The sequence below is a fragment of the Nothobranchius furzeri genome, chromosome 6 (assembly GCF_043380555.1).
Source record: "Nothobranchius furzeri strain GRZ-AD chromosome 6, NfurGRZ-RIMD1, whole genome shotgun sequence".
In the NCBI taxonomy this organism is placed as follows: Eukaryota; Metazoa; Chordata; class Actinopteri; order Cyprinodontiformes; family Nothobranchiidae; genus Nothobranchius; species Nothobranchius furzeri.
The window spans coordinates 32,927,432-32,999,520 of NC_091746.1; positions in this window are offsets into that span (position 1 = coordinate 32,927,432).

Here is a 72,089-nt window from a genome sequence, read left to right on the forward strand (position 1 = left end):
TTACAAACCATAAGTGCTAATGACTCCATTCCTTTTTGTGGTTGTAGGGGCTGTTGATTGGAGTATACTAAAACAAACCTGATCTCTCTAGGACATTCAGAAGCCAAGTTATAAGCCCACAAATGTGTAACTGGACTACTTCTTTAAAGTGACACCAGATCCGGTGACCTTTGGGACATGGTTTGACCCCCTTAGGAAAGTGCTATCATCATGAAACGTTCAGATCACTTACAACTCAATAGATTCTACCTTCCTGTAACGTTTCAGCCTGATTGGACCTTGTTTTCACACAAATGAACCCAGAATGATGTGAAATTGTGCTTCGTGCAACATAATTCTGGGTGCCATTTAAAAACCATAAGTGCTAATGACTCCATTCCTTTTTGGGGTAATGGGGGCTGTTAATTGGAGTACTCTAAAACAAACCTGACCTCTCTAGGATATTCAGAAGCCAAGTTATAAGCCCACAAATGTGTAACTGGACTACTTCTTTAAAGTGACACCAGATCCAGTGACCTTTGGGACATGGTTTAACCCCCTTAGGAAAGTGCTATCATCATGAAACGTTCAGATCACTTACAACTCAATAGATTCTACCTTCCTGTAACGTTTCAGCCTGATTGGACCTTGTTCTCACACAAATGAACCCAGAATGATGTGAAATTGTGCTTCGTGCAACATAATTCTGGGTGCCATTTACAAACCATAAGTGCTAATGACTCCATTCCTTTTTGTGGTTGTAGGGGCTGTTGATTGGAGTACACTAAATCAAACCTAACATCTCTAGGACATTCAGAAGTCAAGTTATAAGCCCACAAAGGTGTAACTGGACTACTTCTTTAAAGTGACACCAGGCCCGGTGACCTTTTGAACATGGTTTTACCCCCTATAGGAATGTGCGATCATCTTGAAACGTTCAGATCACTTACAACTCAATAGATTCTACCTTCTTGTAGCGTTTCAGCCTGATTGGACCTTGTTTTCACACAAATGAACCCAGAATGATGTGAAATTGTGCTTCGTGCAACATAATTCTGGGTGCCATTTACAAACCATAAGTGCTAATGACTCCTTTCCTTTTTGTCGTTGTAGGGGCTGTTGATTGGAGTACACTAAAACAAACCTGATCTCTCTAGGACATTCAGAAGCCAAGTTATAAGCCCGCAAATGTGTAACTGGACTACTACTTTAAATTGACACCAGATCCGGTGCCCTTTGGGACATGGTTTGACCCCCTTAGGAAAGTGCTATCATCATGAAACGTTCAGATCACTTAAAACTCAATAGATTCTACCTTCCTGTAACGTTTCAGCCTGATTGGACCTTGTTTTCACACAAATGAACCCAGAATGATGTGAAATTGTGCTTCGTGCAACATAATTCTGGGTGCCATTTAAAAACCATAAGTGCTAATGACTCCATTCCTTTTTGGGGTAATGGGGGCTGTTAATTGGAGTACTCTAAAACAAACCTGACCTCTCTAGGATATTCAGAAGCCAAGTTATAAGCCCACAAATGTGTAACTGGACTACTTCTTTAAAGTGACACCAGATCCAGTGACCTTTGGGACATGGTTTGACCCCCTTAGGAAAGTGCTATCATCATGAAACGTTCAGATCACTTACAACTCAATAGATTCTACCTTCCTGTAACGTTTCAGCCTGATTGGACCTTGTTTTCACACAAATGAACCCAGAATGATGTGAAATTGTGCTTCGTGCAACATAATTCTGGGTGCCATTTACAAACCATAAGTGCTAATGACTCCATTCCTTTTTGTGGTTGTAGGGGCTGTTGATTGGAGTACACTAAATCAAACCTAACATCTCTAGGACATTCAGAAGTCAAGTTATAAGCCCACAAAGGTGTAACTGGACTACTTCTTTAAAGTGACACCAGGCCCGGTGACCTTTTGAACATGGTTTTACCCCCTATAGGAATGTGCGATCATCTTGAAACGTTCAGATCACTTACAACTCAATAGATTCTACCTTCTTGTAGCGTTTCAGCCTGATTGGACCTTGTTTTCACACAAATGGACCCAGAATGATGTGAAATTGTGCTTCGTGCAACATAATTCTGGGTGCCATTTACAAACCATAAGTGCTAATGACTCCTTTCCTTTTTGTGGTTGTAGGGGCTGTTGATTGGAGTACACTAAAACAAACCTGATCTCTCTAGGACATTCAGAAGCCAAGTTATAAGCCCGCAAATGTGTAACTGGACTACTACTTTAAATTGACACCAGATCCGGTGCCCTTTGGGACATGGTTTGACCCCCTTAGGAAAGTGCTATCATCATGAAACGTTCAGATCACTTACAACTCAATAGATTCTACCTTCCTGTAACGTTTCAGCCTGATTGGACCTTGTTTTCACACAAATGAACCCAGAATGATGTGAAATTGTGCTTCGTGCAACATAATTCTGGGTGCCATTTAAAAACCATAAGTGCTAATGTCTCCATTCCTTTTTGTGGTTGTAGGGGCTGTTTATTGGAGTACACTAAAACAAACCTGATCTCTCTAGGACATTCAGAAGCCAAGTTATAAATCAAATCAAATCAAATCAACTTTATTTATAGAGCGCTTTCACATGGCCAGAATGGACAAACAAAGCGCTGTACATCAATAAAATGCCACACAATAGGACAGAGATATGACCATTAAAATACATTAAAAAATCCATTAAAATACACTAAAAAATCCCTGTAAAATACCGTAATAAATCCTATAAAATACAATAAGAAATCCATTTTAAAATACAGTACAAAAACCTGAGTGCCAGTTCACATTCCATATCCGGCCTACTTCCCGCAACTTCAACGTCCAAAAGCCAGCGAGAACAGATGTGTTTTCAGTCTTCCTTTAAAGGTTTCTAATGACTTGGCCTGTTTTACATCGGCTTGCAGCTCATTCCAGAGACTTGGTCCAAGTACTGAAAAAGCTCGACTACCACGAGACTTCAGGCTGTACCCAGGCACAGTTAGTAATCTCTGGTCAGCTGACCTAAGGGAACGCACCGGGACATGCTGGTGGATGACATCGGAAAGATATTTAGGAGCCCCTGTGTTTAACGCCTTGAACACAAACAGGAGGACCTTAAACCTGATGCGATAAAAAACAGGGAGCCAATGCAAGGCACGTAGGACTGGTGTTATATGTTCAGACCTCCTGGTAGATGTTAACAACCGGATTGCAGAGTTCTGAACCGCCTGGAGGCGTGCTACTGGAGCTTGTCTAAGCCCCGCATATAGCGAATTACAGTAATCCAGCCTGCAGGTAATAAAGGCATGGATTACAGTTTCCAAATGATTATGGGACAGAAATGGCTTAATTTTCGCAATGCGGCGTAGATGAAAAAAGCAAGATCTCACAACACTGTTCACCTGAGCATCAAATCTGAGATCTGCATCCAGTTTTACCCCTAAATTAGAGACCACCGCCTTCTGATGCGGTGCCAGAGTGGCAAAATCAAGCCCTTGGGCACCTCCTGGGGTCTTTGGTGGCGTGAACAGAATAACTTCAGTCTTGTGTTCGTTGAAACACAAGAAGTTCTGAGCCAGCCATTGCTTGATGTCCTCAAGGCAGTCCAACAGAGGTTGAATGATGCATCAACCACCACGCTTAATTGGAAAAATGACCTGGCAATCATCAACATAGAGATAGAATGACACATTGTGTTTACGAAATAGTTCACCCAGGGGTATGAGATATAAGGAGAAAAATAGTGGGGCCAAAATCGATCCCTGGGGAACTCCCCATGGCAGCTCAGCCAGATCGGAGGAACAGTCCCCCAACCTCACACATAAACTCCTCCCAGTCAGGTACGATCGTATCCACTGAAGTGCCTGGCCCGTAATGCCAACAGACCGCTCCAGCCGTTTTACCAGGATGTTATGATCAACGGTATCAAAGGCTGATGACAGGTCCAAGAGCACCAGAACCACAGCATCACCAGAATCATTTGCCAATAAAATGTCATCAAGGACCTTAAGCAGCGCCGATTCAGTGCTATGAAAGGGTTTAAACCCAGATTGAAATACTTCTCCAATTTCCCGTTCCTGAAGAAAAGATGTCAGTTGGTTAAACACAGCCCTCTCTATGATCTTTGAGATGAAAGGGAGTGTAGATACAGGTCTGTAATTGGACAAGATTGTGGGGTCCAATCCTGATTTCTTAAGCAGAGGTCGTACCACCGCCTGTTTTAGGGGACAAGGGACTTCCCCAGAAATCAAGCTGGTATTTACAATTTGCAGTACATGGTTACCCACTACAGAAAAAACTTCTGTCAGTAGCCTTGCCGGGAGAACATCAGTTACCGCCCCTGTCGGCTTAAGTCTCACGACCAGATCCTCAAGTTCTGCAAGAGTTAATGGTTGAAAACCCTCCAGTGCCTTAGGAACACATAGATCTGCATAGGGGGCGTGCTTAAGTGGTGGAATAGAGGCCCTTGTCACCCTTACCTTGTCTACAAAGAAGTCTAAAAAGTTGTTACATGACTCAGTGGAGTACTCAATCACAAGGGGCTCATTGACATTTAAAATAGAGTCCACTGTCTTAAAAAGTATCCTAGCACTCTGCGAATTTAAGGAGATTATGTTTGCAAAGTACTTTCTCCTTGCATCCTTCACAGCCTTCTGATAGCCAATCCAAAGACTTCTCACTTGGTCAAGCGAGCTCTGGAGCCCATCCTTTTTCCACCTCCGCTCAGCCTTCCTGCACATCCTTTTTAGTGCTCGAGTACTCTCGGTTAACCATGGCTCCTTTGTAGCTTTAGGCTTCTTTACCCGTACTGGGGCAACCACATCAAGCGCCAAGGTGCATGCTGAGTCAAAATGTATAACAAGCTCATCTGTGGTCCAAGCTCCGTAGTCTTGCTCTGCACACCCCATAGAAAACACTGCGGCAAACTCAGCAGCTGTAGAGTCTTTTAACATCCGACAACGCTTCATTGGAGCATATTGTTGCACCCGTTTGTGAGTCCAGGCCACATCAAACAATACTGGCCTGTGATCTGAAAAATAGGCCTCTTGGACCTGCAGGTTGGAGACTCCTACACCCAGTGACAGCACCAAGTCTAAAATATGGCCACTAACGTGTGTGGGTTGATCCACTAACTGAACCAAATTAAAAGAGTCCGCGAGATTTAAGAAATCTTTCACCAAAGGTTTATCCTGACAGCACACATGTATGTTAAAGTCCCCAAGAAGTAACACTTGATCATACTTAGGAATCAGCTCGCCAAGCAGTTCAGTAAAGTCATCCATAAAATCAAAGTTTTGTCTCGGTGGGCGATATAGGAGAGCAACCAGTAGCTTCTGAGAGCATCCAAGCTCACAGAGGCAGAGTTCAAAGCTGGTAGGCACAGAGGATGGATATACCTGCCTACACATAATTGATGATTTAAATATCACTGCCAATCCTCCACCACGCCCCGAGGGTCTCGGAACACTAAAATATGTAAAATCATCCGGGAGAAGCTCCACAAAAGCAGCAGTTTCATCTTTAGGGACCCAGGATTCAGTAACACACAGGAACTCCAGACCATTTGTTTCAATAAAATCCTTCAGAATAAAAGTCTTATTCATAATAGATCTGGCGTTAGACAGAGCAAACCTGATGACGGAAGAAGATGCTGTTACAGTCAATTCTTCTGGATTCACTGGCGAGGGCTCTGCTGATTCACATATCACCTCAAGTAGATTTTGTCGGTGAACTCCTCTCCCGCACGCTCGCCGCTGTGGTGCAGGGCGCCGCGACTGTATCATCCCGCCGCCGCACACCACCGACACCAATCCGGAAGCCGCCAGATTCGACGGCACCGGATCCAACTGGTGCTCCGGCGACCCACCGTCCCCCTCTGAGCCCACAACTCCACACACAGCATCCAACGTTCCACGTCGAGCCGATCTCAGCTTCATCCGGCATCCAGCACGCTTCCCCTGTCTCCGGCGCCTCCTCCATCTAGGTAAGGTTGCCACGTAGCACACGCAGCCCAAAGAACCATCCAGTAGTGGCGATCCATTCTGACCAAAACCTCCAGAGAACGATAAGCCCTCAGCTGCTTGGCGAATCCCGAGCAAGGTTTTACGATCATACACCCGGATAGAACTGCTAAATTTCAAGGAAAGAAAAACTAACATGAAGCAGAAAAAAAGCTTCAGGAGCAATAGACGAGCTGCCACACACACCGGCGCCATCTTCAACTGGACTACTTCTTTAAAGTGACACCAGATCCGGTGACCTTTGGGACATGGTTTGACCCCCTATAGGAATGTGCGATCATCTTGAAACGTTCAGATCACTTACAACTCAATAGATTCTACCTTCCTGTAGCGTTTCAGCCTGATTGGACCTTGTTTTCACACAAATGGACCCAGAATGATGTGAAATTGTGCTTCGTGCAACATAATTCTGGGTGCCATTTACAAACCATAAGTGCTAATGACTCCATTCCTTTTTGTGGTTGTAGGGGCTGTTGATTGGAGTACACTAAAACAAACCTGATCTCTCTAGGACATTCAGAAGCCAAGTTATAAGCCCACAAATGTGTAACTGGACTACTACTTTAAATTGACACCAGATCCGGTGCCCTTTGGGACATGGTTTGACCCCCTTAGTAAAGTGCTATCATCATGGAACGTTCAGATCACTTACAACTCAATAGATTCTACCTTCCTGTAACGTTTCAGCTTGATTGGACCTTGTTTTCACACAAATGGACCAAGAATGATGTGAAATAGTGCTTCGTGCAACATAATTCTGGGTGCCATTTACAAACCATAAGTGCTAATGACTCCATTCCTTTTTGTGGTTGTAGGGGCTGTTGATTGGAGTACACTAAAACAAACCTGATCTCTCTAGGACATTCAGAAGCCAAGTTATAAGCCCACAAATGTGTAACTGGACTACTTCTTTAAAGTGACACCAGATCCGGTGACCTTTGGGACATGGTTTGACCCCCTATAGGAATGTGCGATCATCATGAAACGTTCAGATCACTTACAACTCAATAGATTCTACCTTCTTGTAACGTTTCAGCCTGATTGGACCTTGTTTTCACACAAATGGACCCAGAATGATGTGAAATTGTGCTTCGTGCAACATAATTCTGGGTGCCATTTAAAAACCATAAGTGCTAATGACTCCATTCCCTTTTGTGGTTGTAGGGGCCATTGATTGGAGTACACTAAAACAAACCTGATCGCTCTAGGACATTCAGAAGCCAAGTTATAAGCCCACAAATGTGTAACTGGACAACTTCTTTAAATTGACACCAGATCCGGTGACCTTTGGGGCATGGTTTGACCCCCTTAGGAAAGTGCTATCATCATGAAACGTTCACATCACTTACAACTCACTAGATTCTACCTTCCTGTAACGTTTCAGCCTGATTGGACCTTGTTTTCACACAAATGGACCCAGAATGATGTGAAATAGTGCTTCGTGCAACATAATTCTGGGTGCCATTTACAAACCATAAGTGCTAATGACTGCATTCCTTTTTGTGGTTGTAGGGGCTGTTGATTGGAGTACACTAAAACAAACCTGATCTCTCTAGGACATTCAGAAGCCAAGTTATAAGCCCACAAATGTGTAACTGGACTACTTCTTTAAAGTGACACCAGATCCGGTGACCTTTGGGACATGGTTTGACCCCCTATAGGAATGTGCGATCATCATGAAACGTTCAGATCACTTACAACTCAATAGATTCTACCTTATTGTAGCGTTTCAGCCTGATTGGACCTTGTTTTCACACAAATGGACCCAGAATGATGTGAAATTGTGCTTCGTGCAACATAATTCTGGGTGCCATTTACAAACCATAAGTGATAATGACTCCATTCCTTTTTGTGGTTGTAGGGGCTTTTGATTGGAGTACACTAAAACAAACCTAACCTCTCTTGGACATTCAGAAGCCAAGTTATAAGCCCACAAAGGTGTAACTGGACTACTTCTTTAAAGTGACACCAGGCCCGGTGACCTTTGGGACATGGTTTTACCCCCTATAGGAATGTGTGATCATCTTGAAACGTTCAGATCACTTACAACTCAATAGATTCTACCTTCCTGTAACGTTTCAGCCTGATTGGACCTTGTTTTCACACAAATGAACCCAGAATGATGTGAAATTGTGCTTCGTGCAACATAATTCTGGGTGCTTTTTACAAACCATAAGTGCTAATGACTCCATTCCTTTTTGTGGTTGTAGGGGCTGTTGATTGGAGTATACTAAAACAAACCTGATCTCTCTAGGACATTCAGAATCCAAGTTATAAGCCCACAAATGTGTAACTGGACTACTTCTTTAAAGTGACACCAGATCCGGTGACCTTTGGGACATGGTTTGACCCCCTTAGGAAAGTGCTATCATCATGAAACGTTCAGATCACTTACAACTCAATAGATTCTACCTTCCTGTAACGTTTCAGCCTGATTGGACCTTGTTTTCACACAAATGAACCCAGAATGATGTGAAATTGTGCTTCGTGCAACATAATTCTGGGTGCCATTTAAAAACCATAAGTGCTAATGACTCCATTCCTTTTGGGGGTAATGGGGGCTGTTAATTGGAGTACTCTAAAACAAACCTGACCTCTCTAGGATATTCAGAAGCCAAGTTATAAGCCCACAAATGTGTAACTGGACTACTTCTTTAAAGTGACAGCAGATCCAGTGACCTTTGGGACATGGTTTGACCCCCTTAGGAAAGTGCTATCATCTTGAAACGTTCAGATCACTTACAACTCAATAGATTCTACCTTCTTGTAGCGTTTCAGCCTGATTGGACCTTGTTTTCACACAAATGGACCCAGAATGATGTGAAATTGTGCTTCGTGCAACATAATTCTGGGTGCCATTTACAAACCATAAGTGCTAATGACTCCTTTCCTTTTTGTGGTTGTAGGGGCTGTTGATTGGAGTACACTAAAACAAACCTGATCTCTCTAGGACATTCAGAAGCCAAGTTATAAGCCCGCAAATGTGTAACTGGACTACTACTTTAAATTGACACCAGATCCGGTGCCCTTTGGGACATGGTTTGACCCCCTTAGGAAAGTGCTATCATCATGAAACGTTCAGATCACTTACAACTCAATAGATTCTACCTTCCTGTAACGTTTCAGCCTGATTGGACCTTGTTTTCACACAAATGAACCCAGAATGATGTGAAATTGTGCTTCGTGCAACATAATTCTGGGTGCCATTTAAAAACCATAAGTGCTAATGTCTCCATTCCTTTTTGTGGTTGTAGGGGCTGTTTATTGGAGTACACTAAAACAAACCTGATCTCTCTAGGACATTCAGAAGCCAAGTTATAAATCAAATCAAATCAACTTTATTTATAGAGCGCTTTCACATGGCCAGAATGGACAAACAAAGCGCTGTACATCAATAAAATGCCACACAATAGGACAGAGATATGACCATTAAAATCCATTAAAAAATCCATTAAAATACACTAAAAAATCCCTGTAGAATACCGTAATAAATCCTATAAAAATACAATAAGAATTCCATTTTAAAATACAGTACAAAAACCTGAGTGCCAGTTCACATTCCATATCCGGCCTACTTCCCCCAACTTCAACGTCCAAAAGCCAGCGAGAACAGATGTGTTTTCAGTCTTCCTTTAAAGGTTTCTAATGACTTGGCCTGTTTTACATCGGCTTGCAGCTCATTCCAGAGACTTGGTCCAAGTACTGAAAAAGCTCGACTACCACGAGACTTCAGGCTGTACCCAGGCACAGTTAGTAATCTCTGGTCAGCTGACCTAAGGGAACGCACCGGGACATGCTGGTGGATGACATCGGAAAGATATTTAGGAGCCCCTGTGTTTAACGCCTTGAACACAAACAGGAGGACCTTAAACCTGATGCGATAAAAAACAGGGAGCCAATGCAAGGCACGTAGGACTGGTGTTATATGTTCAGACCTCCTGGAAGATGTTAACAACCGGGCTGCAGAGTTCTGAACCGCCTGGAGGCGTGCTACTGGAGCTTGTCTAAGCCCCGCATATAGCGAATTACAGTAATCCAGCCTGCAGGTAATAAAGGCATGGATTACAGTTTCCAAATGATTATGGGACAGAAATGGCTTAATTTTCGCAATGCGGCGTAGATGAAAAAAGCAAGATCTCACAACACTGTTCACCTGAGCATCAAATCTGAGATCTGCGTCCAGTTTTACCCCTAAATTAGAGACCACCGCCTTCTGATGCGGTGCCAGAGTGGCAAAATCAAGCCCTTGGGCACCTCCTGGGGTCTTTGGTGGCGTGAACAGAATAACTTCAGTCTTGTGTTCGTTGAAACACAAGAAGTTCTGAGCCAGCCATTGCTTGATGTCCTCAAGGCAGTCCAACAGAGGTTGAATGATGCATCAACCACCACGCTTAATTGGAAAAATGACCTGGCAATCATCAACATAGAGATAGAATGACACATTGTGTTTACGAAATAGTTCACCCAGGGGTATGAGATATAAGGAGAAAAATAGTGGGGCCAAAATCGATCCCTGGGGAACTCCCCATGGCAGCTCAGCCAGATCGGAGGAACAGTCCCCCAACCTCACACAAAAACTCCTCCCAGTCAGGTACGATCGTATCCACTGAAGTGCCTGGCCCGTAATGCCAACAGACCGCTCCAGCCGTTTTACCAGGATGTTATGATCAACGGTATCAAAGGCTGATGACAGGTCCAAGAGCACCAGAACCACAGCATCACCAGAATCATTTGCCAATAAAATGTCATCAAGGACCTTAAGCAGCGCCGATTCAGTGCTATGAAAGGGTTTAAACCCAGATTGAAATACTTCTCCAATTTCCCGTTCCTGAAGAAAAGATGTCAGTTGGTTAAACACAGCCCTCTCTATGATCTTTGAGATGAAAGGGAGTGTAGATACAGGTCTGTAATTGGACAAGATTGTGGGGTCCAATCCTGATTTCTTAAGCAGAGGTCGTACCACCGCCTGTTTTAGGGGACAAGGGACTTCCCCAGAAATCAAGCTGGTATTTACAATTTGCAGTACATGGTTACCCACTACAGAAAAAACTTCTGTCAGTAGCCTTGCCGGGAGAACATCAGTTACCGCCCCTGTCGGCTTAAGTCTCACGACCAGATCCTCAAGTTCTGCAAGAGTTAATGGTTGAAAACCCTCCAGTGCCTTAGGAACACATAGATCTGCATAGGGGGCGTGCTTAAGTGGTGGAATAGAGGCCCTTGTCACCCTTACCTTGTCTACAAAGAAGTCTAAAAATTTGTTACATGACTCAGTGGAGTACTCAATCGCAAGGGGCTCATTGACATTTAAAATAGAGTCCACTGTCTTAAAAAGTATCCTAGCACTCTGAGAATTTAAGGAGATTATGTTTGCAAAGTACTTTCTCCTTGCATCCTTCACAGCCTTCTGATAGCCAATCCAAAGACTTCTCACTTGGTCAAGCGAGCTCTGGAGCCCATCCTTTTTACACCTCCGCTCAGCCTTCCTGCACATCCTTTTTAGTGCTCGAGTACTCTCGGTTAACCATGGCTCCTTTGTAGCTTTAGGCTTCTTTACCCGTACTGGGGCAACCACATCAAGCGCCAAGGTGCATGCTGAGTCAAAATGTATAACAAGCTCATCTGTGGTCCAAGCTCCGTAGTCTTGCTCTGCACACCCCATAGAAAACACTGCGGCAAACTCAGCAGCTGTAGAGTCTTTTAACATCCGACAACGCTTCATTGGAGCATATTGTTGCACCCGTTTGTGAGTCCAGGCCACATCAAACAATACTGGCCTGTGATCTGAAAAATAGGCCTCTTGGACCTGCAGGTTGGAGACTCCTACACCCAGTGACAGCACCAAGTCTAAAATATGGCCACTAACGTGTGTGGGTTGATCCACTAACTGAACCAAATTAAAAGAGTCCGCGAGATTTAAGAAATCTTTCACCAAAGGTTTATCCTGACAGCACACATGTATGTTAAAGTCCCCAAGAAGTAACACTTGATCATACTTAGGAATCAGCTCGCCAAGCAGTTCAGTAAAGTCATCCATAAAATCAAAGTTTTGTCTCGGTGGGCGATATAGGAGAGCAACCAGTAGCTTCTGAGAGCATCCAAGCTCACAGAGGCAGAGTTCAAAGCTGGTAGGCACAGAGGATGGATATACCTGCCTACACATAATTGATGATTTAAATATCACTGCCAATCCTCCACCACGCCCCGAGGGTCTCGGAACACTAAAATATGTAAAATCATCCGGGAGAAGCTCCACAAAAGCAGCAGTTTCATCTTTAGGGACCCAGGATTCAGTAACACACAGGAACTCCAGACCATTTGTTTCAATAAAATCCTTCAGAATAAAAGTCTTATTCATAATAGATCTGGCGTTAGACAGAGCAAACCTGATGACGGAAGAAGATGCTGTTACAGTCAATTCTTCTGGATTCACTGGCGAGGGCTCTGCTGATTCACATATCACCTCAAGTAGATTTTGTCGGTGAACTCCTCTCCCGCACGCTCGCCGCTGTGGTGCAGGGCGCCGCCACTGTATCATCCCGCCGCCGCACACCACCGACACCAATCCGGAAGCCGCCAGATTCGACGGCACCGGATCCAACTGGTGCTCCGGCGACCCACCGTCCCCCTCTGAGCCCACAACTCCACACACAGCATCCAACGTTCCACGTCGAGCCGATCTCAGCTTCATCCGGCATCCAGCACGCTTCCCCCGTCTCCGGCGCCTCCTCCATCTAGGTAAGGTTGCCACGTAGCACACGCAGCCCAAAGAACCATCCAGTAGTGGCGATACATTCTGACCAAAACCTCCAGAGAACGATAAGCCCTCAGCTGCTTGGCGAATCCCGAGCAAGGTTTTACGATCATACACCCGGATAGAACTGCTAAATTTCAAGGAAAGAAAAACTAACATGAAGCAGAAAAAAAGCTTCAGGAGCAATAGACGAGCTGCCACACACACCGGCGCCATCTTCAACTGGACTACTTCTTTAAAGTGACACCAGATCCGGTGACCTTTGGGACATGGTTTGACCCCCTTAGGAAAGTGCTATCATCATGAAACGTTCAGATCACTTACAACTCAATAGATTCTACCTTCCTGTAACGTTTCAGCCTGATTGGACCTTGTTTTCACACAAATGAACCCAGAATGATGTGAAATTGTGCTTCGTGCAACATAATTCTGGGTGCCATTTAAAAACCATAAGTGCTAATGTCTCCATTCCTTTTTGTGGTTGTAGGGGCTGTTGATTGGAGTATACTAAAACAAACCTGATCTCTCTAGGACATTCAGAAGCCAAGTTATAAGCCCACAAATGTGTAACTGGACTACTTCTTTAAAGTGACACCAGATCCGGTGACCTTTGGGACATGGTTTGACCCCCTTAGGAAAGTGCTATCATCATGAAACGTTCAGATCACTTACAAATCAATAGATTCTACCTTCCTGTAACGTTTCAGCCTGATTGGACCTTGTTTTTACACAAATGAACCCAGAATTATGTGAAATTGTGCTTCGTGCAACATAATTCTGGGTGCCATTTAAAAACCATAAGTGCTAATGACTCCATTCCCTTTTGTGGTTGTAGGGGCTGTTGATTGGAGTACACTAAAACAAACCTGATCGCTCTAGGACATTCAGAAGCCAAGTTATAAGCCCACAAATGTGTAACTGGACAACTTCTTTAAAGTGACACCAGATCCGGTGACCTTTGGGACATGGTTTGACTCCCTTAGGAAAATGCTATCATCATGAAACGTTCAGATCACTTACAACTCAATAGATTCTACCTTCCTGTAACGTTTCAGCCTGATTGGACCTTGTTTTCACACAAATGGACCCAGAATGATGTGAAATAGTGCTTCGTGCAACATAATTCTGGGTGCCATTTACAAACCATAAGTGCTAATGACTCCATTACTTTTTGTGGTTGTAGGGGCTGTTGATTGGAGTACACTAAAACAAACCTGATCTCTCTAGGACATTCAGAAGCCAAGTTATAAGCCCACAAATGTGTAACTGGACTACTTCTTTAAATTGACAACAGATCCGGTGACCTTTGGGACATGGTTTGACCCCCTTAGGAAAGTGCTATCATCATGAAACGTTCAGATCACTTACAACTCAATAGATTCTACCTTCCTGTAACGTTTCAGCCTGATTGGACCTTGTTTTCACACAAATGAACCCAGAATGATGTGAAATTGTGCTTCGTGCAACATAATTCTGGGTGCCATTTACAAACCATAAGTGCTAATGACTCCATTCCGTTTTGTGGTTGTAGGGGCTTTTGATTGGAGTACACTAAAACAAACCTAACCTCTCTAGGACATTCAGAAGCCAAGTTATAAGCCCACAAATGTGTAACTGGACTACTTCTTTAAAGTGACACCAGGCCCGGTGACCTTCGGGACATGGTTTGACCCCTATAGAAATGTGCGATCATCATGAAACGTTCAGATCACTTACAACTCAATAGATTCTACCTTCTTGTAACGTTTCAGCCTGATTGGACCTTGTTTTCACACAAATGGACCCAGAATGATGTGAAATTGTGCTTCGTGCAACATAATTCTGGGTGCCATTTACAAACCATAAGTGCTAATGACTCCATTCCTTTTTGTGATTGTAGGGGCTGTTGATTGGAGTACACTAAAACAAGCCTGACCTCTCTAGGACATTCAGAAGCCAAGTTATAAGCCCACAAATGTTGGTACTGGACTACTTCTTTAAAGTGACACCAGATCCGGTGACCTTTGGGACATGGTTTGACCCCCTACAGGAATGTGCGATCATCATGAAACGTTCAGATCACTTACAACTCAATAGATTCTACCTTCTTGTAACGTTTCAATCTGATTGGACCTTGTTTTCACACAAATGGACCCAGAATGATGTGAAATTGTGCTTCGTGCAACATAATTCTGGGTGCCATTTAAAAACCATACGTGCTAATGACTCCCTTCCTTTTCGTGGTTGTAGGGGCTAACCTGATCTCTCTAGGACATTCAGAAGCCAAGTTATAAGCCCACAAATGTGTAACTGGACTACCTCTTTAAATTGACACCAGATCCAGTGACCTTTGGGACATGGTTTGACCCCCTTAGGAAAGTGCTATCATCATGAAACGTTCATATCACTTACAACTCAGTAGATTCTACCTTCCTGTAACGTTTCAGCCTGACTGGACCTTGTTTTCACACAAATGAACCCAGAATGATGTGAAATTGTGCTTCGTGCAACATAATTCTGGGTGCCATTTAAAAACCATAAGTGCTAATGACTCCATTCCTTTTTGGGGTAATGGGGGCTGTTAATTGGAGTACTCTAAAAGTTATAAGCCCACAAAGGTGTAACTGGACTACTTCTTTAAAATGACATCAGATCCAGTGACCTTTGGGACATGATTTGACCCCCTTAGGAAAGTGCCATCATCATGAAACGTTCAGATCACTTACAACTCAATAGATTCTACCTTCCTGTAATGTTTCAGCCTGATTGGACCTTGTTTTCACACAAATGAACCCAGAATGATGTGAAATTGTGCTTCGTGCAACATAATTCAGGGTGCCATTTACAAACCATAAGTGCTAATGACTCCATTCCTTTTTGTGGTTGTAGGGGCTTTTGATTGGAGTACACTAAAACAAACCTTACCTCTCTAGGACATTCAGAAGCCAAGTTATAAGCCCACAAAGCTGTAACTGGACTACTTCTTTAAAGTGACACCAGGCCCGGTGACCTTTGGGACATGGTTTTACCCCCTATTGGAATGTGCGATCATCTTGAAACGTTCAGATCACTTACAACTCAATAGATTCTACCTTCCTGTAACTTTTCAGCCTGATTGGACCTTGTTTTCACACAAATGAACCCAGAATGATGTGAAATTGTGCTTCGTGCAACATAATTCTGGGTGCCATTTAAAAACCATAAGTGCTAATGACTCCATTCCTTTTTGTGGTTGTAGGGGCTGTTGATTGGAGTATATTAAAACAAACCTGATCTCTCTAGGACATTCAGAAGCCACGTTATAAGCCCACAAATGTGTAACTGGACTACTTCTTTAAATTGACACCAGATCCGTGACCTTTGGGACATGGTTTGACCCCCTTAGTAAAGTGCTATCACAATGAAACGTTCAGATCACTTACAACTCAACAGATTCTACCTTCCTGTAACGTTTCAGCCTGATTGGACCTTGTTTTCACACAAATGGACCCAGAATGATGTGAAATTGTGCTTCGTGCAACATAATCCTGGGTGCCATTTACAAACTATAAGTGCTAATGACTCCATTCCTTTTTGTGGTTGTAGGGGCTGTTGATTGGAGTACACTAAAACAAACCTGACCTCTCCTCGATATTCAGAAGCCAAGTAATGAGCCCACAAATGTGTAACTGGACTACTTCTTTAAAGTGACACCAGATCCGGTGACCTTTGGGACATGGTTTGACCCCCTGTAGGAATGTGCGATCATCATGAAACGTTCAGATCACTTACAACTCAATAGATTCTACCTTCTTGTACCGTTTCAGCCTGATTGGACCTTGTTTTCACACAAATGGACCCAGAATGATGTGAAATTGTGCTTCGTGCAACATTATTCTGGGTGCCATTTAAAAACCATAAGTGCTAATGACTCCATTCCTTTTTGGGGTAATGGGGGCTGTTAATTGGAGTACTCTAAAAGTTACAAGCCCACAAATGTGTAACTGGACTACTTCTTTAAAGTGACACCAGGCCCGGTGACCTTTGGGACATGGTTTGACCCCCTATAGGAATGTGCGATCATCATGAAACGTTCAGATCACTTACAACTCAATAGATTCTACCTTCCTGTAACGTTTCAGCCTGATTGGACCTTGTTTTCACACAAATGAACCCAGAATGATGTGAAATTGTGCTTCGTGCAACATAATTCTGGGTGCCATTTAAAAACCATAAGTGCTAATAACTCCTTTCCTTTTTGGGCTAATGGGGGCTGTTAATTGGAGTACTCTAAAACAAACCTGACCTCTCTAGGATATTCAGAAGCCAAGTTATAAGCCCACAAATGTGTAACTGGACTACTTCTTTAAATTGACACCAGATCCGGTGACCTTTGCGACATGGGTTGACCCTCTTAGGAAAGGGCTATCATCATGAAACGTTCAGATCACTTACAACTCAATAGATTCTACCTTCCTGTAACGTTTCAGCCTGATTGGACCTTGTTTTCACACAAATGGACCCAGAATGATGTGAAATTGTGCTTCGTGCAACATAATTCTGGGTGCCATTCACAACCTATAAGTGCTAATGACTCCATTCCTTTTTGTGGTTGTAGGGGCTGTTGATTGGAGTACACTAAAACAAACCTGACCTCTCTACGATATTCAGAAGCCAAGTAATGAGCCCACAAATGTGTAACTGGACTACTTCTTAAAAGTGACACCAGATCCGGTGACCTTTGGGACATGGTTTGACCCCCTGTAGGAATGTGCGATCATCATGAAACGTTCAGATCACTTACAACTCAATAGATTCTACCTTCTTGTAACGTTTCAGCCTGATTGGACCTTGTTTTCACACAAATGGACCCAGAATGATGTGAAATTGTGCTTCGTGCAACATTATTCTGGGTGCCATTTAAAAACCATAAGTGCTAATGACTCCATTCCTTTTTGGGATAATGGGGGCTGTTAATTGGAGTACTCTAAAACAAACCTGACCTCTCTAGGATATTCAGAAGCCAAGTTATAAGCCCACAAATGTGTAACTGGACTACTTCTTTAAAGTGACACCAGATCCGATGACAATTTGGGACATGGTTTGACCCCCTATAGGAATGTGCGATCATCATGAAACGTTCAGATCACTTACAACTCAACAGATTCTACCTTCTTGTAACGTTTCAGCCTGATTGGACCTTGTTTTCACACAAATGGACCCAGAATGATGTGAAATTGTGCTTCGTGCAACATAATTCTGGGTGCCATTTAAAAACCATAAGTGCTAATGACTCCATTCCTTTTTGTGGTTGTAGGGGCTGTTGGTTGGAGTACACTAAAACAAACCTGATCTCTCTAGGACATTCAGAAGCCAAGTTATAAGCCCACAAATGTGTAACTGGATTACTTCTTTAAATTGACACCAGGTCCGGTGACCTTTGGGACATGGTTTGACCCCCTTAGGAAAGTGCTATCATCATGAAACGTTCAGATCACTTACAACTCAATAGTTCTACCTTCCTGTAACGTTTCAGCCTGAATTGACCTTGTTTTCACACAAATGGACCCAGAATGATGTGAAATAGTGCTTCCTGCAACATAATTCTGGGTGCCATTTACAAACCATAAGTGCTAATGACTCCATTCCTTTTTGTGGTTGGAGGGGCTGTTGATTGGAGTACACTAAAACAAACCTGATCTCTCTAGGACATTCAGAAGCCAAGTTATAAGCCCACAAATGTGTAACTGGACTACTTCTTTAAATTGACACCAGATCCGGTGACCTTTGGGACATGGTTTGACACCCTTAGGAAAGTGCCATCATCATGAAACGTTCAGATCACTTACAACTCAATAGATTCTACCTTCCTGTAACGTTTCAGCCTGATTGGACCTTGTTTTCACACAAATGAACCCAGAATGATGTGAAATTGTGCTTCGTGCAACATAATTCAGGGTGCCATTTACAAACCATAAGTGCTAATGACTCCATTCCTTTTTGTGGTTGTAGGGGCTTTTGATTGGAGTACACTAAAACAAACCTTACCTCTCTAGGACATTCAGAAGCCAAGTTATAAGCCCACAAAGCTGTAACTGGACTACTTCTTTAAAGTGACACCAGGCCCGGTGACCTTTGGGACATGGTTTTACCCCCTATAGGAATGTGCGATCATCTTGAAACGTTCAGATCACTTACAACTCAATAGATTCTACCTTCCTGTAACTTTTCAGCCTGATTGGACCTTGTTTTCACACAAATGAACCCAGAATGATGTGAAATTGTGCTTCGTGCAACATAATTCTGGGTGCCATTTAAAAACCATAAGTGCTAATGACTCCATTCCTTTTTGTGGTTGTAGGGGCTGTTGATTGGAGTATACTAAAACAAACCTGATCTCTCTAGGACATTCAGAAGCCACGTTATAAGCCCACAAATGTGTAACTGTACTACTTCTTTAAATTGACACCAGATCCGGTGACCTTTGGGACATGGTTTGACCCCCTTAGTAAAGTGCTATCACAATGAAACGTTCAGATCACTTACAACTCAACAGATTCTACCTTCCTGTAACGTTTCAGCCTGATTGGACCTTGTTTTCACACAAATGGACCCAGAATGATGTGAAATTGTGCTTCGTGCAACATAATTCTGGGTGCCATTTACAAACTATAAGTGCTAATGACTCCATTCCTTTTTGTGGTTGTAGGGGCTGTTGATTGGAGTACACTAAAACAAACCTGACCTCTCCTCGATATTCAGAAGCCAAGTAATGAGCCCACAAATGTGTAACTGGACTACTTCTTTAAACTGACACCAGATCCGGTGACCTTTGGGACATGGTTTGACCCCCTGTAGGAATGTGCGATCATCATGAAACGTTCAGATCACTTACAACTCAATAGATTCTACCTTCTTGTACCGTTTCAGCCTGATTGGACCTTGTTTTCACACAAATGGACCCAGAATGATGTGAAATTGTGCTTCGTGCAACATTATTCTGGGTGCCATTTACAAACCATAAGTGCTAATGACTCCATTCATTTTTGTGGTTGTAGGGGCTGTTGATTGGAGTACACTAAAACAAGCCTGACCTCTCTAGGACATTCAGAAGCCAAGTTATAAGCCCACAAATGTTGGTACTGGACTACTTCTTTAAAGTGACACCAGATCCGGTGACCTTTGGGACATGGTTTGACCCCCTACATGAATGTGCGATCATCATGAAACGTTCAGATCACTTACAACTCAATAGATTCTACCTTCTTGTAACGTTTCAATCTGATTGGACCTTGTTTTCACACAAATGGACCCAGAATGATGTGAAATTGTGCTTCGTGCAACATAATTCTGGGTGCCATTTAAAAACCATAAGTGCTAATGACTCCCTTCCTTTTCGTGGTTGTAGGGGCTAACCTGATCTCTCTAGGACATTCAGAAGCCAAGTTATAAGCCCACAAATGTGTAACTGGACTACCTCTTTAAATTGACACCAGATCCGGTGACCTTTGGGACATGGTTTGACCCCCTTAGGAAAGTGCTATCATCATGAAACGTTCATAGCACTTACAACTCAGTAGATTCTACCTTCCTGTAACGTTTCAGCCTGATTGGACCTTGTTTTCACACAAATGAACCCAGAATGATGTGAAATTGTGCTTTGTGCAACATAATTCTGGGTGCCATTTAAAAACCATAAGTGCTAATAACTCCATTCCTTTTTGGGGTAATGGGGGCTGTTAATTGGAGTACTCTAAAACAAACCTGACCTCTTTAGGATATTCAGAAGCCAAGTTACAAGCCCACAAATGTGTAACTGGACTACTTCTTTAAAGTGACACCAGGCCCGGGGACCTTTGGGACATGGTTTGACCCCCTATAGGAATGTGCGATCATCATGAAACGTTCAGATCACTTACAACTCAATAGATTATACCTTCCTGTAACGTTTCAGCCTGATTGGACCTTGTTTTCACACAAATGAACCCAGAATGATGTGAAATTGTGCTTCGTGCAACATAATTCTGGGTGCCATTTAAAAACCATAAGTGCTAATGACTCCTTTCCTTTTTGGGGTAATGGGGGCTGTTAATTGGAGTACTCTAAAACAAACCTGACCTCTCTAGGATATTCAGAAGCCAAGTTATAAGCCCAAAAATGTGTAACTGGACTACTTCTTTAAAGTGACACCAGATCCGATGACAATTTGGGACATGGTTTGACCCCCTATAGGAATGTGCGATCATCATGAAACGTTCAGATCACTTACAACTCAATAGATTCTACCTTCTTGTAACGTTTCAGCCTGATTGGACCTTGTTTTCACACAAATGGACCCAGAATGATGTGAAATTGTGCTTCGTGCAACATAATTCTGGGTGCCATTTAAAAACCATAAGTGCTAATGACTCCATTCTTTTTTGTGGTTGTAGGGGCTGTTGGTTGGAGTACACTAAAACAAACCTGATCTCTCTAGGACATTCAGAAGCCAAGTTATAAGCCCACAAATGTGTAACTGGACTACTTCTTTAAATTGACACCAGGTCCGGTGACCTTTGGGACATGGTTTGACCCCCTTAGGAAAGTGCTATCATCATGAAACGTTCAGATCACTTACAACTCATTAGATTCTACCTTCCTGTAACGTTTCAGCCTGATTGGACCTTGTTTTCACACAAATGGACCCAGAATGATGTGAAATAGTGCTTCCTGCAACATAATTCTGGGTGCCATTTACAAACCATAAGTGCTAATGACTCCATTCCTTTTTGTGGTTGTAGGGGCTGTTGATTGGAGTACACTAAAACAAACCTGATCTCTCTAGGACATTCAGAAGCCAAGTTATAAGCCCACAAATGTGTAACTGGACTACTTCTTTAAATTGACACCAGATCCGGTGACCTTTGGGACATGGTTTGACACCCTTAGGAAAGTGCCATCATCATGAAACGTTCAGATCACTTACAACTCAATAGATTCTACCTTCCTGTAACGTTTCAGCCTGATTGGACCTTGTTTTCACACAAATGAACCCAGAATGATGTGAAATTGTGCTTCGTGCAACATAATTCAGGGTGCCATTTACAAACCATAAGTGCTAATGACTCCATTCCTTTTTGTGGTTGTAGGGGCTTTTGATTGGAGTACACTAAAACAAACCTTACCTCTCTAGGACATTCAGAAGCCAAGTTATAAGCCCACAAAGCTGTAACTGGACTACTTCTTTAAAGTGACACCAGGCCCGGTGACCTTTGGGACATGGTTTTACCCCCTATAGGAATGTGCGATCATCTTGAAACGTTCAGATCACTTACAACTCAATAGATTCTACCTTCCTGTAACTTTTCAGCCTGATTGGACCTTGTTTTCACACAAATGAACCCAGAATGATGTGAAATTGTGCTTCGTGCAACATAATTCTGGGTGCCATTTAAAAACCATAAGTGCTAATGACTCCATTCCTTTTTGTGGTTGTAGGGGCTGTTGATTGGAGTATACTAAAACAAACCTGATCTCTCTAGGACATTCAGAAGCCACGTTATAAGCCCACAAATGTGTAACTGGACTACTTCTTTAAATTGACACCAGATCCGGTGACCTTTGGGACATGGTTTGACCCCCTGTAGGAATGTGCGATCATCATGAAACGTTCAGATCACTTACAACTCAATAGATTCTAACTTCTTGTACCGTTTCAGCCTGATTGGACCTTGTTTTCACACAAATGGACCCAGAATGATGTGAAATTGTGCTTCGTGCAACATTATTCTGGGTGCCATTTAAAAACCATAAGTGCTAATGACTCCATTCCTTTTTGGGGTAATGGGGGCTGTTAATTGGAGTACTCTAAAAGTTACAAGCCCACAAATGTGTAACTGGACTACTTCTTTAAAGTGACACCAGGCCCGGTGACCTTTGGGACATGGTTTGACCCCCTATAGGAATGTGCGATCATCATGAAACGTTCAGATCACTTACAACTCAATAGATTCTACCTTCCTGTAACGTTTCAGCCTGATTGGACCTTGTTTTCACACAAATGAACCCAGAAAGATGTGAAATTGTGCTTTGTGCAACATAATTCTGGGCCATTTAAAAACCATAAGTGCTAATGACTCCTTTCCTTTTTGGGCTAATGGGGGCTGTTAATTGGAGTACTCTAAAACAAACCTGACCTCTCTAGGATATTCAGAAGCCAAGTTATAAGCCCACAAATGTGTAACTGGACTACTTCTTTAAATTGACACCAGATCCGGTGACCTTTGCGACATGGTTTGACCCTCTTAGGAAAGGGCTATCATCATGAAACTTTCAGATCACTTACAACTCAATAGATTCTACCTTCCTGTAACGTTTCAGCCTGATTGGACCTTGTTTTCACACAAATGAACCCAGAATGATGTGAAATTGTGCTTCGTGCAACATAATTCTGGGTGCCATTTAAAAACCATAAGTGCTAATGACTCCATTCCTTTTTGTGGTTGTAGGGGCTGTTGATTGGAGTATACTAAAACAAACCTGATCTCTCTAGGACATTCAGAAGCCACGTTATAAGCCCACAAATGTGTAACTGGACTACTTCTTTAAATTGACACCAGATCCGGTGACCTTTGGGACATGGTTTGACCCCCTTAGTAAAGTGCTATCACAATGAAACGTTCAGATCACATACAACTCAACAGATTCTACCTTCCTGTAACGTTTCAGCCTGATTGGACCTTGTTTTCACACAAATGGACCCAGAATGATGTGAAATTGTGCTTCGTGCAACATAATTCTGGGTGCCATTTACAAACTATAAATGCTAATGACTCCATTCCTTTTTGTGGTTGTAGGGGCTGTTGATTGGAGTACACTAAAACAAACCTGACCTCTCTACGATATTCAGAAGCCAAGTAATGAGCCCACAAATGTGTAACTGGACTACTTCTTTAAAGTGACACCAGATCCGGTGACCTTTGGGACATGGTTTGACCCCCTGTAGGAATGTGCGATCATCATAAAACATTCAGATCACTTACAACTCAATAGATTCTACCTTCTTGTAACGTTTCAGCCTGATTGGACCTTGTTTTCACACAAATGGACCCAGAATGATGTGAAATTGTGCTTCGTGCAACATTATTCTGGGTGCCATTTAAAAACCATAAGTGCTAATGACTCCATTCCTTTTTGGGGTAATGGGGGCTGTTAATTGGAGTACTCTAAAAGTTACAAGCCCACAAATGTGTAACTGGACTACTTCTTTAAAGTGACACCAGGCCCGGTGACCTTTGGGACATGGTTTGACCCCCTATAGGAATGTGCGATCATCATGAAACGTTCAGATCACTTACAACTCAATAGATTCTACCTTCCTGTAACGTTTCAGCCTGATTGGACCTTGTTTTCACACAAATGAACCCAGAATGATGTGAAATTGTGCTTCGTGCAACATAATTCTGGGCCATTTAAAAACCATAAGTGCTAATGACTCCTTTCCTTTTTGGGCTAATGGGGGCTGTTAATTGGAGTACACTAAAACAAACCTAACCTCTCTAGGACATTCAGAAGCCAAGTTATAAGCCCACAAAGGTGTAACTGGACTACTTCTTTAACGTGACACCAGACCCTGTGACCTTTGGGACATGGTTTTACCCCCTATAGGAATGTGCGATCATCTTGAAACGTTCAGATCACTTACAACTCAACAGATACTACCTTCCTGTAACGTTTCAGCCTGATTGGACCTTGTTTTCACACAAATGGACCCAGAATGATGTGAAATTGTGCTTCGTGCAACATAATTCTGGGTGCCATTTACAAACCATAAGTTCTTATGACTTCATTCCTTTTTGTTGTTGTAGGGGCTGTTGATTGGAGTACATTAAAACAAACCTGATCTCTCTAGGAAATTCAGAAGCCAAGTTATAAGCCCACAAATGTGTAACTGGACTACTTCTTTAAATTGACACCAGATCCGGTGACCTTTGCGACATGGTTTGACCCCCTTAGGAAAGTGCTATCATCATGAAACGTTCAGATCACTTAAGACTCAATAGATTCTACCTTCCTGTAACGTTTCAGCCTGATTGGACCTTGTTTTCACACAAATGAACCCAGAATGATGTGAAATTGTGCTTCGTGCAACATAATTCTGGGTGCCATTTAAAAACCATAAGTGCTAATGACTCCATTCCTTTTTGTGGTTGTAGGGGCTGTTGATTGGAGTAAACTAAAACAAACCTGATCTCTCTAGGACATTCAGAAGCCACGTTATAAGCCCACAAATGTGTAACTGGACTACTTCTTTAAATTGACACCAGATCCGGTGACCTTTGGGACATGGTTTGACCCCCTATAGGAATGTGCGATCATCATGAAACGTTCAGATCACTTACAACTCAATAGATTCTACCTTCTTGTAACGTTTCAGCCTGATTGGACCTTGTTTTCACACAAATGGACCCAGAATGATGTGAAATTGTGCTTCGTGCAACATAATTCTGGGTGCCATTTACAAACCATAAGTGCTAATGACTCCATTCCTTTTTGTGGTTGTAGGGGCTGTTGATTGGAGTACACTAAAACAAGCCTGACCTCTCTAGGACATTCAGAAGCCAAGTTATAAGCCCACAAATGTTGGTACTGGACTACTTCTTTAAAGTGACACCAGATCCGGTGACCTTTGGGACATGGTTTGACCCCCTACAGGAATGTGCGATCATCATGAAACGTTCAGATCACTTACAACTCAATAGATTCTACCTTCTTGTAACGTTTCAGCCTGATTGGACCTTGTTTTCACACCAATGGACCCAGAATGATGTGAAATAGTGCTTCGTGCAACATAATTCTGGGTGCCATTTAAAAACCATAAGTGCTAATGACTCCATTCCTTTTTGTGGTTGTAGGGGCTCTTGATTGGAGTACACTAAAACAAACCTGATCGCTCTAGGACATTCAGAAGCCAAGTTATAAGCCCACAAATGTGCAACTGGACAACTTCTTTAAATTGACACCAGATCCGGTGACCTTTGGGACATGGTTTGACCCCCTTAGGAAAGTGCTATCATCATGAAACGTTCAGATCACTTACAACTCAATAAATTCTACCTTCCTGTAATGTTTCAGCCTGACTGGACCTTGTTTTCACACAAATGAACCCAGAATGATGTGAAATTGTGCTTTGTACAACATAATTCCTGGTGCCATTTAAAAACCATAAGTGCTAATGACTCCATTCCTTTTTGGGGTAATGGGGGCTGTTAATTGGAGTACTCTAAAACAAACCTGACCTCTCTAGGATATTCAGAAGCCAAGTTATAAGCCCAGAAATGTGTAACTGGACTACTTCTTTAAAGTGACACCAGATCCGGTGACATTTGGGACATGGTTTGACCCCCTATAGGAATGTGCGATCATCATGAAACGCTCAGATCACTTACAACTCAATAGATTCTACCTTCTTGTAACGTTTCAGCCTGATTGGACCTTGTTTTCACACAAATGGACCCAGAATGATGTGAAATTGTGCTTTGTGCGACATAATTCTGGGTGCCATTTACAAACCATAAGTGCTAATGACTCCCTTCCTTTTTGTGGTTTAGGGGCTAACCTGATCTCTCTAGGACATTCAGAAGCCAAGTTATAAGCCCACAAATGTGTAACTGGACTACTTCTTTAAATTGACACCAGATCCGGTGACCTTTGGGACATGGTTTGACCCCCTTAGGAAAGTGCTATCATCATGAAATGTTCATATCACTTACAACTCAATAGATTCTACCTTCCTGTAACGTTTCAGCCTGATTGGACCTTGTTTTCACACAAATGAACCCAGAATGTTTTGAAATTGTGCTTCGTGCAACATAATTCTGGGTGCCATTTAAAAACCATAAGTGCTAATGACTCCATTCCTTTTAGGGGTAATGGGGGCTGTTAATTGGAGTACTCTAAAAGTTATAAGCCCACAAAGGTGTAACTGGACTACTTTTTTAAAGTGACACCAGGCCCGGTGAACTTTGGGACATGGTTTGACCCCCTATAGGAATATGCGATCATCATGAAACGTTCAGATCACTTACAACTCAATAGATTCTACCTTCTTGCAACGTTTCAGCCTGAATGGACCTTGTTTTCACACAAATGGACCCAGAATGATGTGAAATTGTGCTTCGTGCAACATAATTCTGGTTGCCATTTACAAATCATAAGTGCTAATGACTCCATTCCTTTTTGGGATAATGGGGGCTGTTAATTGGAGTACTCTAAAACAAACGTGACCTCTCTAGGATATTCAGAAGCCAAGTTATAAGCCCACAAATGTGTAACTGGACTACTTCTTTAAAGTGACACCAGATCCGGTGACCTTTGGGACATGGTTTGACCCCCTATAAGAATGTGCGATCATCATGAAACGTTCAGATCACTTACAACTCAATAGATTCTACCTTCTTGTAACGTTTCAGCCTGATTGGACCTTGTTTTCACACAAATGGACCCAGAATGATGTGAAATTGTGCTTCGTGCAACATAATTCTGGGTGCCATTTAAAAACCATAAGTGCTAATGACTCCATTCCTTTTTGTGGTTGTAGGGGCTGTTGGTTGGAGTACACTAAAACAAACCTGATCTCTCTAGGACATTCAGAAGCCAAGTTATAAGCCCACAAATGTGTAGCTGGACTACTTCTTTAAATTGACACCAGGTCAGGTGACCTTTGGGACATGGTTTGACCCCCTTAGGAAAGTGCCATCATCATGAAACGTTCAGATCACTTACAACTCAATATATTCTACCTTCCTGTAACGTTTCAGCCTGATTGGACCTTGTTTTCACACAAATGAACCCAGATTGATGTGAAATTGTGCTTCGTGCAACATAATTCTGGGTGCCATTTACAAACCATAAGTGCTAATGACTCCATTCCTTTTTGTGGTTGTAGGGGCTTTTGATTGGAGTACACTAAAACAAACCTAACCTCTCTAGGACATTCAGAAGCCAAGTTATAAGCCCACAAAGGTGTAACTGGACTACTTCTTTAAAGTGACACCAGGCCCTGTGACCTTTGGGACATGGTTTTACCCCCTATAGGAATGTGCGATCATCTTGAAACGTTCAGATCAATTACAACTCAACAGATTCTAACTTCCTGTAACGTTTCAGCCTGATTGGACCTTGTTTTCACACAAATGGACCCAGAATGATGTGAAATTGTGCTTCGTGCAACATAATTCTGGGTGCCATTTACAAACCATAAGTTCTAATGACTCCATTCCTTTTTGTTGTTGTAGGGGCTGTTGATTGGAGTACATTAAAACAAACCTGATCTCTCTAGGACATTCAGAAGCCAAGTTATAAGCCCACAAATGTGTAACTGGACTACTTCTTTAAATTGACACCAGATCCGGTGACCTTTGCGACATGGTTTGACCCTCTTAGGAAAGTGCTATCATCATGAAACGTTCAGATGACTTAAGACTCAATAGATTCTACCTTCCTGTAACGTTTCAGCCTGATTGGACCTTGTTTTCACACAAATGAACCCAGAATGATGTGAAATTGTGCTTTGTGCAACATAATTCTGGGTGCCATTTAAAAATCATAAGTGCTAATGACTCCATTCCTTTTTGTGGTTGTAGGGGCTGTTGATTGGAGTAAACTAAAACAAACCTGATCTCTCTAGGACATTCAGAAGCCACGTTATAAGCCCACAAATGTGTAACTGGACTACTTCTTTAAATTGACACCAGATCCGGTGACCTTTGGGACATGGTTTGACCCCCTATAGGAATGTGCGATCATCATGAAACGCTCAGATCACTTACAACTCAATAGATTCTACCTTCTTGTAACGTTTCAGCCTGATTGGACCTTGTTTTCACACAAATGGACCCAGAATGATGTGAAATTGTGCTTTGTGCGACATAATTCTGGGTGCCATTTACAAACCATAAGTGCTAATGACTCCCTTCCTTTTTGTGGTTTAGGGGCTAACCTTATCTCTCTAGGACATTCAGAAGCCAAGTTATAAGCCCACAAATGTGTAACTGGACTACTTCTTTAAATTGACACCAGATCCGGTGACCTTTGGGACATGGTTTGACCCCCTATAGGAATATGCGATCATCATGAAACGTTCAGATCACTTACAACTCAATAGATTCTACCTTCTTGCAACGTTTCAGCCTGATTGGACCTTGTTTTCACACAAATGGACCCTGAATGATGTGAAATTGTGCTTCGTGCAACATAATTCTGGTTGCCATTTACAAATCATAAGTGCTAATGACTCCATTCCTTTTTGGGATAATGGGGGCTGTTAATTGGAGTACTCTAAAACAAACGTGACCTCTCTAGGATATTCAGAAGCCAAGTTATAAGCCCACAAATGTGTAACTGGACTACTTCTTTAAAGTGACACCAGATCCGGTGACCTTTGGGACATGGTTTGACCCCCTATAAGAATGTGCGATCATCATGAAACGTTCAGATCACTTACAACTCAATAGATTCTACCTTCTTGTAACGTTTCAGCCTGATTGGACCTTGTTTTCACACAAATGGACCCAGAATGATGTGAAATTGTGCTTCGTGCAACATAATTCTGGGTGCCATTTAAAAACCATAAGTGCTAATGACTCCATTCCTTTTTGTGGTTGTAGGGGCTGTTGGTTTGAGTACACTAAAACAAACCTGATCTCTCTAGGACATTCAGAAGCCAAGTTATAAGCCCACAAATGAGTAGCTGGACTACTTCTTTAAATTGACACCAGGTCAGGTGACCTTTGGGACATGGTTTGACCCCCTTAGGAAAGTGCTATCATCATGAAACGTTCAGGTCACTTACAACTCAATAGATTCTACCTTCCTGTAACGTTTCAGCCTGATTGGACCTTGTTTTCACACAAATGGACCCAGAATGATGTGAAATAGTGCTTCCTGCAACATAATTCTGGGTGCCATTTACAAACCATAAGTGCTAATGACTCCATTCCTTTTTGTGGTTGTAGGGGCTGTTGATTGGAGTACACTAAAACAAACCTGATCTCTCTAGGACATTCAGAAGCCAAGTTATAAGCCCACAAATGTGTAACTGGACTACTTCTTTAAATTGACACCAGATCCGGTGACCTTTGGGACATGGTTTGACACCCTTAGGAAAGTGCCATCATCATGAAACGTTCAGATCACTTACAACTCAACAGATTCTACCTTCCTGTAACGTTTCAGCCTGATTGGACCTTGTTTTCACACAAATGAACCCAGAATGATGTGAAATTGTGCTTCGTGCAACATAATTCTGGGTGCCATTTACAAACCATAAGTGCTAATGACTCCATTCCTTTTTGTGGTTGTAGGGGCTTTTGATTGGAGTACACTAAAACAAACCTAACCTCTCTAGGACATTCAGAAGCCAAGTTATAAGCCCACAAAGGTGTAACTGGACTACTTCTTTAAAGTGACACCAGGCCCTGTGACCTTTGGGACATGGTTTTACCCCCTATAGAAATGTGCGATCATCTTGAAACGTTCAGATCACTTACAACTCAACAGATTCTACCTTCCTGTAACGTTTCAGCCTGATTGGACCTTGTTTTCACACAAATGGACCCAGAATGATGTGAAATTGTGCTTCGTGCAACATAATTCTGGGTGCCATTTACAAACCATAAGTTCTAATGACTCCATTCCTTTTTGTTGTTGTAGGGGCTGTTGATTGGAGTACATTAAAACAAACCTGATCTCTCTAGGACATTCAGAAGCCAAGTTATAAGCCCACAAATGTGTAACTGGACTACTTCTTTAAATTGACACCAGATCCGGTGACCTTTGCGACATGGTTTGACCCCCTTAGGAAAGTGCTATCATCATGAAACGTTCAGATCACTTAAGACTCAATAGATTCTACCTTCCTGTAACGTTTCAGCCTGATTGGACCTTGTTTTCACACAAATGAACCCAGAATGATGTGAAATTGTGCTTCGTGCAACATAATTCTGGGTGCCATTTAAAAACCATAAGTGCTAATGACTCCATTCCTTTTTGTGGTTGTAGGGGCTGTTGATTGGAGTAAACTAAAACAAACCTGATCTCTCTAGGACATTCAGAAGCCACGTTATAAGCCCACAAATGTGTAACTGGACTACTTCTTTAAATTGACACCAGATCCGGTGACCTTTGGGACATGGTTTGACCCCCTTAGTAAAGTGCTATCACCATGAAACGTTCAGATCACTTACAACTCAACAGATTCTACCTTCCTGTAACGTTTCAGCCTGATTGGACCTTGTTTTCACACAAATGGACCCAGAATGATGTGAAATTGTGCTTCGTGCAACATAATTCTGGGTGCCATTTACAAACTATAAGTGCTAATGACTCCATTCCTTTTTGTGGTTGTAGGGGCTGTTGATTGGAGTACACTAAAACAAACCTGACCTCTCTAGGATATTCAGAAGCCAAGTAATGAGCCCACAAATGTGTAACTGGACTACTTCTTTAAAGTGACACCAGATCCGGTGACCTTTGGGACCTGGTTTGACCCCCTGTAGGAATGTGCGATCATCATGAAACGTTCAGATCACTTACAACTCAATAGCTTCTACCTTCTTGTAACGTTTCAGCCTGATTGGACCTTGTTTTCACACAAATGGACCCAGAATGATGTGAAATTGTGCTTCGTGCAACATAATTCTGGGTGCCATTTAAAAACCATAAGTGCTAATGACTCCATTCCTTTTTGGGGTAATGGGGGCTGTTAATTGGAGTACTCTAAAAGTTACAAGCCCACAAATGTGTAACTGGACTACTTCTTTAAAGTGACACCAGGCCCGGTGACCTTTGGGACATGGTTTGACCCCCTATAGGAATGTGCGATCATCATGAAACGTTCAGATCACTTACAACTCAATAGATTCTACCTTCTTGTAACGTTTCAGCCTGATTGGACCTTGTTTTCACACAAATGGACCCAGAATGATGTGAAATTGTGCTTCGTGCAACATAATTCTGGGTGCCATTTACAAACCATAAGTGCTAATGACTCCATTCCTTTTTGTGGTTGTAGGGGCTGTTGATTGGAGTACACTAAAACAACCCTGACCTCTCTAGGACATTCAGAAGCCAAGTTATAAGCCCACAAATGTTGGTACTGGACTACTTCTTTAAAGTGACACCAGATCCGGTGACCTTTGGGACATGGTTTGACCCCCTACAGGAATGTGCGATCATCATGAAACGTTCAGATCACTTACAACTCAATAGATTCTACCTTCTTGTAACGTTTCAGCCTGATTGGACCTTGTTTTCACACCAATGGACCCAGAATGATGTGAAATTGTGCTTCGTGCAACATAATTCTGGGTGCCATTTAAAAACCATAAGTGCTAATGACTCCATTCCTTTTTGTGGTTGTAGGGGCTCTTGATTGGAGTACACTAAAACATACCTGATCGCTCTAGGACATTCAGAAGCCAAGTTATAAGCCCACAAATGTGCAACTGGACAACTTCTTTAAATTGACACCAGATCCGGTGACCTTTGGGACATGGTTTGACCCCCTTAGGAAAGTGCTATCATCATGAAACGTTCAGATCACTTACAACTCAATAAATTCTACCTTCCTGTAATGTTTCAGCCTGACTGGACCTTGTTTTCACACAAATGAACCCAGAATGATGTGAAAATGTGCTTTGTACAACATAATTCCTGGTGCCATTTAAAAACCATAAGTGCTAATGACTCCATTCCTTTTTGGGGTAATGGGGGCTGTTAATTGGAGTACTCTAAAACAAACCTGACCTCTCTAGGATATTCAGAAGCCAAGTTATAAGCCCAGAAATGTGTAACTGGACTACTTCTTTAAAGTGACACCAGATCCGGTGACCTTTGGGACATGGTTTGACCCCCTATAGGAATGTGCGATCATCATGAAACGCTCAGATCACTTACAACTCAATAGATTCTACCTTCTTGTAACGTTTCAGCCTGATTGGACCTTGTTTTCACACAAATGGACCCAGAATGATGTGAAATTGTGCTTTGTGCGACATAATTCTGGGTGCCATTTACAAACCATAAGTGCTAATGACTCCCTTCCTTTTTGTGGTTTAGGGGCTAACCTGATCTCTCTAGGACATTCAGAAGCCAAGTTATAAGCCCACAAATGTGTAACTGGACTACTTCTTTAAATTGACACCAGATCCGGTGACCTTTGGGACATGGTTTGACCCCCTTAGGAAAGTGCTATCATCATGAAATGTTCTTATCACTTACAACTCAATAGATTCTACCTTCCTGTAACGTTTCAGCCTGATTGGACCTTGTTTTCACACAAATGAACCCAGAATGTTTTGAAATTGTGCTTCGTGCAACATAATTCTGGGTGCCATTTAAAAACCATAAGTGCTAATGACTCCATTCCTTTTAGGGGTAATGGGGGCTGTTAATTGGAGTACTCTAAAAGTTATAAGCCCACAAAGGTGTAACTGGACTACTTTTTTAAAGTGACACCAGGCCCGGTGAACTTTGGGACATGGTTTGACCCCCTATAGGAATATGCGATCATCATGAAACGTTCAGATCACTTACAACTCAATAGATTCTACCTTCTTGCAACGTTTCAGCCTGATTGGACCTTGTTTTCACACAAATGGACCCAGAATGATGTGAAATTGTGCTTCGTGCAACATAATTCTGGTTGCCATTTACAAATCATAAGTGCTAATGACTCCATTCCTTTTTGTGGTGGCAGGGGCTGTTGATTGGAGTACACTAAAACAAACCTGATCTCTCTAGGACATTCAGAAGCCAAGTTACAAACCCACAAATGTGTAACTGGACTACTTCTTTAAATTGACACCAGATCCGGTGACCTTTGTGACATGGTTTGACCCCCTTAGGAAAGTGCTATCATCATGAAACGTTCAGATCACTTACAACTCAATAGATTCTACCTTCCTGTAACGGTTCAGCCTGATTGGACCTTGTTTTCACACAAATGAACCCAGAATGATGTGAAATTGTGCTTTGTGCAACATAATTCTGGGTGCCATATAAAAACCATAAGTGCTAATGACTCCATTCCTTTTTGGGGTAATGGGGGCTGTTAATTGGAGTACTCTAAAACAAACCAGACCTCTTTAGGATATTCAGAAGCCAAGTTATAAGCCCACAAATGTGTAACTGGACTACTTCTTTAAAGTGACACCAGGCCCGGTGACCTTTGGGACATGGTTTGACCCCCTATTAGAATGTGCGATCATCATGAAACGTTCAGATCACTTACAACTCAATAGATTCTACCTTCTTGCAACGTTTCAGCCTGATTGGACCTTGTTTTCACACAAATGGACCCAGAATGATGTGAAATTGTGCTTCGTGCAACATAATTCTGGTTGCCATTTACAAATCATAAGTGCTAATGACTCCATTCCTTTTTGTGGTTGTAGGGGCTGTTGATTGGAGTACACTAAAACAAACCTGATCTCTCTAGGACATTCAGAAGCCAAGTTACAAACCCACAAATGTGTAACTGGACTACTTCTTTAAATTGACACCAGATCCGGTGACCTTTGTGACATGGTTTGACACCCTTAGGAAAGTGCTATCATCATGAAACGTTCAGATCACTTACAACTCAATAGATTCTACCTTCCTGTAACGTTTCAGCCTGATTGGACCTTGTTTTCACACAAATGAACCCAGAATGATGTGAAATTGTGCTTTGTGCAACATAATTCTGGGTGCCATATAAAAACCATAAGTGCTAATGACTCCATTCCTTTTTCGGGTAATGGGGGCTGTTAATTGGAGTACTCTAAAACAAACCGGACCTCTTTAGGATATTCAGAAGCCAAGTTATAAGCCCACAAATGTGTAACTGGACTACTTCTTTAAAGTGACACCAGGCCCGGTGACCTTTGGGACATGGTTTGACCCCCTATGGGAATGTACGATCATCATGAAACGTTCAGATCAATTACAACTCAATAGATTCTACCTTCTTGTAACGTTTCAGCCTGATTGGACCTTGTTTTCACACAAATGGACCTAGAATGATGTGAAATTGTGCTTCGTGCAACATAATTCTGGTTGCCATTTACAAACCATAAGTGCTAATGACGCCATTCCTTTTTGTGGTTGTAGGGGCTGTTGATTGGAGTACACTAAAACAAACCTGATCTCTCTAGGACATTCAGAAGCCAAGTTACAAGCCCACAAATGTGTAACTGGACTACTTCTTTAAAGTGACACCAGGCCCGGTGACCTTTGGGACATGGTTTGACCCCCTATAGGAAAGTGCGATCATCATGAAACGTTCAGATCACTTACAACTCAATAGATTCTACCTTCCTGTAACGTTTCAGCCTGATTGGACCTTGTTTTCACACAAATGAACCCAGAATGATGTGAAATTGTGCTTCGTGCAACATAATTCTGGGTGCCATTTAAAAACCATAAGTGCTAATGACTCCATTCCTTTTTGGGGTAATGGGGGCTGTTAACTGGAGTACTCTAAAACAAACCTGACCTCTCTAGGATATTCAGAAGCCAAGTTATAAGCCCACAAATGTGTAACTGGACTACTTCTTTAAATTGACACCAGATCCGGTGACCTTTGGGACATGGTTTGACCCCCTTAGGAATGTGCTATCATCATGAAACGTTCAGATCACCTACAACTCAATAGATTCTACCTTCCTGTAACGTTTCAGCCCTATTGGACCTTGTTTTCACACAAATGGACCCAGAATGATGTGAAATTGTGCTTCGTGCAACATAATTCTGGGTGCCATTTAAAAACCATAAGTGCTAATGACTCCCTTCCTTTTTGTGGTTGTAGGGGCTAACCTGATCTCTCTAGGATATTCAGAAGCCAAGTTATAAGCCCACAAATGTGTAACTGGACTACTTTTAATTGACACCAGATCCGGTGACCTTTGGGACATGGTTTGACCCCCTTAGGAAAGTGCTATCATCATGAAACGTTCATATCACATACAACTCAATAGATTCTACCTTCCTGTAACGTTTCAGCCTGATTGGACCTTGTTTTCACACAAATGAACCCAGAATGATGTGAAATTGTGCTTCGTGCAACATAATTCTGGGTGCCATTTAAAAACCATAAGTGCTAATGACTCCATTCCTTTTTGGGGTAATGGGGGCTGTTAATTGGAGTACTCTAAAAGTTATAAGCCCACAAAGGTGTAACTGGACTACTTCTTTGAAGTGACACCAGGCCCGGTGACCTTTGGGACCTAGTTTGACCCCCTATAGGAATGTGCGATCATCATGAAACGTTCAGATCACTTACAACTCAATAGATTCTACCTTCTTGTAACGTTTCAGCCTGATTGGACCTTGTTTTCACACAAATGGACCCAGAATGATGTGAAATTGTGCTTCGTGCAACATAATTCTGGGTGCCATTTAAAAACCATAAGTGCTAATGACTCCATTCCTTTTTGTGGTTGTAGGGGCTGTTGATTGGAGTACACTAAAATAAACCTGATCTCTCTAGGACATTTAGAAGCCAAGTTATAAGCCCACAAATGTGTAACTGGACTTCTTCTTTAAATTGACACCAGATCCGGTGACCTTTGGGACATGGTTTGACCCCCTTAGGAAAGTGCTATCATCATGAAACGTTCAGATCACTTACAACTCAATAGATTCTACCTTCCTGTAACGGTTCAGCCTGATTGGACCTTGTTTTCACACAAATGAACCCAGAATGATGTGAAATTGTGCTTTGTGCAACATAATTCTGGGTGCCATATAAAAACCATAAGTGCTAATGACTCCATTCCTTTTTGGGGTAATGGGGGCTGTTAATTGGAGTACTCTAAAACAAACCAGACCTCTTTAGGATATTCAGAAGCCAAGTTATAAGCCCACAAATGTGTAACTGGACTACTTCTTTAAAGTGACACCAGGCCCGGTGACCTTTGGGACATGGTTTGACCCCCTATAGGAATGTGCGATCATCATGAAACGTTCAGATCACTTACAACTCAATAGATTCTACCTTCTTGCAACGTTTCAGCCTGATTGGACCTTGTTTTCACACAAATGGACCCAGAATGATGTGAAATTGTGCTTCGTGCAACATAATTCTGGTTGCCATTTACAAATCATAAGTGCTAATGACTCCATTCCTTTTTGTGGTTGTAGGGGCTGTTGATTGGAGTACACTAAAACAAACCTGATCTCTCTAGGACATTCAGAAGCCAAGTTACAAACCCACAAATGTGTAACTGGACTACTTCTTTAAATTGACACCAGATCCGGTGACCTTTGTGACATGGTTTGACACCCTTAGGAAAGTGCTATCATCATGAAACGTTCAGATCACTTACAACTCAATAGATTCTACCTTCCTGTAACGTTTCAGCCTGATTGGACCTTGTTTTCACACAAATGAACCCAGAATGATGTGAAATTGTGCTTTGTGCAACATAATTCTGGGTGCCATATAAAAACCATAAGTGCTAATGACTCCATTCCTTTTTCGGGTAATGGGGGCTGTTAATTGGAGTACTCTAAAACAAACCGGACCTCTTTAGGATATTCAGAAGCCAAGTTATAAGCCCACAAATGTGTAACTGGACTACTTCTTTAAAGTGACACCAGGCCCGGTGACCTTTGGGACATGGTTTGACCCCCTATGGGAATGTACGATCATCATGAAACGTTCAGATCAATTACAACTCAATAGATTCTACCTTCTTGTAACGTTTCAGCCTGATTGGACCTTGTTTTCACACAAATGGACCTAGAATGATGTGAAATTGTGCTTCGTGCAACATAATTCTGGTTGCCATTTACAAACCATAAGTGCTAATGACGCCATTCCTTTTTGTGGTTGTAGGGGCTGTTGATTGGAGTACACTAAAACAAACCTGATCTCTCTAGGACATTCAGAAGCCAAGTTACAAGCCCACAAATGTGTAACTGGACTACTTCTTTAAAGTGACACCAGGCCCGGTGACCTTTGGGACATGGTTTGACCCCCTATAGGAAAGTGCGATCATCATGAAACGTTCAGATCACTTACAACTCAATAGATTCTACCTTCCTGTAACGTTTCAGCCTGATTGGACCTTGTTTTCACACAAATGAACCCAGAATGATGTGAAATTGTGCTTCGTGCAACATAATTCTGGGTGCCATTTAAAAACCATAAGTGCTAATGACTCCATTCCTTTTTGGGGTAATGGGGGCTGTTAACTGGAGTACTCTAAAACAAACCTGACCTCTCTAGGATATTCAGAAGCCAAGTTATAAGCCCACAAATGTGTAACTGGACTACTTCTTTAAATTGACACCAGATCCGGTGACCTTTGGGACATGGTTTGACCCCCTTAGGAATGTGCTATCATCATGAAACGTTCAGATCACCTACAACTCAATAGATTCTACCTTCCTGTAACGTTTCAGCCCTATTGGACCTTGTTTTCACACAAATGGACCCAGAATGATGTGAAATTGTGCTTCGTGCAACATAATTCTGGGTGCCATTTAAAAACCATAAGTGCTAATGACTCCCTTCCTTTTTGTGGTTGTAGGGGCTAACCTGATCTCTCTAGGATATTCAGAAGCCAAGTTATAAGCCCACAAATGTGTAACTGGACTACTTTTAATTGACACCAGATCCGGTGACCTTTGGGACATGGTTTGACCCCCTTAGGAAAGTGCTATCATCATGAAACGTTCATATCACATACAACTCAATAGATTCTACCTTCCTGTAACGTTTCAGCCTGATTGGACCTTGTTTTCACACAAATGAACCCAGAATGATGTGAAATTGTGCTTCGTGCAACATAATTCTGGGTGCCATTTAAAAACCATAAGTGCTAATGACTCCATTCCTTTTTGGGGTAATGGGGGCTGTTAATTGGAGTACTCTAAAAGTTATAAGCCCACAAAGGTGTAACTGGACTACTTCTTTGAAATGACACCAGGCCCGGTGACCTTTGGGACCTAGTTTGACCCCCTATAGGAATGTGCGATCATCATGAAACGTTCAGATCACTTACAACTCAATAGATTCTACCTTCTTGTAACGTTTCAGCCTGATTGGACCTTGTTTTCACACAAATGGACCCAGAATGATGTGAAATTGTGCTTCGTGCAACATAATTCTGGGTGCCATTTAAAAACCATAAGTGCTAATGACTCCATTCCTTTTTGTGGTTGTAGGGGCTGTTGATTGGAGTACACTAAAATAAACCTGATCTCTCTAGGACATTTAGAAGCCAAGTTATAAGCCCACAAATGTGTAACTGGACTACTTCTTTAAATTGACACCAGATCCGGTGACCTTTGGGACATGGTTTGACCCCCTTAGGAAAGTGCTATCATCATGAAACGTTCAGATCACTTACAACTCAATAGATTCTACCTTCCTGTAACGGTTCAGCCTGATTGGACCTTGTTTTCACACAAATGAACCCATAATGATGTGAAATTGTGCTTCGTGCAACATAATTCTGGGTGCCATTTAAAAACCATAAGTGCTAATGACTCCATTCCTTTTTGGGGTAATGGGGGCTGTTAATTGGAGTACTCTAAAACAAACCTGACCTCTCTAGGATATTCAGAAGCCAAGTTATAAGCCCACAAAGGTGTAACTGGACTACTTCTTTAAAGTGACACCAGATCCGGTGACCTTTGGGACATGGTTTGACCCCCTATAGGAATGTGCGATCATCATGAAACGTTCAGATCACTTACAACTTAATAGATTCTACCTTCTTGTAACGTTTCAGCCTTATTGGACCTTGTTTTCACACAAATGGACCTAGAATGAAGTGAAATTGTGCTTCGTGCAACATAATTCTGGTTGCCATTTACAAACCATAAGTGCTAATTGTTGTGTGACGGGGTGAGTACTCCCTCTTCTCCACAACATCTTTTTAAGACTGTCATTCCAGGAGAGGGCACTCACCGGCTGCGGGGCATTACCGATCAGCGGCAGCTGCAGATCCTCTAATCAACCGCAGCAGAGCTCTATTTAAGAGGAGAGGGAACCACTTCACATCGCTGGATGATTAACTACTCACAGTAGAATCTTGCCACTCAGCTCTAGGTTTTGCTTTGTCTATTCTCAGACATTCGTGTGGTCGCAGTTTTGGATTGTTCTGGTTTTTTTGTGCTTTGATTTTGGTGTTTGGACTCAAGTTTGTTTCATATTCAGGATACTTGGAATCGCTGAACCACTGATGGATGTACCTACCTGGAAGTCACCATAACCCGCCTGGATTACACACTCAAGGTTCACCTCTCCTCCTTCTTCACTTGCCCTCTGCCGCCATCATCTGGCTCCCTCTCCTGGATGCACCCCGTCACACCGTCTGCCCTCCCTGCTGGCTTTTGGACTCTTGCCGACTACTTCACACTTGGATATCTCCAGGACACTTTTAGTTAGGGTTAATAAATCATTGTTTGAACTTTCTGCCTTTGTCCTGTGATGGTTCTTCATGTTGTGGGTTAAACACCTTCCCAGGAACATGACAGAATCATCCAGCCAAAACGCTAACCCCACGGAATCATCACTCACCGATTTCAGTTCTAGGTTAACTCAGCAGGAACAGGCCCTGCCGGTCTTATTGGAACACCTCCAGATTGTTAATCAACGATCTCAACAGCTGGAGGCCATGATCCGTCAACTTCAACAGGGCTTGATCCAGCTCCAGGCTCAGGACCCCTCTCAGGAGAGAGCCACCACCTCCCAAGGAAGCCTCGCCGTTCCTGAGCTCAATACTGAAGGGGCCGCGGCCACGGAACCCGCCTATTACCACACCGCCCCTGCGCCTCCTGCTCAGACGTACAGTGGAGAGTTCGAGGAGTGCCACAGTTTTCTCATCCAGTGTCAGTTGGCGTTTGCACGGTCTCCTGGAGCCTTCCACACTGATGTAAGTCGCATTTCTTATATTGTTGGACTGCTACGAGGAAAAGCATTAAGGTGGGCAGAAGCTAAGAGCCACAACCCTGCCTTTTTGGCAGGCCCCTTGGACGTTTTCCTGGCCGAATTTAAGTTGACTTTTGGCTCTGACATATCCCCCATGGACATAAGCAGGAGGCTGTGGACGCTGTCACAGGGGCAGAGGACGGTGGCAGAGATGACCCTGGATTTTCTTACCCTGGCGGCTCGATCCGCCTGGAACGAGGAGGCCCTTATCGCCGCCTTTATGGAGGCTCTAAACAGCCGCATCAGGAACCAGCTCGCCATGTGCCCGGAACCTCAGTCCCTGGAGGGGCTGATCAAGCTGGCCATCTCCCTCGACAAGAGGCACCGGGAGCTTCACGTGCCCACACCCACACCGGCAACTGGGTCAGTAAGTCATTCCTCGGAGAGTCTCCCCCCGGAGGAACCCATGCAATTAGGAAAGACCAAACTCAGCAAGGAGGAACGTGAACATCGCATGAGGTCAGGTCTTTGCATGTACTGTGGGGGGTCTGGCCATTTTGCCAAAGCCTGCCCGGTTCTGGTAAAAGGGCGTGCCCACCGGTAATGTCGGGACTACTGGTGGGCAGTCAGAACTCTAAGGGGTCCCGTAGTGTGTTACCTTGTATGTTGTACGCTAATGCTAAACAGTTTCCGGTTGATGCTTTATTGGATTCAGGTTGTGAACAATCTTTGATTGACACAGAACGAGTACGTCAGTGGGGAATTCCCACGACCCGGCTCTCCACTCCACTCGCGGTGGCGGCTCTGGATGGACGCAGCTTAACCACCATCACGCATCGGACTGTCCCGGTAAAACTCAGGGTGTCGGGAAATCATGTGGAGGAAATAGAGTTTTTTGTTTTTCCCTCCCTACAGACTGCAGTAGTGCTCGGTCACCCTTGGCTCCTCCGCCACAATCCCCAGGTGAACTGGGAGACGGGAAGAGTGGAGGGGTGGAGCCCGAGATGCACCCAGTCCTGCCTCGGAGCAGCCCCTCCTAACATCAGCGCTTCCAGATCGCCATCAGCCGAGAAGATTGACCTGTCTAATGTACCCCAGGAGTATCACGACCTCGCACAGGTATTTAGTAAGGACAGAGCTACTTCTCTTCCTCCACACAGGCCTTTTGACTGTAGCATAGAGCTGCTGCCTGGGGCTCCTCTTCCCAGCAGCCGTCTGTACCACCTCTCCAGACCTGAGCAGGAGAGCATGGAGACCTACATACAGGAATCCCTGGCCGCTGGACTCATTCGACCCTCTTCCGCTCCCCAGGGCGTGGGGTTTTTCTTCGTCCCAAAGAAGGAAGGTACCCTCAGACCTTGCATAGACTATAGAGGACTAAACCAGATCACTGTAAAGAATAAATACCCGTTGCCTCTACTCAGCTCGACCTTCGAACCTGTGCAGAACGCATGGGTGTTTAGCCGTCTGGATCTTAGGAATGCGTACCACCTGGTGCGCATCAGGCAAGGGGATGAGTGGAAGACGGCTTTTAAGACTCCTATTGGACATTATGAGTATTTGGTTATGCCTTTTGGGTTGACTAACGCCCCTGCTGTATTCCAGGCGCTTGTGAACTCTGTGTTGTGCGATTTCCTGAATATGTTTGTAACAGTTTATTTAGACGACATTTTGATTTTTTCAGAGGACTTTGCACAGCATGTGGAACATGTTAGAGCGGTTCTCCAGCGGTTGTTGGAGAATCGCTTATATGTCAAAGCAGAGAAGTGTTTGTTTCATGTCCCACAGGTCAAGTTCCTCGGGTTCATCGTGGAACACGGAGGCTCAGAGTGGATCTGGAGAAGGTCCGCGGGGTCACGGAGTGGCCCACCCCCTCATCCAGGAAACAGCTGCAGCGCTTCCTGGGATTTGCGAACTTTTACCGGCGCTTCATTAAGGGATACAGCCAGGTAGCCGCACCGTTAACTAACTTAACGTCTGTGAAACGCCCATTTGTCTGGTCCCCAGAAGCCGAGGCTACTTTCCAGGAACTTAAGAGGCGCTTCACCGCCGCTCCAGTCCTCCACAGACCCGATCCCCAGAGGCAGTTCGTGCTAGAGGTGGATGCATCTGAGACCGGGGTGGGGGCGGTCCTCTCACAGGTAGCGCCCGAGGACAATAAACTGCACCCGTGTGCCTTTTTCTCCAGGCGGCTGTCCCCGACGGAAAGCCGTTACGACGTGGGAGACCGGGAGCTGCTCGCGGTGAAACTCGCCATCGAGGAATGGAGGCATTGGCTGGAAGGAGCGGAACAGCCGTTCCTAATATGGACAGACCACAAGAACTTAATTTATCTGAAGGAAGCCAAACGTCTTAACCCCCGCCAATACAGGTGGTCGTTGTTTTTCTCACGCTTTAATTTTCAGATTTCTTATCGCCCTGGATCAAAGAACACTAAACCCGATGCCTTATCCAGACTGTATGCACCAGACCAAGAACCCGAGCCCGAACCCATCCTTCCTTCGTCGTGTGTGGTAGGTGGGATCACCTGGGAGATCCGGGACAAGGTTTTGGAGGCACTCAAAACCGAGCCCGGACCAGGGGGAGCCCCAGGGAGGCTATTCGTTCCTCAGGCGCTTAGGGGGCAGGTTATACATTGGACACACACAGGAAGGTTTTCCATTCATCCAGGTGTGGGACGCACTATAGCTCTGATACGACGGACCTTCTGGTGGCCCTCCAAGTATATAGACATTAAGAACTATATTTCAGCTTGTCATGTGTGCGCTCAGCAAAAGGGAGACCACCGAGCCCCAGCTGGGCTCCTCTGTCCCCTTCCTAATCCGTCACGTCCCTAGTCGCATATAGCGCTTGATTTTGTTGTAGGTCTTCCAGAATCTCAGGGCTTCACATGTATCATGTCTGTGGTCGACAGGTTTTCTAAAGCATGTCATTTGGTGCCTCTTAAAGGTCTTCCCTCCTCCACTGTTACTGCCAAACTCCTTGTGAAGCATGTTTTTAGGCTGCATGGTATTCCCACGGAGATTCTGTCTGACCGGGGTCCCCAATTCGTGGCTCGGGTCTGGAAGGAGTTCGCAGAAGCTCTGGGCGCCAAGGTCGCCCTCACCTCCGGCCACCATCCTCAGACTAATGGGCAGTGTGAGCGGTTAAACCAAGAGCTGGGCGCCATGCTGCGTTGTGTCTGCTCCTCCCAGCCCAACACCTGGAGCACACATTTAGCATGGATCGAGTATGCTCACAACTGCCATGTATCCACCTCCACCGGTCAGTCACCATTTGAGGCTTCTCTGGGTTACCAACCCTCACTGTTTCCACAGCAGTCCTCGGCTTCAGTCTCCATCCCGCAGTTTCTGAGGGGGGCCAGACGGGCATGGGCCTCTACCCGGGCGGCTTTGGAGCGCACTGCCGCCAGGAACAAGCAGCTGGCAGACCGACACCGGCGCCCCGCCCCGCTGTACTCTCCTGGTCAGGATGTTTGGCTGTCTTCCCGGGACATCCCGCTAAAGGCCTCCTCTAGGAAGCTCACTCCTAGGTTCATCGGCCCCTTCAGGGTCCTGGACATGCCTACTCCCACCACGGTTCGGCTGGACCTCCCCAGGAATATGAAGGTACACCCTGTATTTCACATTTCCTTGGTTAAACCCGTTGGTTCCAGTCCTCTTTGCCCTGCTCCTGCGCCTCCGCCGCCGGCCCGGCTCTACAAGGGGGGACTGGTCTACTCAGTCCGGCGGATCCTCGACTCCCGACCCCGTGGTCGTGGGGTCCATTACCTGGTCGACTGGGAGGGGTACGGCCCAGAGGAACGCTCCTGGGTCCCGCGCTACTTCATCGTGGACCATTCACCTCATTCGGGACTACGAGGAGTCGGTTGCTAGGACGCCTGGTGGCGTCCGTTGAGGGGGGGGGCATTGTTGTGTGACGGGGTGAGTACTCCCTCTTCTCCACAACATCTTTGTAAGACTGTCATTCCAGGAGAGGGCACTCACCAGCTGCGGGGCATTACAGATCAGCGGCAGCTGCAGATCCTCTGATCAACCGCAGCAGAGCTCTATTTAAGAGGAGAGGGAACCACTTCACATCGCTGGATGATTAACTACTCACGGTAGAATCTTGCCACTCAGCTCTAGGTTTTGCTTTGTCTATTCTCAGACATTCGTGTGGTCGCAGTTTTGGATTGTTCTGGTTTTTTTGTGCTTGGATTTTGGTGTTTGGACTCAAGTTTGTTTCATATTCAGGATACTTGAAATCGCTGAACCACTGATGGATGTACCTACCTGGAAGTCACCATAACCCGCCTGGATTACACACTCAAGGTTCACCTCTCCTCCTTCTTCACTTGCCCTCTGCCGCCATCATCTGGCTCCCTCTCCTGGACGCACCCCGTCACACAAGCTGCCCTCCCTGCTGGCTTTTGGACTCTTGCCGACTACTTCACACTCGATATCTCCAGGACACTTTTAGTTAGGGTTAATAAATCATTGTTTGAACTTTCTGCCTTTGTCCTGTGATGGTTCTTCATGTTGTGGGTTAACACCTTCCCAGGAACATGACACTAATGACTACATTCCTTTTTGTGGGTGTAGGGGCTGTTGATTGGAGTACACTAAAACAAACCTGATCTCTCTAGGACATTCAGAAGCCAAGTTATAAGCCCACAAATGTGTAACTGGACTACTTCTTTAAATTGACACCAAATCCGGTGACCTTTGTGACATGGTTTGACCCTCTTAGGAAAGGGCTATCATCATGAAACGTTCAGATCACTTACAACTCAATAGATTCTACCTTCCTGTAACGTTTCAGCCTGATTGGATCTTGTTTTCACACAAATGAACCCAGAATGATGTGAAATTGTGCTTCGTGCAACATAATTCTGGGTGCCATTTAAAAACCATAAGTGCTAATGACTCCATTCCTTTTTGTGGTTGTAGGGGCTGTTGATTGGAGTACACTAAAACAAACCTGATCTCTCTAGGACATTCAGAAGCCAAGTTATAAGCCCACAAATGTGTAACTGGACTACTTCTTTAAATTGACACCAGATCCGGTGACCTTTGGGACCTGGTTTGACCCCCTATAGGAATGTGCGATCATCATGAAACGTTCAGATCACTTACAACTCAATAGATTCTTCCTTCCTGTAACGTTTCAGCCTGATTGGACCTTATTTTCACACAAATGAATCCAGAATAATGTGAAATTGTGCTTCGTGCAACATAATTCTGGGTGCCATTTACAAACCATAAGTGCTAATGACTCCATTCCTTTTGTGGTTGTAGGGGCTGTTGATTGGAGTACACTAAAACAAACCTGATCTCTCTAGGAGATTCAGAATCCAAGTTATAAGCCCACAAATGTGTAACTGGACTACTTCTTTAAATTGACACCAGATCCGGTGACCTTTGGGACATAGTTTGACCCCCTTAGGAAAGTGCTATCAGCATGAAACGTTCAGATCACTTACAACTCAATAGATTCTACCTTCCTGTAATGTTTCAGCCTGATTGGACCTTATTTTCACACAAATGAACCCAGAATGATGTGAAATTGTGCTTCTTGCAACATAATTCTGGGTGCCATTTAAAAACCATAAGTGCTAATGACTCCATTCCTTTTGTGGTTGTAGGGGCTGTTGATTGGAGTACACTAAAACAAGCCTGACCTCTCTAGGACATTCAGAAGCCAAGTTATAAGCCCACAAATGTTGGTACTGGACTACTTCTTTAAATTGACACCAGATCCGGTGACCTTTGGGACATGGTTTGACCCCCTTAGGAAAGTGCTATCATAATGAAACGTTCAGATCACTTAAAACTCAATAGATTCTACCTTCCTGTAACGTTTCAGCCTGATTGGACCTTGTTTTCACACAAATGAACCCAGAATGATGTGAAATTGTGCTTCGTGCAACATAATTCTGGGTGCCATTTAAAAACCATAAGTGCTAATGACTCCATTCCTTTTTGGGGTAATGGGGGCTGTTAATTGGAGTACTCTAAAACAAACCTGACCTCTTTAGGGTATTCAGAAGCCAAGTTATAAGCCCACAAAGGTGTAACTGGACTACTTCTTTAAAGTGACACCAGGCCCGGTGACCTTTGGGACATGGTTTGACCCCCTATAGGAATGTGCGATCATCATGAAACGTTCAGATCACTTACAACTCAATAGATTCTACCTTCTTGTAACGTTTCAGCCTGATTGGACCTTCTTTTCACACAAATGGACCTAGAATGATGTGAAATTGTGCTTCGTGCAACATAATTCTGGTTGCCATTTACAAACCATAAGTGCTAATGACTCCATTCCTTTTTGTGGTTGTAGGGGCTGTTGATTGGAGTACACTAAAACAAACCTGATCTCTCTAGGACATTCAGAAGCCAAGTTACAAGCCCACAAATGTGTAACTGGACTACTTCTTTAAATTGACACCAGATCCGGTGACCTTTGTGACATGGTTTGACCCTCTTAGGAAAGTGCTATCATCATGAAACGTTCAGATCACTTACAACTCAATAGATTCTACCTTCCTGTAACGTTTCAGCCTGATTGGACCTTGTTTTCACACAAATGAACCCAGAATGATGTGAAATTGTGCTTCGTGCAACATAATTCTGGGTGCCATTTAAAAACCATAAGTGCTAATGACTCCATTCCTTTTTGTGGTTGTAGGGGCTGTTGATTGGAGTACACTAAAACAAACCTGATCTCTCTAGGACATTCAGAAGCCAAGTTACAAGCCCACAAATTTGTAACTGGACTACTTCTTTAAATTGACACCAGATCTGGTGACCTTTGGGACATAGTTTGACCTCCTTAGGAAAGTGCTATCAGCATGAAAAGTTCAGATCACTTACAACTCAATAGATTCTACCTTCCTGTAACGTTTCAGCCTGATTGGACCTTGTTTTCACACAAATGAACCCAGAATGATGTGAAATTGTGCTTCGTGTAACATAATTCTGGGTGGCATTTAAAAACCATAAGTGCTAATGACTCCATTCCTTTTTGGGGTAATGGGGGCTGTTAATTGGAGTACTCTAAAACAAACCTGACCTCTTTAGGATATTCAGAAGCCAAGTTATAAGCCCACAAAGGTGTAACTGGACTACTTCTTTAAAGTGACACCAGGCCCGGTGACCTTTGGGACCTGGTTTGACCCCCTATAGGAATGTGCAATCATCATGAAACGTTCAGATCACTTACAACTCAATAGATTCTACCTTCTTGTAACGTTTCAGCCTGATTGGACCTTGTTTTCACACAAATGGACCTAGAATGATGTGAAATTGTCCTTCGTGCAACATAATTCTGGTTGCCATTTACAAACCATAAGTGCTAATGACTCCATTCCTTTTTGTGGTTGTAGGGGCTGTTGATTGGGGTAAACTAAAACAAACCTGATCTCTCTAGGACATTCAGAAGCCAAGTTACAAGCCCACAAATGTGTAACTGGACTACTTCTTTAAATTGATACCAGATCCGGTGACCTTTGTGACATGGTTTGACCCCCTTAGGAAAGTGCTATCATCATGAAACGTTCAGATCACTTACAACTCAATAGATTCTACCTTCCTGTAACAGTTCAGCCTGATTAGACCTTGTTTTCACACAAATGAACCCAGAAGTATGTGAAATTGTGCTTCGTGCAACATAATTCTGGGTGCCATTTAAAAACCATAAGTGCTAATGACTCCATTCCTTTTTGGGGTAATGGGGGCTGTTAATTGGAGTACTCTAAAACAAACCTGACCTCTTTAGGATATTCAGAAGCCAAGTTATAAGCCCACAAAGGTGTAACTGGACTACTTCTTTAAAGTGACACCAGATCCGGTGACCTTTGGGACATAGTTTGACATCCTTAGGAAAGTGCTATCAGCATGAAACGTTCAGATCACTTACAACTCAATAGATTCTACCTTCCTGTAACGTTTCAGCCTGATTGGACCATGTTTTCACACAAATGAACCCAGAATGATGTGAAATTGTGCTTCGTGCAACATGCTTCTGGGTGCCATTTAAAAACCATAAGTGCTAATGACTCCATTCCTTTTTGTGGTTGTAGGGGCTATTGATTGGAGTACACTAAAACAAACCTGATCTCTCTAGGACATTCAGAAGCCAAGTTATAAGCCCACAAATGTGTAACTGGACTACTTCTTTAAAGTGACACCAGGCCCGGTGACCTTTGGGACATGATTTAACCCCCTATAGGAATGTGCGATCATCATGAAACGTTCAAATCACTTACAACTCAATAGATTCTACCTTCCTGTAACATTTCAGCCTGACTGGACCTTGTTTTCACACAAATGGACCTAGAATTATGTGAAATTGTGCTTCGTGCAACATATTTCTGGTTGCCATTTACAAACCATAAAATTCCTTTTTGTGGTTGTAGGGGCTGTTGATTGGAGAACACTAAAACAAACCTGATCTCTCTAGGACATTCAGAAGCCAAGTTACAAGCCCACAAATGTGTAACTGGACTACTTCTTTAAATTGACACCAGATCCGGTGACCTTTGTGACATGGTTTGACCCCCTTAGGAAAGTGCGATCATCATGAAACGTTCAGATCACTTACAACTCAATAGATTCTACCTTCCTGTAACGTTTCAGCCTGATTCGACCTTGTTTTCACACAAATGAACCCAGAATGATGTGAAATTGTGCTTCGTGCAACATAATTCTGGGTGCCATTTAAAAACCATAAGTGCTAATGACTCCATTCCTTTTTGGGGTAATGGGGGCTGTTAATTGGAGTACTCTAAAACAAACCTGACCCCTTTAGGATATTCAGAAGCCAAGTTATAAGCCCACAAAGGTGTAACTGGACTACTTCTTTAAATTGACACCAGATCCGGTGACCTTTGGGACATGATTTGACCCCCTTAGGAAATTGCTATCATCATGAAACGTTCAGATAACTTACAACTCAATAGATTCTACCTTCCTGTAACGTTTCAGCCATATTGGACCTTGTTTTCACACAAATGGACCCAGAATGAAGTGAAATTGTGCTTCGTGCAACATAATTCTGGGTGCCATTTACAAACCATAAGTTCTAATGACTCCATTCCTTTTTGTGGTTGTAGGGGCTGTTGATTGGAGTACAGTAAAACAAGCCTGACCTCTCTAGGACATTGAGAAGCCTAGTTATAAGCCCACAAATGTGTAACTGGACTACTTCTTTAAATTGACACCAGATCCGGTGACCTTTGGGACATGGTTTGACACCCTTAGGAAAGTGCTATCATAATGAAACGTTCAGATCACTTACAACTCAATAGATTCTACCTTCCTGTAACGTTTCAGCCTGATTGGACCATGTTTTCACACAAATGAACCCAGAATGATGTGAAATTGTGCTTCGTGCAACACAATTCTGGGTGCCATTTAAAACCATAAGTGCTAATGACTCCATTCCTTTTTGTGGTTGTAGGGGCTATTGATTGGAGTACACTAAAACAAACCTGATCTCTCTAGGACATTCAGAAGCCAAGTTATAAGCCCACAAATGTGTAACTGGACTACTTCTTTAAAGTGACACCAGGCCCGGTGACCTTTGGGACATGATTTAACCCCCTATAGGAATGTGCGATCATCATGAAACGTTCAAATCACTTACAACTCAATAGATTCTACCTTCCTGTAACATTTCAGCCTGACTGGACCTTGTTTTCACACAAATGGACCTAGAATTATGTGAAATTGTGCTTCGTGCAACATATTTCTGGTTGCCATTTACAAACCATAAAATTCCTTTTTGTGGTTGTAGGGGCTGTTGATTGGAGAACACTAAAACAAACCTGATCTCTCTAGGACATTCAGAAGCCAAGTTACAAGCCCACAAATGTGTAACTGGACTACTTCTTTAAATTGACACCAGATCCGGTGACCTTTGTGACATGGTTTGACCCCCTTAGGAAAGTGCGATCATCATGAAACGTTCAGATCACTTACAACTCAATAGATTCTACCTTCCTGTAACGTTTCAGCCTGATTCGACCTTGTTTTCACACAAATGAACCCAGAATGATGTGAAATTGTGCTTCGTGCAACATAATTCTGGGTGCCATTTAAAAACCATAAGTGCTAATGACTCCATTCCTTTTTGGGGTAATGGGGGCTGTTAATTGGAGTACTCTAAAACAAACCTGACCCCTTTAGGATATTCAGAAGCCAAGTTATAAGCCCACAAAGGTGTAACTGGACTACTTCTTTAAATTGACACCAGATCCGGTGACCTTTGGGACATGATTTGACCCCCTTAGGAAATTGCTTTCATCATGAAACGTTCAGATAACTTACAACTCAATAGATTCTACCTTCCTGTAACGTTTCAGCCATATTGGACCTTGTTTTCACACAAATGGACCCAGAATGAAGTGAAATTGTGCTTCGTGCAACATAATTCTGGGTGCCATTTACAAACCATAAGTTCTAATGACTCCATTCCTTTTTGTGGTTGTAGGGGCTGTTGATTGGAGTACAGTAAAACAAGCCTGACCTCTCTAGGACATTGAGAAGCCTAGTTATAAGCCCACAAATGTGTAACTGGACTACTTCTTTAAATTGACACCAGATCCGGTGACCTTTGGGACATGGTTTGACACCCTTAGGAAAGTGCTATCATAATGAAACGTTCAGATCTCTTACAACTCAATAGATTCTACCTTCCTGTAACGTTTCAGCCTGATTGGACCTTGTTTTCACACAAATGAACCCAGAATGATGTGAAATTGTGCTTCGTGCAACACAATTCTGGGTGCCATTTAAAACCATAAGTGCTAATGACTCCATTCCTTTTTGGGGTAATGGGGGCTGTTAATTGGAGTACTCTAAAACAAACCTGACCTCTTTAGGATATTCAGAAGCCAAGTTATAAGCCCACAAAGGTGTAACTGGACTACTTTAAAGTGACACCAGGCCCGGTGACCTTTGGGACATGGTTTGACCCCTTTAGGAAAGTGCTATCATCATGAAACGTTCAGATCACTTACAACTCAATAGATTCTACCTTCTTGTAACGTTTCAGCCTGATTGGACCTTGTTTTCACACAAATGGACCCAGAATTATGTGAAATTGTGCTTCGTGCAACATAATTCTGGGTGCCATTTAAAAACCATAAGCGCTAATGACTCCATTCCTTTTTATGGTAATGGGGGCTGTTAATTGGAGTACTCTAAAACAAACCTGACCTCTCTAGGATATTCAGAAGCCAAGTTATAAGCCCACAAAGGTGTAACTGGACTACTTATTTAAAGTGACACCAGGCCCGGTGACCTTTGGGACATGGTTTGACCCCCTATAGGAATGTGTGATCATCACGAAACGTTCAGATCACTTACAACTCAATAGATTCTACCTTCTTGTAACGTTTCAGCCTGATTGGACATTGTTTTCACACCAATGGACCCAGAATGATGTTATATTGTGCTTCGTGCAACATAATTCTGGGTGCCATTTACAAACCATAACTGCTAATGACTCCATTCCATTTTGAGGTTGTAGGGGCTGTTGATTGGAGTACATTAAAATAAACCTGATCTCTCTAGGACATTCAGAAGCCAAGTTATAAGCCCACAAAGGTGTAACTGGACTACTTCTTTAAAGTGACACCAGGACTGGTGACCTTTGGGACATGGTTTGACACCCTATAGGAATGTGCGATCATCATGAAACGTTCAGATCACTTACAACTCAATAGATTCTACCTTCTTGTAACGTTTCAGCCTGATTGGACCTTGTTTTCACACAAATGAACCCAGAATGATGTGAAATTGTGCTTCGTGCAACATAATTCTGGGTGCCATTTAAAAACCATAAGTGCTAATGACTCCATTCCTTTTTGTGGTTGTAGGGGCTGTTGATTGGAGTACACTAAAACAAACCTGATCTCTCTAGGACATTCAGAAGCCAAGTTATAAGCCCACAAATGTGTAACTGGACTACTTTAAATTGACACCAGATCCGGTTACCTTTGGGACATTGTTTGACCCCCTTAGGAAAGTGCTATCATCATGAAACGTTCAGATCACTTACAACTCAATAGATTCTACCTTCCTGTAACGTTTCTGCCTGATTGGACCTTGTTTTCACAAAAATGAACCCAGAATGATGTGAAATTGTGCTTCGTGCAACATAATTCTGGGTGCCATTTAAAAACCATAAGTGCTAATGACTCCATTCCTTTTTGAGGTAATGGGGGCTGTTAATTGGAGTACTCTAAAACAAACCTGACCTCTCTAGGATATTCAGAAGCCAAGTTATAAGCCCACAAATGTGTAACTGGACTACTTCTTTAAAGTGACACCAGGCCCGGTGACCTTTGGGACATGGTTTGACCCCCTATAGGAATGTGCGATCATCATGAAATGTTCAGATCACTTACAACTCAATAGATTCTACCTTCTTGTAACGTTTCAGCCTGATTGGACCTTGTTTTCACACAAATGAACCCAGAATGATGTGAAATTGTGCTTCGCGCAACATAATTCTGGGTGCCATTTAAAAACCATAAGTGCTAATGACTCCATTCCTTTTTGTGGTTGTAGGGGCTGTTGATTGGAGTACACTAAAACAAACCTGATCTCTCTAGGACATTCAGAAGCCAAGTTATAAGCCCACAAATGTGTAACTGGACTACTTCTTTAAATTGACACCAGATCCAGTGACCTTTGGGACATGGTTTGACCCCCTTAGGAAAGTGCTATCATCATGAAACGTTCAGATCACTTACAACTCAATAGATTCTACCTTCCTGTAACGTTTCTGCCTGATTGGACCTTGTTTTCACACAAATGAACCCAGAATGATGTGAAATTGTGCTTCGCGCAACATAATTCTGGGTGCCATTTAAAAACCATAAGTGCTAATGACTCCATACCTTTTTGGGGTAATGGGGGCTTTTAATTGGAGTACTCTAAAACAAACCTGACCTCTCTAGGATATTCAGAAGCCAAGTTATAAGCCCACAAATGTGTAACTGGACTACTTCTTTAAAGTGACACCAGGCCCGGTGACCTTTGGGACATGGTTTGACCCCCTATAGGAATGTGCGATCATCATGAAATGTTCAGATCACTTACAACTCAATAGATTCTACCTTCTTGTAACGTTTCAGCCTGATTGGACCTTGTTTTCACACAAATGAACCCAGAATGATGTGAAATTGTGCTTCGTGCAACATAATTCTGGGTGCCATTTACAAACCATAAGTGCTAATGACTCCATTCCTTTTTGGGGTAATGGGGGCTGTTGATTGGAGTACACTAAAAAAAACCTGATCTCTCTAGGATATTCAGAAGCCAAGTTATAAGCCCACAAATGTGTAACTGGACTACTTCTTTAAAGTGACACCAGGCCTGGTGACCTTTGTGACATGGTTTTACCCCCTATAGGAATGTGCAATCATCATGAAACGTTCGGATCACTTACAACTCAATAGATTCTACCTTCTTGTAACGTTTCTGCCTGATTGGACCTTGTTTTCACACAAATGGACCCAGAATGATGTGAAATTGTGCTTCGTGCAACATAATTCTGGGTGCCATTTACAAACCATAAGTGCTATTGACTCCATTTCTTTTTGTGGTTGTAGGGGCTGTTGATTGGAGTACACTAAAACAAACCTGATCTCTCTAGGACATTCAGAAGCCAAGTTATAAGCCCACAAATGTGTAACTTGACTACTTCTTTAAAGTGACACCAGGCCTGGTGACCTTTGGGACATGGTTTTACCCCCTATAGGAATGTGCGATCATCATGAAACGTTCAGATCACTTACAACTCAATAGATTCTACCTTCTTGTAACGTTTCAGCCTGATTGGACCTTGTTTTCACACAAATGGACCCAGAATGATGTGAAATTGTGCTTCGTGCAACATAATTCTGGGTGCCATTTAAAAACCATAAGCGCTAATGACTCCATTCCTTTTTATGGTAATGGGGGCTGTTAATTGGAGTACTCTAAAACAAACCTGACCTCTCTAGGATATTCAGAAGCCAAGTTATAAGCCCACAAAGGTGTAACTGGACTACTTATTTAAAGTGACACCAGGCCCGGTGACCTTTGGGACATGGTTTGACCCCCTATAGGAATGTGTGATCATCACGAAACGTTCAGATCACTTACAACTCAATAGATTCTACCTTCTTGTAACGTTTCAGCCTGATTGGACCTTGTTTTCACACAAATGAACCCAGAATGATGTGAAATTGTGCTTCGCGCAACATAATTCTGGGTGCCATTTAAAAACCATAAGTGCTAATGACTCCATTCCTTTTTGTGGTTGTAGGGGCTGTTGATTGGAGTACACTAAAACAAACCTGATCTCTCTAGGACATTCAGAAGCCAAGTTATAAGCCCACAAATGTGTAACTGGACTACTTCTTTAAATTGACACCAGATCCAGTGACCTTTGGGACATGGTTTGACCCCCTTAGGAAAGTGCTATCATCATGAAACGTTCAGATCACTTACAACTCAATAGATTCTACCTTCCTGTAACGTTTCTGCCTGATTGGACCTTGTTTTCACACAAATGAACCCAGAATGATGTGAAATTGTGCTTCGCGCAACATAATTCTGGGTGCCATTTAAAAACCATAAGTGCTAATGACTCCATACCTTTTTGGGGTAATGGGGGCTTTTAATTGGAGTACTCTAAAACAAACCTGACCTCTCTAGGATATTCAGAAGCCAAGTTATAAGCCCACAAATGTGTAACTGGACTACTTCTTTAAAGTGACACCAGGCCCGGTGACCTTTGGGACATGGTTTGACCCCCTATAGGAATGTGCGATCATCATGAAATGTTCAGATCACTTACAACTCAATAGATTCTACCTTCTTGTAACGTTTCAGCCTGATTGGACCTTGTTTTCACACAAATGAACCCAGAATGATGTGAAATTGTGCTTCGTGCAACATAATTCTGGGTGCCATTTACAAACCATAAGTGCTAATGACTCCATTCCTTTTTGGGGTAATGGGGGCTGTTGATTGGAGTACACTAAAAAAAACCTGATCTCTCTAGGATATTCAGAAGCCAAGTTATAAGCCCACAAATGTGTAACTGGACTACTTCTTTAAAGTGACACCAGGCCTGGTGACCTTTGTGACATGGTTTTACCCCCTATAGGAATGTGCAATCATCATGAAACGTTCGGATCACTTACAACTCAATAGATTCTACCTTCTTGTAACGTTTCTGCCTGATTGGACCTTGTTTTCACACAAATGGACCCAGAATGATGTGAAATTGTGCTTCGTGCAACATAATTCTGGGTGCCATTTACAAACCATAAGTGCTATTGACTCCATTTCTTTTTGTGGTTGTAGGGGCTGTTGATTGGAGTACACTAAAACAAACCTGATCTCTCTAGGACATTCAGAAGCCAAGTTATAAGCCCACAAATGTGTAACTTGACTACTTCTTTAAAGTGACACCAGGCCTGGTGACCTTTGGGACATGGTTTTACCCCCTATAGGAATGTGCGATCATCATGAAACGTTCAGATCACTTACAACTCAATAGATTCTACCTTCTTGTAACGTTTCAGCCTGATTGGACCTTGTTTTCACACAAATGGACCCAGAATGATGTGAAATTGTGCTTCGTGCAACATAATTCTGGGTGCCATTTAAAAACCATAAGCGCTAATGACTCCATTCCTTTTTATGGTAATGGGGGCTGTTAATTGGAGTACTCTAAAACAAACCTGACCTCTCTAGGATATTCAGAAGCCAAGTTATAAGCCCACAAAGGTGTAACTGGACTACTTATTTAAAGTGACACCAGGCCCGGTGACCTTTGGGACATGGTTTGACCCCCTATAGGAATGTGTGATCATCACGAAACGTTCAGATCACTTACAACTCAATAGATTCTACCTTCTTGTAACGTTTCAGCCTGATTGGACATTGTTTTCACACAAATGGACCCAGAATGATGTTATATTGTGCTTCGTGCAACATAATTCTGGGTGCCATTTACAAACCATAAGTGCTAATGACTCCATTCCTTTCTGTGGTTGTAGGGGCTGTTGATTGGAGTACATTAAAATAAACCTGATCTCTCTAGGACATTCAGAAGCCAAGTTATAAGCCCACAAAGGTGTAACTGGACTACTTCTTTAAAGTGACACCAGGACTGGTGACCTTTGGGACATGGTTTGACACCCGCTAGGAATGTGCGATCATCATGAAACGTTCAGATCACTTACAACTCAATAGATTCTACCTTCTTGTAACGTTTCAGCCTGATTGGACCTTGTTTTCACACAAATGAACCCAGAATGATGTGAAATTGTGCTTCGTGCAACATAATTCTGGGTGCCATTTAAAAACCATAAGTGCTAATGACTCCATTCCTTTTTGTGGTTGTAGGGGCTGTTGATTGGAGTACACTAAAACAAACCTGATCTCTCTAGGACATTCAGAAGCCAAGTTATAAGCCCACAAATGTGTAACTGGACTACTTTAAATTGACACCAGATCCGGTGACCTTTGGGACATTGTTTGACCCCCTTAGGAAAGTGCTATCATCATGAAACGTTCAGATCACTTACAACTCAATAGATTCTACCTTCCTGTAACGTTTCTGCCTGATTGGACCTTGTTTTCACAAAAATGAACCCAGAATGATGTGAAATTGTGCTTCGTGCAACATAATTCTGGGTGCCATTTAAAAACCATAAGTGCTAATGACTCCATTCCTTTTTGAGGTAATGGGGGCTGTTAATTGGAGTACTCTAAAACAAACCTGACCTCTCTAGGATATTCAGAAGCCAAGTTATAAGCCCACAAATGTGTAACTGGACTACTTCTTTAAAGTGACACCAGGCCCGGTGACCTTTGGGACATGGTTTGACCCCCTATAGGAATGTGCGATCATCATGAAATGTTCAGATCACTTACAACTCAATAGATTCTACCTTCTTGTAACGTTTCAGCCTGATTGGACCTTGTTTTCACACAAATGAACCCAGAATGATGTGAAATTGTGCTTCGCGCAACATAATTCTGGGTGCCATTTAAAAACCATAAGTGCTAATGACTCCATTCCTTTTTGTGGTTGTAGGGGCTGTTGATTGGAGTACACTAAAACAAACCTGATCTCTCTAGGACATTCAGAAGCCAAGTTATAAGCCCACAAATGTGTAACTGGACTACTTCTTTAAATTGACACCAGATCCGGTGACCTTTGGGACATGGTTTGACCCCCTTAGGAAAGTGCTATCATCATGAAACATTCAGATCACTTACAACTCAATAGATTCTACCTTCCTGTAACGTTTCTGCCAGATTGGACCTTGTTTTCACACAAATGAACCCAGAATGATGTGAAATTGTGCTTCGCGCAACATAATTCTGGGTGCCATTTAAAAACCATAAGTGCTAATGACTCCATACCTTTTTGGGGTAATAGGGGCTTTTAATTGGAGTACTCTAAAACAAACCTGACCTCTCTAGGATATTCAGAAGCCAAGTTATAAGCCCACAAATGTGTAACTGGACTACTTCTTTAAAGTGACACCAGGCCCGGTGACCTTTGGGACATGGTTTGACCCCCTATAGGAATGTGCGATCATCATGAAATGTTCAGATCACTTACAACTCAATAGATTCTACCTTCTTGTAACGTTTCAGCCCGATTGGACCTTGTTTTCACACAAATGAACCCAGAATGATGTGAAATTGTGCTTCGTGCAACATAATTCTGGGTGCCATTTACAAACCATAAGTGCTAATGACTCCATTCCTTTTTGGGGTAATGGGGGCTGTTAATTGGAGTACTCTAAAACAAACCTGACCCCTCTAGGATATTCAGAAGCCAAGTTATAAGCCCACAAATGTGTAACTGGACTACTTCTTTAAAGTGACACCAGGCCCGGTGACCTTTGGGACATGGTTTTACCCCCTATAGGAATGTGCAATCATCATGAAACGTTCGGATCACTTACAACTCAATAGATTCTACCTTCTTGTAACGTTTCTGCCTGATTGGACCTTGTTTTCACACAAATGGACCCAGAATGATGTGAAATTGTGCTTCGTGCAACATAATTCTGGGTGCCATTTACAAACCATAAGTGCTATTGACTCCATTTCTTTTTGTGGTTGTAGGGGCTGTTGATTGGAGTACACTAAAACAAACCTGATCTCTCTAGGACATTCAGAAGCCAAGTTATAAGCCCACAAATGTGTAACTTGACTACTTCTTTAAAGTGACACCAGGCCTGGTGACCTTTGGGACATGGTTTTACCCCCATAGGAATGTGCGATCATCATGAAACGTTCAGATCACTTACAACTCAATAGATTCTACCTTCTTGTAACGTTTCAGCCTGATTGGACCTTGTTTTCACACAAATCAACCCAGAATGATGTGAAATTGTGCTTCGTGCAACATAATTCTGGGTGCCATTTAAAAACCATAAGTGCTAATGACTCCATTCCTTTTTGTGGTTGTAGGGGCTGTTGATTGGAGTACACTAAAACAAACCTGATCTCTCTAGGACATTCAGAAGCCAAGTTATAAGCCCACAAATGTGTAACTGGACTACTTCTTTAAATTGACACCAGATCCGGTGACCTTTGGGACATGGTTTGACCCCCTTAGGAAAGTGCTATCATCATGAAACGTTCAGATCACTTACAACTCAAGAGAATCTATCTTCCTGTAACGTTTCTGCCTGATTGGACCTTGTTTTCACACAAATGAACCCAGAATGATGTGAAATTGTGCTTCGTGCAATGTAATTCTGGGTGCCATTTAAAAACTATAAGTGCTAATGACTCCATTCCTTTTTGGGGTAATGGGGGCTGTTAATTGGAGTACTCTAAAACAAACCTGACCTCTCTAGGATATTCAGAAGCCAAGTTATAAGCCCACAAATGTGTAACTGGACTACTTCTTTAAAGTGACACCAGGCCCGGTGACCTTTGGGACATGGTTTGACCGCCTATAGGAATGTGCGATCATCATGAAACGTTCAGATGACTTACAACTCAAGAGAATCTATCTTCCTGTAACGTTTCTGCCTGATTGGACCTTGTTTTCACACAAATGAACCCAGAATGATGTGAAATTGTGCTTCGTGCAACGTAATTCTGGGTGCCATTTAAAAACTATAAGTGCTAATGACTCCATTCCTTTTTGGGGTAATGGGGGCTGTTAATTGGAGTACTCTAAAACAAACCTGACCTCTCTAGGATATTCAGAAGCCAAGTTATAAGCCCACAAATGTGTAACTGGACTACTTCTTTAAAGTGACACCAGGCCCGGTGACCTTTGGGACATGGTTTGACCCTCTATAGGAATGTGCGATCATCATGAAACGTTCAGATCACTTACAACTCAATAGATTCTACCTTCTTGTAACGTTTCAGCCTGATTGGACCTTGTTTTCACACAAATGGACCCAGAATGATGTGAAATTGTGCTTCGTGCAACATAATTCTGGGTGCCATTTAAAAACCACAAGCGCTAATGACTCCATTCCTTTTTATGGTAATGGGGGCTGTTAATTGGAGTACTCTAAAATAAACCTGACCTCTCTAGGATATTCAGAAGCCAAGTTATAAGCCCACAAAGGTGTAACTGGACTACTTCTTTAAAGTGACACCAGGCCTGGTGACCTTTGGGACATGGTTTTACCCCCTATAGGAATGTGCGATCATCATGAAACGTTCAGATCACTTACAACTCAATAGATTCTACCTTCTTGTAACGTTTCAGCCTGATTGGACCTTGTTTTCACACAAATGAACCCAGAATGATGTGAAATTGTGCTTCGTGCAACATAATTCTGGGTGCCATTTAAAAACCATAAGTGCTAATGACTCCATTCCTTTTTGTGGTTGTAGGGGCTGTTGATTGGAGTACACTAAAACAAACCTGATCTCTCTAGGACATTCAGAAGCCAAGTTATAAGCCCACAAATGTGTAACTGGACTACTTTAAATTGACACCAGATCCGGTGACCTTTGGGACATGGTTTGACCCCCTTAGGAAAGTGCTATCATCATGAAACGTTCAGATCACTTACAACTCAAGAGAATCTATCTTCCTGTAACGTTTCTGCCTGATTGGACCTTGTTTTCACACATATGAACCCAGAATGATGTGAAATTGTGCTTCGTGCAATGTAATTCTGGGTGCCATTTAAAAACTATAAGTGCTAATGACTCCATTCCTTTTTGTGGTAATGGGGGCTGTTAATTGGAGTACTCTAAAACAAACCTGATCTCTCTAGGATATTCAGAAGCCAAGTTATAAGCCCACAAATGTGTAACTGGACTACTTCTTTAAAGTGACACCAGGCCCGGTGACCTTTGGGACATGGTTTGACCGCCTATAGGAATGTGCGATCATCATGAAACGTTCAGATCACTTACAACTCAAGAGAATCTATCTTCCTGTAACGTTTCTGCCTGATTGGACCTTGTTTGCACACAAATGAACCCAGAATGATGTGAAATTGTGCTTCGTGCAACGTAATTCTGGGTGCAATTTAAAAACTATAAGTGCTAATGACTCCATTCCTTTTTGGGGTAATGGGGGCTGTTAATTGGAGTACTCTAAAACAAACCTGACCTCTCTAGGATATTCAGAAGCCAAGTTATAAGCCCACAAATGTGTAACTGGACTACTTCTTTAAAGTGACACCAGGCCCGGTGATCTTTGGGACATGGTTTGACCCTCTATAGGAATGTGCGATCATCATGAAACGTTCAGATCACTTACAACTCAATAGATTCTACCTTCTTGTAACGTTTCAGCCTGATTGGACCTTGTTTTCACACAAATCAACCCAGAATGATGTGAAATTGTGCTTCGTGCAACATAATTCTGGGTGCCATTTAAAAACCATAAGTGCTAATGACTCCATTCCTTTTTGTGGTTGTAGGGGCTGTTGATTGGAGTACACTAAAACAAACCTGATCTCTCTAGGACATTCAGAAGCCAAGTTATAAGCCCACAAATGTGTAACTGGACTACTTCTTTAAATTGACACCAGATCCGGTGACCTTTGGGACATGGTTTGACCCCCTTAGGAAAGTGCTATCATCATGAAACGTTCAGATCTCTTACAACTCAATAGATTCTACCTTCCTGTAACGTTTCAGCCTGATTGGACCTTGTTTTCACACAAATGAACCCAGAATGATGTGAAATTGTGCTTCGTGCAACACAATTCTGGGTGCCATTTAAAAACCATAAGTGCTAATGACTCCATTCCTTTTTGGGGTAATGGGGGCTGTTAATTGGAGTACTCTAAAACAAACCTGACCTCTTTAGGATATTCAGAAGCCAAGTTATAAGCCCACAAAGGTGTAACTGGACTACTTTAAAGTGACACCAGGCCAGGTGACCTTTGGGACATGGTTTGACCCCTTTAGGAAAGTGCTATCATCATGAAACGTTCAGATCACTTACAACTCAATAGATTCTACCTTCTTGTAACGTTTCAGCCTGATTGGACCTAGTTTTCACACAAATGGACCCAGAATGATGTGAAATTGTGCTTCGTGCAACATAATTCTGGGTGCCATTTAAAAACCATAAGCGCTAATGACTCCATTCCTTTTTATGGTAATGGGGGCTGTTAATTGGAGTACTCTAAAACAAACCTGACCTCTCTAGGATATTCAGAAGCCAAGTTATAAGCCCACAAAGGTGTAACTGGACTACTTATTTAAAGTGACACCAGGCCCGGTGACCTTTGGGACATGGTTTGACCCCCTATAGGAATGTGTGATCATCACGAAACGTTCAGATCACTTACAACTCAATAGATTCTACCTTCTTGTAACGTTTCAGCCTGATTGGACATTGTTTTCACACAAATGGACCCATAATGATGTTATATTGTGCTTCGTGCAACATAATTCTGGGTGCCATTTACAAACCATAACTGCTAATGACTCCATTCCATTTTGTGGTTGTAGGGGCGGTTGATTGGAGTACATTAAAATAAACCTGATCTCTCTAGGACATTCAGAAGCCAAGTTATAAGCCCACAAAGGTGTAACTGGACTACTTCTTTAAAGTGACACCAGGACTGGTGACCTTTGGGACATGGTTTGACACCCTATAGGAATGTGCGATCATCATGAAACGTTCAGATCACTTACAACTCAATAGATTCTACCTTCTTGTAACGTTTCAGTCTGATTGGACCTTGTTTTCACACAAATGAACCCAGAATGATGTGAAATTGTGCTTCGTGCAACATAATTCTGGGTGCCATTTAAAAACCATAAGTGCTAATGACTCCATTCCTTTTTGTGGTTGTAGGGGCTGTTGATTGGAGTACACTAAAACAAACCTGATCTCTCTAGGACATTCAGAAGCCAAGTTATAAGCCCACAAATGTGTAACTGGACTACTTTAAATTGACACCAGATCCGGTGACCTTTGGGACATTGTTTGACCCCCTTAGGAAAGTGCTATCATCATGAAACGTTCAGATCACTTACAACTCAATAGATTCTACCTTCCTGTAACGTTTCTGCCTGATTGGACCTTGTTTTCACAAAAATGAACCCAGAATGATGTGAAATTGTGCTTCGTGCAACATAATTCTGGGTGCCATTTAAAAACCATAAGTGCTAATGACTCCATTCCTTTTTGAGGTAATGGGGGCTGTTAATTGGAGTACTCTAAAACAAACCTGACCTCTCTAGGATATTCAGAAGCCAAGTTATAAGCCCACAAATGTGTAACTGGACTACTTCTTTAAAGTGACACCAGGCCCGGTGACCTTTGGGACATGGTTTGACCCCCTATAGGAATGTGCGATCATCATGAAATGTTCAGATCACTTACAACTCAATAGATTCTACCTTCTTGTAACGTTTCAGCCTGATTGGACCTTGTTTTCACACAAATGAACCCAGAATGATGTGAAATTGTGCTTCGCGCAACATAATTCTGGGTGCCATTTAAAAACCATAAGTGCTAATGACTCCATTCCTTTTTGTGGTTGTAGGGGCTGTTGATTGGAGTACACTAAAACAAACCTGATCTCTCTAGGACATTCAGAAGCCAAGTTATAAGCCCACAAATGTGTAACTGGACTACTTCTTTAAATTGACACCATATCCGGTGACCTTTGGGACATGGTTTGACCCCCTTAGGAAAGTGCTATCATCATGAAACGTTCAGATCACTTACAACTCAATAGATTCTACCTTCCTGTAACGTTTCTGCCTGATTGGACCTTGTTTTCACACAAATGAACCCAGAATGATGTGAAATTGTGCTTCGCGCAACATAATTCTGGGTGCCATTTAAAAACCATAAGTGCTAATGACTCCATACCTTTTTGGGGTAATGGGGGCTTTTAATTGGAGTACTCTAAAACAAACCTGACCTCTCTAGGATATTCAGAAGCCAAGTTATAAGCCCACAAATGTGTAACTGGACTACTTCTTTAAAGTGACACCAGGCCCGGTGACCTTTGGGACATGGTTTGACCCCCTATAGGAATGTGCGATCATCATGAAATGTTCAGATCACTTACAACTCAATAGATTCTACCTTCTTGTAACGTTTCAGCCTGATTGGACCTTGTTTTCACACAAATGAACCCAGAATGATGTGAAATTGTGCTTCGTGCAACATAATTCTGGGTGCCATTTACAAACCATAAGTGCTAATGACTCCATTCCTTTTTGGGGTAATGGGGGCTGTTAATTGGAGTACTCTAAAACAAACCTGACCCCTCTAGGATATTCAGAAGCCAAGTTATAAGCCCACAAATGTGTAACTGGACTACTTCTTTAAAGTGACACCAGGCCCGGTGACCTTTGGGACATGGTTTGACCCCCTATAGGAATGTGCGATCATCATGAAACGTTCAGATCACTTACAACTCAATAGATTCTACCTTCTTGTAACGTTTCAGCCTGATTGGACCTTGTTTTCACACAAATGGACCCAGAATGATGTGAAATTGTGCTTCGTGCAACATAATTCTGGGTGCCATTTACAAACCATAAGTGCTAATGACTCCATTCCTTTTTGTGGTTGTAGGGGCTGTTGATTGGAGTACACTAAAAAAAACCTGATCTCTCTAGGACATTCAGAAGCCAAGTTATAAGCCCACAAATGTGTAACTGGACTACTTCTTTAAAGTGACACCAGGCCTGGTGACCTTTGGGACATGGTTTTACCCCCTATAGGAATGTGCAATCATCATGAAACGTTCGGATCACTTACAACTCAATAGATTCTACCTTCTTGTAACGTTTCTGCCTGATTGGACCTTGTTTTCACACAAATGGACCCAGAATGATGTGAAATTGTGCTTCGTGCAACATAATTCTGGGTGCCATTTACAAACCATAAGTGCTATTGACTCCATTTCTTTTTGTGGTTGTAGGGGCTGTTGATTGGAGTACACTAAAACAAACCTGATCTCTCTAGGACATTCAGAAGCCAAGTTATAAGCCCACAAATGTGTAACTTGACTACTTCTTTAAAGTGACACCAGGCCTGGTGACCTTTGGGACATGGTTTTACCCCCTATAGGAATGTGCGATCATCATGAAACGTTCAGATCACTTACAACTCAATAGATTCTACCTTCTTGTAACGTTTCAGCCTGATTGGACCTTGTTTTCACACAAATCAACCCAGAATGATGTGAAATTGTGCTTCGTGCAACATAATTCTGGGTGCCATTTAAAAACCATAAGTGCTAATGACTCCATTCCTTTTTGTGGTTGTAGGGGCTGATGATTGGAGTACACTAAAACAAACCCTAATCTCTCTAGGACATTCAGAAGCCAAGTTATAAGCCCACAAATGTGTAACTGGACTACTTCTTTAAATTGACACCAGATCCGGTGACCTTTGGGACATGGTTTGACCCCCTTAGGAAAGTGCTATCATCATGAAACGTTCAGATCACTTACAACTCAAGAGAATCTATCTTCCTGTAACGTTTCTGCCTGATTGGACCTTGTTTTCACACAAATGAACCCAGAATGATGTGAAATTGTGCTTCGTGCAATGTAATTCTGGGTGCCATTTAAAAACTATAAGTGCTAATGACTCCATTCCTTTTTGGGGTAATGGGGGCTGTTAATTGGAGTACTCTAAAACAAACCTGACCTCTCTAGGATATTCAGAAGCCAAGTTATAAGCCCACAAATGTGTAACTGGACTACTTCTTTAAAGTGACACCAGGCCCGGTGACCTTTGGGACATGGTTTGACCGCCTATAGGAATGTGCGATCATCATGAAACGTTCAGATCACTTACAACTCAAGAGAATCTATCTTCCTGTAACGTTTCTGCCTGATTGGACCTTGTTTTCACACAAATGAACCCAGAATGATGTGAAATTGTGCTTCGTGCAACGTAATTCTGGGTGCCATTTAAAAACTATAAGTGCTAATGACTCCATTCCTTTTTGGGGTAATGGGGGCTGTTAATTGGAGTACTCTAAAACAAACCTGACCTCTCTAGGATATTCAGAAGCCAAGTTATAAGCCCACAAATGTGTAACTGGACTACTTCTTTAAAGTGACACCAGGCCCGGTGACCTTTGGGACATGGTTTGACCCTCTATAGGAATGTGCGATCATCATGAAACGTTCAGATCACTTACAACTCAATAGATTCTACCTTCTTGTAACGTTTCAGCCTGATTGGACCTTGTTTTCACACAAATGGACCCAGAATGATGTGAAATTGTGCTTCGTGCAACATATTTCTGGGTGCCATTTAAAAACCATAAGTGCTAATGACTCCATTCCTTTTTGTGGTTGTAGGGGCTGTTGATTGGAGTACACTAAAACAAACCTGATCTCTCTAGGACATTCAGAAGCCAAGTTATAAGCCCACAAATGTGTAACTGGACTACTTTAAATTGACACCAGATCCGGTGACCTTTGGGACATGGTTTGACCCCCTTAGGAAAGTGCTATCATCATGAAACGTTCAGATCACTTACAACTCAAGAGAATCTATCTTCCTGTAACGTTTCTGCCTGATTGGACCTTGTTTTCACACAAATGAACCCAGAATGATGTGAAATTGTGCTTCGTGCAATGTAATTCTGGGTGCCATTTAAAAACTATAAGTGCTAATGACTCCATTCCTTTTTGTGGTAATGGGGGCTGTTAATTGGAGTACTCTAAAACAAACCTGATCTCTCTAGGATATTCAGAAGCCAAGTTATAAGCCCACAAATGTGTAACTGGACTACTTCTTTAAAGTGACACCAGGCAGGGTGACCTTTGGGACATGGTTTGACCGCCTATAGGAATGTGCGATCATCATGAAACGTTCAGATCACTTACAACTCAAGAGAATCTATCTTCCTGTAACGTTTCTGCCTGATTGGACCTTGTTTGCACACAAATGAACCCAGAATGATGTGAAATTGTGCTTCGTGCAACGTAATTCTGGGTGCCATTTAAAAACTATAAGTGCTAATGACTCCATTCCTTTTTGGGGTAATGGGGGCTGTTAATTGGAGTACTCTAAAACAAACCTGACCTCTCTAGGATATTCAGAAGCCAAGTTATAAGCCCACAAATGTGTAACTGGACTACTTCTTTAAAGTGACACCAGGCCCGGTGATCTTTGGGACATGGTTTGACCCTCTATAGGAATGTGCGATCATCATGAAACGTTCAGATCACTTACAACTCAATAGATTCTACCTTCTTGTAACGTTTCAGCCTGATTGGACCTTGTTTTCACACAAATCAACCCAGAATGATGTGAAATTGTGCTTCGTGCAACATAATTCTGGGTGCCATTTAAAAACCATAAGTGCTAATGACTCCATTCCTTTTTGTGGTTGTAGGGGCTGTTGACTGGAGTACACTAAAACAAACCTGATCTCTCTAGGACATTCAGAAGCCAAGTTATAAGCCCACAAATGTGTAACTGGACTACTTCTTTAAATTGACACCAGATCCGGTGACCTTTGGGACATGGTTTGACCCCCTTAGGAAAGTGCTATCATCATGAAACGTTCAGATCACTTACAACTCAAGAGAATCTATCTTCCTGTAACGTTTCTGCCTGATTGGACCTTGTTTTCACACAAATGAACCCAGAATGATGTGAAATTGTGCTTCGTGCAATGTAATTCTGGGTGCCATTTAAAAACTATAAGTGCTAATGACTCCATTCCTTTTTGGGGTAATGGGGGCTGTTAATTGGAGTACTCTAAAACAAACCTGACCTCTCTAGGATATTCAGAAGCCAAGTTATAAGCCCACAAATGTGTAACTGGACTACTTCTTTAAAGTGACACCAGGCCCGGTGACCTTTGGGACATGGTTTGACCGCCTATAGGAATGTGCGATCATCATGAAACATTCAGATCACTTACAACTCAAGAGAATCTATCTTCCTGTAACGTTTCTGCCTGATTGGACCTTGTTTTCACACAAATGAACCCAGAATGATGTGAAATTGTGCTTCGTGCAACGTAATTCTGGGTGCCATTTAAAAACTATAAGTGCTAATGACTCCATTCCTTTTTGGGGTAATGGGGGCTGTTAATTGGAGTACTCTAAAACAAACCTGACCTCTCTAGGATATTCAGAAGCCAAGTTATAAGCCCACAAATGTGTAACTGGACTACTTCTTTAAAGTGACACCAGGCCCGGTGACCTTTGGGACATGGTTTGACCCTCTATAGGAATGTGCGATCATCATGAAACGTTCAGATCACTTACAACTCAATAGATTCTACCTTCTTGTAACGTTTCAGCCTGATTGGACCTTGTTTTCACACAAATGGACCCAGAATGATGTGAAATTGTGCTTCGTGCAACATAATTCTGGGTGCCATTTAAAAACCATAAGCGCTAATGACTCCATTCCTTTTTATGGTAATGGGGGCTGTTAATTGGAGTACTCTAAAATAAACCTGACCTCTCTAGGATATTCAGAAGCCAAGTTATAAGCCCACAAAGGTGTAACTGGACTACTTATTTAAAGTGACACCAGGCCCGGTGACCTTTGGGACATGGTTTGACCCCCTATAGGAATGTGCGATCATCACGAAACGTTCAGATCACTTACAACTCAATAGATTCTACCTTCTTGTAACGTTTCAGCCTGATTGGACATTGTTTTCACACAAATGGACCCAGAATGATGTGATATTGTGCTTCGTGCAACATAATTCTGGGTGCCATTTACAAACCATAACTGCTAATGACTCCATTCCATTTTGTGGTTGTAGGGGCTGTTGATTGGAGTACACTAAAAAACCTGATCTCTCTAGGAAATTCAGAAGCCAAGTTATGAGCCCACAAATGTGTAACTGGACTACTTCTTTAAAGCGACACCAGGCCTGGTGACCTTTGGGACATGGTTTTACCCCCTATAGGAATGTGCGATCATCATGAAACGTTCGGATCACTTACAACTCAATAGATTCTACCTTCTTGTAACGTTTCAGCCTGATTGGACCGTGTTTTCACACAAATGGACCCAGAATGATGTGAAATTGTGCTTCGTGCAACATAATTCTGGGTGCCATTTACAAACCATAAGTGCTAATGACTCCATTCCTTTTTGTGGTTGTACGGGCTGTTGATTGGAGTACACTAAAACAAACCTCATCTCTCTAGGACATTCAGAAGCCAAGTTATAAGCCCACAAATGTGTAACTGGATTACTTCTTTAAAGTGACACCAGGCCTGGTGACCTTTGGGACATGGTTTTACCCCCCATAGGAATGTGCGATCATCATGAAACGTTCAGATCACTTACAACTCAAAAGATTCTACCTTCTTGTAACGTTTCAGCCTGATTGGACCTTGTTTTCACACAGTTCAACCCAGAATGATGTGAAATTGTGCTTCGTGCAACATAATTCTGGGTGCCATTTAAAAACCATAAGTGCTAATGACTCCATTCCTTTTTGTGGTTGTAGGGGCTGTTGATTGGAGTACACTAAAACAAACCTGATCTCTCTAGGACATTCAGAAGCCAAGTTATAAGCCCACAAATGTGTAACTGGACTACTTCTTTAAATTGACACCAGATCCGGTGACCTTTGGGACATGGTTTGACCCCCTTAGGAAAGTGCTATCATCATGAAACGTTCAGATCACTTACAACTCAAGAGAATCTATCTTCCTGTAACGTTTCTGCCTGATTGGACTTTGTTTTCACACAAATGAACCCAGAATGATGTGAAATTGTGCTTCGTGCAATGTAATTCTGGGTGCCATTTAAAAACTATAAGTGCTAATGACTCCATTCCTTTTTGGGGTAATGGGGGCTGTTAATTGGAGTACTCTAAAACAAACCTGACCTCTCTAGGATATTCAGAAGCCAAGTTATAAGCCCACAAATGTGTAACTGGACTACTTCTTTAAAGTGACACCAGGCCCGGTGACCTTTGGGACATGGTTTGACCGCCTATAGGAATGTGCGATCATCATGAAACGTTCAGATCACTTACAACTCAAGAGAATCTATCTTCCTGTAACGTTTCTGCCTGATTGGACCTTGTTTTCACACAAATGAACCCAGAATGATGTGAAATTGTGCTTCGTGCAACGTAATTCTGGGTGCCATTTAAAAACTATAAGTGCTAATGACTCCATTCCTTTTTGGGGTAATGGGGGCTGTTAATTGGAGTACTCTAAAACAAACCTGACCTCTCTAGGATATTCAGAAGCCAAGTTATAAGCCCACAAATGTGTAACTGGACTACTTCTTTAAAGTGACACCAGGCCCGGTGACCTTTGGGACATGGTTTGACCCTCTATAGGAATGTGCGATCATCATGAAACGTTCAGATCACTTACAACTCAATAGATTCTACCTTCTTGTAACGTTTCAGCCTGATTGGACCTTGTTTTCACACAAATGGACCCAGAATGATGTGAAATTGTGCTTCGTGCAACATAATTCTGGGTGCCATTTAAAAACCACAAGCGCTAATGACTAATGACTCCATTCCTTTTTATGGTAATGGGGGCTGTTAATTGGAGTACTCTAAAATAAACCTGACCTCTCTAGGATATTCAGAAGCCAAGTTATAAGCCCACAAAGGTGTAACTGGACTACTTCTTTAAAGTGACACCAGGCCTGGTGACCTTTGGGACATGGTTTTACCCCCTATAGGAATGTGCGATCATCATGAAACGTTCAGATCACTTACAACTCAATAGATTCTACCTTCTTGTAACGTTTCAGCCTGATTGGACCTTGTTTTCACACAAATGAACCCAGAATGATGTGAAATTGTGCTTCGTGCAACATAATTCTGGGTGCCATTTAAAAACCATAAGTGCTAATGACTCCATTCCTTTTTGAGGTAATGGGGGCTGTTGATTGGAGTACACTAAAACAAACCTGATCTCTCTAGGACATTCAGAAGCCAAGTTATAAGCCCACAAATGTGTAACTGGACTACTTCTTTAAATTGACACCATATCCGGTGACCTTTGGGACATGGTTTGACCCCCTTAGGAAAGTGCTATCATCATGAAACGTTCAGATCACTTACAACTCAATAGATTCTACCTTCCTGTAACGTTTCTGCCTGATTGGACCTTGTTTTCACACAAATGAACCCAGAATGATGTGAAATTGTGCTTCGCGCAACATAATTCTGGGTGCCATTTAAAAACCATAAGTGCTAATGACTCCATACCTTTTTGGGGTAATGGGGGCTTTTAATTGGAGTACTCTAAAACAAACCTGACCTCTCTAGGATATTCAGAAGCCAAGTTATAAGCCCACAAATGTGTAACTGGACTACTTCTTTAAAGTGACACCAGGCCCGGTGACCTTTGGGACATGGTTTGACCCCCTATAGGAATGTGCGATCATCATGAAATGTTCAGATCACTTACAACTCAATAGATTCTACCTTCTTGTAACGTTTCAGCCTGATTGGACCTTGTTTTCACACAAATGAACCCAGAATGATGTGAAATTGTGCTTCGTGCAACATAATTCTGGGTGCCATTTACAAACCATAAGTGCTAATGACTCCATTCCTTTTTGGGGTAATGGGGGCTGTTAATTGGAGTACTCTAAAACAAACCTGACCCCTCTAGGATATTCAGAAGCCAAGTTATAAGCCCACAAATGTGTAACTGGACTACTTCTTTAAAGTGACACCAGGCCCGGTGACCTTTGGGACATGGTTTGACCCCCTATAGGAATGTGCGATCATCATGAAACGTTCAGATCACTTACAACTCAATAGATTCTACCTTCTTGTAACGTTTCAGCCTGATTGGACCTTGTTTTCACACAAATGGACCCAGAATGATGTGAAATTGTGCTTCGTGCAACATAATTCTGGGTGCCATTTACAAACCATAAGTGCTAATGACTCCATTCCTTTTTGTGGTTGTAGGGGCTGTTGATTGGAGTACACTAAAAAAAACCTGATCTCTCTAGGACATTCAGAAGCCAAGTTATAAGCCCACAAATGTGTAACTGGA